Source organism: Brassica napus, chromosome C6, assembly GCF_020379485.1.
Source record: "Brassica napus cultivar Da-Ae chromosome C6, Da-Ae, whole genome shotgun sequence".
In the NCBI taxonomy this organism is placed as follows: Eukaryota; Viridiplantae; Streptophyta; class Magnoliopsida; order Brassicales; family Brassicaceae; genus Brassica; species Brassica napus.
The window spans coordinates 29188284-29260372 of record NC_063449.1 but is presented as its reverse complement, the minus strand read 5'-3'; the positions used below and the strand labels follow the sequence as shown (position 1 = coordinate 29260372).

The 72089-nt window shown below is 37.0% G+C and overlaps 3 protein-coding genes, 3 long non-coding RNA genes and 1 pseudogene across 7 annotated transcripts; 4 read left to right on the top strand and 3 right to left on the bottom strand.

Annotated features, from left to right (window-relative positions):
• Nucleotides 1-5879: 5879 nt before the first annotated feature.
• Nucleotides 5880-8322, bottom strand: LOC106432716. The gene is made up of 5 exons (XM_013873557.2): nucleotides 7846-8322; nucleotides 7142-7767; nucleotides 6770-7057; nucleotides 6589-6694; nucleotides 5880-6494 (listed from the first exon to the last, which is right to left on the bottom strand). The coding sequence occupies exons 1-5, from the start codon at nucleotides 8320-8322 to the stop codon at nucleotides 5880-5882; spliced, it is 2112 nt and encodes a 703-aa protein (XP_013729011.2).
• Nucleotides 8323-8354: 32 nt separating this feature from the next.
• LOC106432717 lies at nucleotides 8355-9585 on the bottom strand. Its single transcript, XM_013873558.2, has 2 exons — nucleotides 9557-9585; nucleotides 8355-9468 (listed from the first exon to the last, which is right to left on the bottom strand). Exons 1-2 carry the CDS (start codon nucleotides 9583-9585, stop codon nucleotides 8355-8357), a joined length of 1143 nt encoding a protein of 380 aa, XP_013729012.2.
• A 20337-nt stretch (nucleotides 9586-29922) lies between these two features.
• LOC106432719 (LIM domain-containing protein PLIM2c-like) lies at nucleotides 29923-31795 on the top strand. 2 transcript variants are annotated; one of them, XM_048760245.1, is made up of 3 exons: nucleotides 29923-30521; nucleotides 30611-30639; nucleotides 31412-31795. In XM_048760245.1, the coding sequence occupies exons 1-3, from the start codon at nucleotides 30341-30343 to the stop codon at nucleotides 31745-31747; spliced, it is 546 nt and encodes a 181-aa protein (XP_048616202.1). In that variant the 5' UTR covers nucleotides 29923-30340; the 3' UTR covers nucleotides 31748-31795. The 2 variants fall into 2 exon arrangements, with proteins under 2 accessions (XP_048616202.1, XP_048616203.1); XM_048760246.1 differs by having other exon boundaries at nucleotides 29929-30521; nucleotides 30614-30639.
• A 2554-nt stretch (nucleotides 31796-34349) lies between these two features.
• On the bottom strand, nucleotides 34350-41223 carry LOC106454232 (annotated as a pseudogene).
• A 7-nt stretch (nucleotides 41224-41230) lies between these two features.
• On the top strand, nucleotides 41231-46014 carry LOC125588653. The gene is made up of 3 exons (XR_007324790.1): nucleotides 41231-42989; nucleotides 43137-45662; nucleotides 45803-46014. It is a non-coding gene; the product is annotated as an uncharacterized LOC125588653 (long non-coding RNA).
• Nucleotides 46015-48699: 2685 nt separating this feature from the next.
• On the top strand, nucleotides 48700-54375 carry LOC106345553. Its single transcript, XR_001270336.3, has 2 exons — nucleotides 48700-54058; nucleotides 54131-54375. It is a non-coding gene; the product is annotated as an uncharacterized LOC106345553 (long non-coding RNA).
• Nucleotides 54376-61948: 7573 nt separating this feature from the next.
• Nucleotides 61949-65142, top strand: LOC111199483. The gene is made up of 3 exons (XR_007324789.1): nucleotides 61949-62107; nucleotides 62248-64774; nucleotides 64915-65142. It is a non-coding gene; the product is annotated as an uncharacterized LOC111199483 (long non-coding RNA).
• The last annotated feature ends 6947 nt before the right edge of the window (nucleotides 65143-72089 follow it).

Genomic DNA, 72089 nt, shown 5'->3' with positions numbered 1-72089 from the left:
CAATGGTAACTCCAATCAAGACGAAACAAGAGACGTTTCGATCGAGATTTGAAGGAGAACACAAAGATGGAGGTAAGGGCGAGTAGGAGCAAGCGAAGGAGTTTAGACGAGTCTTACTTGTTTTCGTCATAAAATCTCAACGGAAACTCCGATTGAGATGAAACAAAAAGCGTTTTTATGAGGATTCAAAAGAGAACCTAAAGGAGGACCTTTCTGAGGCCTGACAGGTCGCTATGTAGCGAGTGAAGGTCTGAAAGGTCGCTATGTAGCGAGTGGAAGCAAGCCAAGAAGAGTCCTACTGGTTTCCGTCGTAAAATCTCAATGGAAACTCCGATTAAGACGAAACGAAAAGCATTTCGATGAGGATTCAAAATAGAACCCAAAAGAGGACCTTTCTGAGGCCTGGAAGGTCGCTATGTAGCGAGTGAAGGTCTGACAGGTCGCTACGTAGCGAGTGGAAGCAAGCCAAGAAGAGTCCTACTTGTTTTCGTCGTAAAATCTCAATGGAAACTCCGATTGAGACGAAACGAAAAGCATTTCGATGAGGATTCAAAAGAGTACCCAAAGGAGGACCTTTCTGAGGCCTTACAGGTCGCTATGTAGCGAGTGAAGGTCTGACAGGTCGCTACATAGTGAGTGGAAGCAAGCCAAGAAGAGTCCTACTTGTTTTCGTCGTAAAATCTCAATGGAAACTCCGATTGAGACGAAACGAAAAGCGTTTCGATGAGGATTCAAACGAGAACGCAAAGGAGGACCTTTCTGAGGCCTGGCAGGTCTCTATGTAGCGAGTGAAGGTCTGACAGGTCGCTACGTAGCGAGTGGAAGCAAGCCAAGAAGAGTCCTACTTGTTTCCGTCGTAAAATCTCAATGGAAACTCCGATTGAGACGAAACGAAAAGCATTTCGATGAGGATTCAAAAGAGAACACAAAGGAGGACCTTTCTAAGGCCTTACAGGTCGCTATGTAGTGAGTGAAGGTCTGACAGGTCGCTACGTAGCGAGTGGAAGCAAGCCAAGAAGAGTCCTACTTGTTTCCGTCGTAAAATCTCAATGGAAACTCCGATTGAGACGAAACGAAAATCATTTCGATGAGGATTCAAAAGAGAACGCAAAGGATGACCTTTCTGAGGCCTTACAGGTCGCTATGTAGCGAGTGAAGGTCTGACAGGTCGCTACGTAGCGAGTGGAAGCAAGCTAAGAAGAGTCCTACTTGTTTTCGTCGTAAAATCTCAATGGAAACTCCGATTGAGACGAAACGAAAAGCGTTTCGATGAGGATTCAAACGAGAACACAAAGGAGCACCTTTCTGAGGCCTTACAGGTCGCTATGTAGCGAGTGGAGAGTTGGCTTGAGCTCGGTCGCTACGTAGCGACCGAGCCGTGTGTGTGCTCAGCGACCGAGCTGTGTGCTTGCTCGGTCGCTATGTAGCGACCGAGCTGTGTGCGTGCTCGGTCGCTACTTAGCGACCGAGCTGTGTGAGTGCTCGGTCGCTACGTAGCGACCGAAATGTGTGCGTTCTCGGTCGCTACGTAGCGACCGAGCTGTATGCGTGCTGGTCGCTACGTAGCGACCGAGCTGTGTGCGTGCTCGGTCGCTACGTAGCTACCGAGCCTTGAGCGTGCTCGGTCGCTACGTAGTGACCTAGCTTGGCTAGAGCCTGATCGCTACATAGCGACCGAGCTGTGTAATCAATTTGCAGCGCTTCCTTTTTCCGCGATTAACCTAGGGTTTTTCTGCGGTTTTTGGGAGAACAAGTTTTACCCTTCCGAAAAGTTTTCGGAAAACGTGTTTTGGTAAAACCCTTACGCATTGAAACTTCTTTAGCTCGAAAATGAGCCAAACTTACGAGCTTTGATAAAATTTATCATTTTCCTTTATGTTTAGACAGAGAAATCGCAAGATCGTTTCGTACCACTTCCTGTTGGCGAAAAGTCGCGGCTAGGTTTTTTCGATTTTTTTTTTTTAGGCACTATGGTATTTGCGTAAGCGTTGGCCATAGGCGCAGTGGCGGCTGGGGTTGTCTTACCAGCGTTGTTGCGAACTGCGATTTTGTCTTTCGTATTTCCAGACATTGTTCTGATCAAGCATTTTGTGGTTGAGAGTTAGGTTGATCCGTACCCCCCCCCTCCTTCTAGCGCCAAACTATGGGAACCGAAATTCGCACTGTCGATTTCCGTTTAAATTAGGAAAGTTGGAGAACCCTAGTTTCCCAGAGGTCCCAGATATCTACTAATACCACACGCTAAGCAATCAGAACACGAGATAACAACAATAAAGTATAAGAAATCGTAAAAAGGGAGCAAAGAAAAAGTCTTATTCCGAATTTGCGTATGAGGGTTTACAACAAGGTATAAGCCTGGGCTCGAGAGCTGTCGGCGAGATTCCTAGTTCTAACAACCGTAAGACGGCTAAACCTAACTGAATCGCAGCTCGAATAACAAAAACGGAAAGTTGCATAATTTCTCTAAATGCTAAGTTTCCTCTGAAAACTCTCCTGTCCATGCCTCTCGCCTAGGACTCCTTATATACTGGCTCCTAGGTCGGTTTACGCTTTTCCTCCTCTGCCCTTAAGCCGTAATAGCATAAAAATGGAGATATTCTATTTTTTCCGATCTTCGTAATTATCTTCAAAATTTCGTATTTATCCGAGGAAACTTGACATTTATCTTTCTTTGCGAACCAAGCGTAAACCGTCATGCGGCTTACGGGCTGTTGGTTAAGAAATCGTAAGTTGGGCCTCGAGTCATGTCTTAGGTCTTTTTGGGCCGTCTTTTGACTCGAAGCGTTTATTACGGCTTTTTTCGATAAAGAACGAACTTTCTGCGGTTTTTACCATAAAGTTTGATCGATGACTTAGAATGGCGGGAAATATGAAATGGGTTCGCTACGGTTTTTGGGAGATAGCATCGAAGGGTAGACGAGAATGCATGGACTAATGTCGTATCGATGTTTCGGAAGAGCTCGGTCGCTACGTAGCGACCGAGCGGAACGGACGCTCGGTCGCTAGGTAGCGACCGAGCTTGGCTCGAGCACGGTCATTACGTAGCGACCGAGCGGAACGGACGCTCGGTCGCTACGTAACAACTGGGCTTGGCTCGAGCTCGGTCGCTACGTAGCGACTGAGCGGAACGGACCCTCGGTCGCTACGTAGCGACCGAGCGGAACGGACGCTCGGTCGCTACGTAGCGACTGGGCTTGGCTCGAGCTCGGTCGCTATGTAGCGACCGAGCGGAACGGATGCTCGGTCGCTACGTAGCGGGCTTGGCTCGAGCTCGGTCGCTACGTAGTGACCGAGCGGAACGGACGCTCGGTCGCTACATAGCGACCGAGCTTGGCTCGAGCTCGGTCGCTATGTAGCGACCGAGCGGAACGGACTCTCGGTCGCTACGTAGCGAACGGGCTTGGCTTGAGCTCGGTCGCTACGTAGCGACCGAGCGGAACGGACGCTCGATCGCTACGTAGCGACCGAGCGGAACACGCGTTCGGTCATTGCGTAGCGACCTTTTTCGAGCTCTAGTCCGATGTCTCGTGAATGTGTTTTCTCCGCATGATTCTTCGTAAAAATAAATCTTTTTCGAAGATATATTTTTCGTAAAAACGTTCATGCCGATTTTTACGGACTTTCAGACATTGATTCCGTCGTGACCGATTTTGACCCCAACAATTTTTTAAATACACTGAATAAATGACTAGTAATCTTACCGAGGAACCATCAGTCTTGTTTGCAGTTGGAGAATCCATACTGTCGAGAATGAGGTTATCGAATGGCCATGCAATTTTGGTTCCCATAGCATCTCCAAGTAAGGTGATAGCTGTTGTAGGCGTCCATACATATGCTTTCTTATCAACTACTAAGTTAACAAGTACAGCTGCTTCATTAGGTCCAAGTGGAATACGACCAATATTGTAAGCCGGTTCAACAGAGCATAGATCTCCTTCACCGACAACAACATCGTCTTCGGAATACCAATCAAGTAGCTGACACCTAAGTGATCATTTACTTGTACCAGTGTTGCCGGATTGTGAACGATCATCCTGATCTTTCTGAGAACATAAAAAACAATTAATATTCGGCTGAGAGAGGATATTATAAGCACATTACCTTATTCACTTACACTTACACTTTTTCCTTTAGCTTAGTCATGAACCGAGTGTTTCAGATCTTCAACCTCAGTGACCAATGCTGCTTGCTTAGCTTCAAGCTTCTGCACATGTGCATCTCGAGCATGTATGAAAGCTAGCTTGGTAGCAGTAATCCCTCTTCCCATTCCTCTGACTCTTCCATACTTGTCTTTACCTAGAACCTGACTCACAGCATCTTCTTTAACACTAATAGTGGAGTTTGATCCCATCTCACTATCAATTTTTTTAATTTGTTCCTGATCGATATCAAATTTGAAGTGGTATCAATATAGATAATCAAGTATAACGGAAAAAAGGTTTGATAACTTCTTACAATTGTTTGTTCAAACTCTGGTCTCACGGCTCTTCCATCTGCATGTGTATGTCCAGCTATTCAGATCTTGCTTCTAGTAATCTTACTCGGGTCAGATGCCTTTTTTTTTGTCTACAAGTAGCAAAGAAAGTAAGGTATAAAGAGAACTTAACTCACCAATACACTAAATCACAGAAACATACCATTTCATCAGCAAGGCGACCCATTCCTTTCCGACTGGTGGTGTGTGGAATCTGACACATCCGCATATCTCTGAATTGGTCACTTCGTTCCTACAATCACATTCCAATTATAAATATAGCAAACCTTTAATTTAACGGAAAGATTTAAAATAAACCACCTTGAAAGAGTGTTCTGTCCTACTCTTCACCCACTTTATCCAAACAGCTTCATTGTGAATGTTGCTTGGTTTTACGGATCGTAGAGTTTCTGTATTCATTGAAGAACGCAGTTTCTTAACTAGCCTTGACTTAGAAGCTCTAAAAACGCAACCCATTTGCTGGAAGACAGACGTCTTTTGCCAATCTTCTGTCAAATTGAACCTCGCCTACAATAATTTCCTACGTTATCATATAAAATAAAGAAATATGAAGTTTTTACGAAGTAAAAATAAAGAAATTGTACCTGCACCTCCTCCCACATTGTATCTTTGGTCTGCTCATCGATGTGCCTCCAATCGTCCACAAGAACTGGTACATATTCTCTCACAAGAGGTCCAAAGAAAGAAGACAGTGTAACTGAGCCTCTCCCAACAGGTTCACCAAATCTGTTAAATTCAACTTCCACCTTCTCCTCATGCCTTTTAGCCACTTTATTCATCTTCGTTGGTCCTCTAGTTCTCCTCTTCTTGTTCTTCGACTGGTTTGTTAGACATTCTTCTTGTTCTTTTTTGACTTCTGGTTCTGGTTCTGATTCTGCTTCTTCCACTGTATTTTCTTTGTCTTTTTCTGATTCTGCTTCTTCAACTTCCTCATAATCGTTTTCTTCATCTTCTTTCTCAAGCTCATCCTCAGGGTCTTGAACATACCTCCAAGCATCAGGGTCTTCATCATGAAAATCCTCAGGCTCTTCATTACAAACATCCACATGCTATTCATCATGCACTTCCTCAGGTAGCCTTACTTCAGCAGGTGATGGATTCTTCCTTTTACGGCTGACTTTTTGATTAACCAGCTGACGCAAGCTTCCTTGAGTAACAGTATGTTTTTTCTGTCCTATGATAGAAGTTGTCCCCTCAATGGGAGTTGCGTCAAGGCCTTTTTGACGATTGCTGCATCTTGGAAAGATTTGGGTGCCTTTCTTAGTCATGACTCTGAAAATAAACAGAAGAGAGATTTATTATAATCTGATACTAATCCTAGCTCTAGTAATCCTAACACTACTAATCTGCTACTACTAATCTGCTACTACTAATCCTAACTCTACTAATCCATTATGTAGATTCCTTCGCAGTCATCCCTAACACAGAAACTCTCATCATCAGAAGATTGATTCTCCAAATCTTCACTGTGCTGAAGCGATGATACCGGTGCAACAAACTCTGCTTCTGTCTCCAACTCATGGTATCCCCTTGGTGGCGCTTTCATAACAACATACCAAGGTGATGATTCATCTTCTCTGGAATAGAACACTTGTTTTGCTTGAGACAGCATAATATAGGGATCTTGGCGAAATGCAGACTGATTTACATGTAGGTTCACAAGCGTAAAGCCCTCTTCTTCTGTCACACCATGCCCTTTGTTGGCCCACTTACACTTGAAGAGTGGAACCTGGAACATTTGATAATCCAGCAATATTATCTCTTGTATGACTCCGTAGTACGCAACAATGTCTGCCTTCTGATTAGTATCTCGAGCACTGGAACGACACATGGTGAAAGCTTCATAAGACACTCCACTGTTCTGAGTCTTTCTCTGTACATCATCAGTATGAAATCGATGCCCATTAACGATATATCCCTTGTACGTTTGTGCTTCAGCTCTTGGTCCAAAAGCTAACCACTTTAGCTTCTTCGAATGATCCTTTGAGTTACTTGGGATCTAGTGACAAAGAAAGAGAAAAAAAAGAACTAGCTTCAAATAAAGTATTAGGTAATATAAACCATAAGATATGTATCTGTAACTGATCATATACCTTCTCTTTAACCCACTGTGTAAACCTTTCCCCATGATTTTTCCACAAATAAGTTTTATTTCTTCTACACCGCACATGTTTATCTTGTAATTCCTCCAAGTGCATACTGTATTTAATGTCCAAACGTCAAACATGGATAAAACATATAGAAAATACAGGTTTCAAAGGTGGTGATACTTACTCAACATATGGAGTGAACATTTCTGTGTTCATCAGAACATATCGATGTGCTATCTCCCGCTCTTTCTCAGTTAGTGTAACTGCTTTAGCCTTGTGAAATGGACGACCTTCAAGGATGTCGTCACATGGTTCAAGATCTTCGTTACGGTTTGCATTTTCGCATGCTGCTACAGAGGTCTTAAGAAACTCCAAACAGAAGGCCATGCATTCTCCTGCCATGTATCCCTCAGCCATACAGACTTCTGGTCTAGCATAGTTTTTAACAAATGATTTGAGTGTCTTCATATACCTACATCTCAAACAGACACCATATTAGGCACAATAAGCTTGCATTTAACAAAAAAAAAAGAGTTAAATAAACAAAAATCAGTACCTCTCAAACGGATACATCCATCTAAAGTGGACCGGACCACCTAAACGTGCCTCCCTTGCAAGATGAAGAGGAAGGTGGAACATGATATCAAACAAGGCTGGAGGAAAGAACCTCTCCAATTGGCACAATGTCTCGACAACCTCATTCTCCAAAGATACAAGCTTCTCCGGGTCAATCACACACTGACATAATTGATTGAAGAAGTTGCATATTCTATTCACTACAATCCGAGGCCCAGTTGGCAGCATTCCTCTCAGAGCCACAGGTAACAGGTTTTGTAGCAACACATGGTGATCATGAGACTTTAAGCCACCAACGGTAGGAGGATCAACTGAAACACAGTTGGAGATATTCGCACAGTAGCCATCCGGTCCTCTGAACTCAGCCAATCTCTTGCAGAACTTCTTTTTCTCTGTCTTCGACAGCCAATAAGCAGCAGGTGGTAAGTAGTTTCTCTTCCCACGTACTTGCGTGTCTAAGTTTTTCTGAATCCCAATATCTTCCAAATCATGGTGTGCCTTCAAACCATCTTTTGATTTAGCACTTTGCATGAGGAGGGACAATATGGCATCAGACACGTTCTTCTCAACGTGCATTACATCGATGTTGTGACGTACATGCAGATCCTAAGACATGAAAACAATAAACTAAGTTAGACAATGAGTTAAAAAGTAAAAAATGTAAAGATCAGAGAGTATTCTAACCTTCCAGTAAGGTAGATCGAAGAAAATAGACCGCTTCTTCCACCTCCATCGATCACTTTCTTCATCACATTCCTCTTCTGAAAGCTCTTCACCATCGACCAAACCAGATCTCTTTCTTTTTCCTTTCTTATCTAAAGGTCGACCAAAATCATTTCTAAAGTCTTTCAGCTGCTCAAATATCTCAGCTCCTGATTGAATTCTCGGTACTGTTCCTTCTTCTAAGGTGTTATCAAACCAACTCTGTCTGCATCTGTAAGGATGGCCAGGTCTGAGTCTTCTTCTATTGCACATGTAGACATGTTTTCTACTAAACTTCAGCCACCTAAAAGGTGTATCCTTGCCACAAACATTACATGCTTGTTTACCTTTGACTTTACAGCCTGCCAACGTCCCCAAACCAGGATAATCACTGATAGTCCACATCAACATAGCTCTGAGATTAAAAGTTTCCTTGGAAAATGAGTCATAAACCTCCATACATTCACTCCATAAATCCTGTAGATCTTCTATCAACGGTTGAAGATAACGTCGATGTTGTTGCTCGGTGCTGTTGGTCCAGGGATCAACATAGTGAGCATAACATTCTCTGCCTTCATACACAATGTAGGTGTCATGTTGTAGTTAACTAGCAGGACTGGCCATGTACTGTACTTCGTGCTCTGGTTTGAAAATGGGTTCATCCCATCAGTAGACAGACCAAGTCGAAGATTTCTCGGGTCAGACGCAAACTCTGGCCATTTTGCATTAACCTGAGACCAAGTTATTGAGTCCACTGAGTGCCGCATCGTCCCATCTTCTGAAGCATTGCTGAAATGGCAACGCAGATCCTCGGCTATCCTTGTTGATCTATACATCCTTCTGAATCTGTCCTCTGTCGGGAAGTATCTAAGAACCTTAGCAGGAATCCATTTCTTTTCCTTTTTCGTGTGCTTGTCTACTTCCCATCTAGAAGCTTTACATCGAGGGCAGCTTGTCAAATCTTTATACTGCTTCCGGTATAAGATGCAATCATTCTTGCATGCATGAATTTTCTCATAGCCAAACCCGAATATCTTCAAGTAGTTCTTCATCGCCTCTGTTGATGTTGGAAGCACGTTATCTTCCGGTAGCATGTCGTGAACTATCTTCAGAAGCTGATCAAAATAGTTCTCTGACATTCCGCTCTTCACTTTTATTCTGTAAAGCCCCATGATAGCTGACACTTTGGTGTAGTTAGGACATGCGTTGTAGAGAGGAGTTTCAGCATCTTCCAACTTCTTCATAAACTCTTTGTCTGCTTCTTCTTCAATACCATCATTCTGATCTGGCGTGTCACTCCGGGGCTGTAAATTGTCATCACCATCGAAGAAAGTAGCTCTAAACAACTCATAAGCTTCACATTCAGAAGTCTGTTCATCACTTGTCTTCAATTCCCTTATCTCCCCGTGCTTACTCCAACATTTATTTTTCTTGTACTTCTGATCCATTCCTTTAATAACCAGATGATCCAAGACAGTGGCTACTAATTGGTGGCACAGATTTCGGCATTGGAGACAAGGACAAAACATCTTTGCGGGATTACCCAACCTCTTTGCTGACCCATAAACAAAATCCGTTGCTCCTTGCTTATACTCAAGGCTAGTCCTATAAAGCAGAAAACATTTGAAAATTCAATCATAATAAACTCAGTTGTAAGTAACAGAGTTAACGATAATTACATATAAAACCATACCTTGGAAGCCAAACCCAAGACTTATCCATGTCACAGCACCACCACAGCTCCAAGCTCAAAGGGTTTTGCAAACATGTGTGATAATGAACATAAGCCCAAATACACTAAGACTTTAGAGACACATACGGGAAAAGAGAAGGATTATCTGCAAAGTACCTTTACGTTGCAAATATCTTGTAAAAGATAATCTGCAAAAGAAAGCAAAATCGATTAAAGTTAGACAAAACTAAATCACTTAACACTACAATCTGTCAGTGAAATTACAAATACCTCAGCTTGAACCCACCACCAAAAGCTGTCTGTGAAACCTGTTTTAAAAGCCTTAATTAGTCAACAGAAACATTGAAACCCCTTTCTCAAATAAAAATCCTACAATTATACATACCTCAGCTTCCGAGATAGATCTTGAGCTTCCGATGATTCTCTGTAAAAATTCCCAAAATCGGTCAAAAATCCTAAATAATTAACATTTTGAAACCCTAGATCCATATAATTATCGATTACACCGAAAAATCAAACCTTCAATCGAATTCCGAAGACTCTAGAACCCCCACGGGTTTTGAATCCAGATCTGGTTCGCGGAGACACTTTATCGAAGAAGAAATCTACTAGCTTTTGAGATCGAGAGGAGATGAGAGAATTCAATTGAGTCAGCCGAGATTTTCCCGAAACAAAGAGATGTGAAAAAAGGAATGAGAGGGAAACTCGAGAGTGAGAGGGAAGAGACGAAAATGATGAAAACGATGAAAACGATGAAATTGTCTAAGTACTTTAACCGGGAGAATGAAATAATTTTCCGCCTAAACCATACATAGCGTTTGAAGATTACCAAAGCTATATAAAATAAAAAGCGTTACACAACTTAGACTCCGAAAAATATAACATAGCATGTGTAAAAAAAACGCTATCTTAAAAAAAGGGTTAGGTCAACGATAGCATTATAGGCTAAAACGCTATCTTATTATGCTATCTTTACCCCCTTCCCTTGTAGTGCAAATGGACGGTTGCAGTACCTCCAATTCGAAAGTTCAATGTTGGGGTCAAAAACAGTTACGACGGAGTTAACATTCAAAACATCTGAAGAAGAAAATGAGAACTTTCTTCGACGAATACTTTTTCGAAATAGATTCTTTCTTACGAAAAGCTTTGTGGAGGAAACACGAGACATCAGACAAGAGCTCGAAAAAGGTTGCTACGCAATGACCGAACGCGTATTCCGCTCGGTCGCTACGTAGCGACCAAGCGTCCGTTCCGCTCGGCCACTACGTAGCGATCGAGCTCGAGCCAAGCTCGGTCGCTACGTAGCGACCGAGCTCTTCTGAAACGTCGATACAACATTAGTCCATGCATTCTCGTCTACCCTTCGATGCTATCTCCCGAAGACCGTAGCGAACCCATTTCATGTTTCCCGCCATTCTAAGTCATCGATCAAACTTTACGGTAAAAACCGCAGAAAGTTCGTTCTTTGTCGAAAGAAGCCGTAATCAACGCTTCGAGTCAGAACACGGCCCAAAGGGACCTAAGACATGACTCGAGGCCCAACTTACGATTTCTTAACCAACAGCCCGTAAGCCGCATGACGGTTTACGCTTGGTTCGCAAAGGAAAGATAAATGTCAAGTTTCCGCGGATAAATACGAAATTTTGAAGATAATTACGAAGATCGGAAAAATGGAATATCTCCATTTTTACGCTATGACGGCTTAAGGGCAGAAGAGGAAAAGCACAAACCGACCTAGGAGCCAGTATATAAGGAGTCCTAGGCGAGAAGCATGAAGGAGGATTTTTCTCAGAGCAAACTTAGCACTTAGGGCAATTAGGCAACTTTCCGTTTTTGTTATTCGAGCTGCGACTCAATTAGGTTTAGCCATCTTAGGGTTGTTAGAAGTAGGAATCTTGCCGACAGCTCTCGAGCCCAGGCTTATACCTTGTTGTAAACGCTCATATGCAAATTCGGAATAAGAATTCTCTTTGCTCTCTTTTTACGATTTCATATAATTTATCGTTGTTATCTCGTGTTCTGATTGCTTAGCGTGTGGTGTTAGCAGATATCCGGGACCTCTGGGAAACTAGGGTTCTTCTACTTTCCTATTTTTAACGGAAATCGACAGTGCGAATTTCGGTTCCCACATTTTGGCGCTAGAAGGAGGGGGGGGGCTCTACGGATCAATCTAACCCTCAAAAGCCACTCAACGATCAGGAACGATATGCAAGACTCGATGTGCGCGAACGTCATCTCGTTCAAGGGGGAGCAACGGTCGATCGAGCCAAACCTCGAAACGATCTCGTTGTTATCGAGCTGACGATCCGAGATGTCGACGTCGCTAGGGTGCTAATCGACACCGGATGTTCGGCCGATATCATCTTCAAAGATACTCTCGAGAAAAAGGGGATCGATCAATCCGAAATCGTGAAATACCCTAGCCCACTAGTGGGACTTTCGGGAGAAACAACCATGGCATACGGGTCGATTAATCTTGCAGTCAAAGCCGGAACCGTGACAAGAGTCACAGAGTTTCCAGTCGTTGACCGCATCTTACAACGTTATCATGGGAACACCATGGTTGAACACCATGCGTGCCATCCCATCAACGTACCATCTTAGCCTTAAATTCCCAACCCCTAACGGAGTCGAGGTAATATGGGGAAACCCAAGAGTATCACAGGTGTGTTACACCGCATAACAAAAACGAAAAAGACCAGACCTCGAGACCACTCCTAGAAAAGCGGAGAAAAAGATCTCCAACAAGGATTCGTGAAGTCAAGATTCAGCGGAACTCTTCTGGCAGTCTCGTAACATCACGGCCCTAGAGGAAAAATGCGAACCAACTGGCGAACCTGTGGTCACAGTCTGTCTCGACGAAGCATTTCCGGAACGATGCGTCGAGATCGGAGCCAATCTCCGCGAGCCTTTGAGGACATAGCTCATAACCTGTCTAAAAAAGAACGTCAATACTTTCGCATGGGCCACGGAAGATATGCCAGGGATCGACATTAACATAACGGGTCACGAATTAAATATCGACCCGACCTTCAAACCCGTCAAACAAAAGAGGCGGAAGCTAGGACTCGAACAGGCTTCCGCGGTAAACGACGTGGTCGAAAAATTGCTTAAACGGAAGTGAGGTATCCAGACTGGCTCGCTAACTCTGTAGTAGTCAAAAAGTAAAACGGGAAATGGCGAGTTTGCATGGATTTTACCGACCTAAACAAGGCCTGTCCAAAAGATAGTTTCCCTCTGCCACACATCGATCGATTAGTAGAAGCAACGGCGGGTAACGAACTTCTGTCTTTCATGGACGCCTTCTCAGGTTACAACCAAATTACGATGAACCCTGACGATCGCGAGAAGACTGCGTTCATTACCGATCGCGGAACCTATTGCTACAGGGTAATGCACTTCGGCCTCAAAAACGCTGGCGCAACTTACCAACGACTCGTGAACCGTATGTTCTCCACACAACTCGGTAAAACGATGGAGGTTTATATCGACGACATGCTCGTCAAATCCCTCCAAGAAAAGGATCACGTATCACATCTCGAGGAATGTTTTGCGCAATTAAATTCCCATAACATGAAGCTCAACCCGACAAAATGCAGGTTTGCCGTGGCATCAGGGGAATTCCTCGGCTACCTAGTCACATTCCGCAGCATCGAAGCTAATCCAAAACAAATCAACACACTGATCGAGATGGCTTCACTGAAGAATAAGCGGAAAGTCCAAAGAATGACCGGTAGGGTCGCGGCACTTAACCGATTTATTTCACGATCAACGGACAAGTGCCTGCCTTTCTACGATGTCTTACGGGGAAATAAAAAATTCGAATGGTCGGAAGAATGCGAAAACGCTTTCCAACAGCTGAAGCGGTATTTAGCTTCCCCTCCAGTCCTCGCAAAACCCGTGGAGGGGGAACCTTTGTTCTTGTACATCGCTGTGTCGGCAATAGCTGTGAGCGGCGTCCTGATCAGGGAAGAACGCGGCGAACAGAAACATATTTTCTATATAAACAAAACCTTGCTGGATGCCGAATCTAGGTACCCGCTAATGGAAAAATTAGCATGCGCGGTCGTAACATCGGCCCGAAAACTAAGACCATATTTCCAATCCCACACGATCGTCATCCTCACGACTTTTCCCCTGCGAACGATTCTTCATAGGCCGAGTCTGTCGGGCCGATTGGCCAAATGGGCGGTCGAATTAAGCGAGTACGATATCGAGTACCGACCGAGAACAAGCGCAAAATCACAAGTGCTTGCAGACTTCTTGATCGAACTACCAACAGGGACCATAACCAACGAGGAACCAAATTCCACCTGGCTCCTCCACGCCGACGGATCCTCATCCAAGCAGGGATCAGGCATCGGAATTCGCCTCACATCTCCGACGAGCGAGATTTTAGAGCAATCATTCAGGCTGGAATTCCACGCCTCAAACAACGAGGCCGAATACGAAGCACTCATCGCAGGGCTGCGTTTGGCTCACGGTTTAAAGATACGAAACATCCACGCTTACTGAGACTCCCAGTTAGTGGCAAGTTAGTTCAGCGGAGAGTATGAAGCCAGGGACGAACGGATGGACGCGTACCTCAAACTGGTCCAAACTCTAGCTCAAGAGTTTGACTGTTTTGCCCTTACGCGAATTCCCCGTTTCAAAAACGTCCAGGCAGATGCTCTCGCAGCCTTAACATCAAGTTCTGACCCAAGACTTAAAAGAGTAATTCCGGTCGAGTTCATCGAACATCCGAGCATCGGACCACCAATCATCGTCAACCTCATAGAAGGTCAAGATGACGAGGAAGAAGAAGTTACGATACAACCATGGCTGCAGACAATTCGAGACTACATTATCAATGGACACCTGCCCACCGAGAAATGGGCAGCCCGCAAAGTCCGGACACAGGCCGCGCGCTACGTAACAGTGGACGACGAAATTTACAAATAGAGATTCTCCGGACCACTCATGACGTGCCTGGAAGGGGAAAAAGCAAGAAAAGTGATGGAGGAAGTACATTATGGGTCCTGCGGCAACCATTCCGGTGGAAGATCGCTGGCATTGAAAATCAAACGCCATGGATACTACTTGCCGACAATGATCGGAGATTGCGAGAAGTTCGAACGAAAATGCGAAAAATGCCAGAGGCATGCTCCAACCATCCGACAACCAGCCGAAGTTCTCTCCTCCATCACATCGCCCTATCCCTTTATGCGCTGGGCCATGGATATCGTCGGACCCCTTCAGAATTCAAAGAAAAAGCGTTTCCTTTTAGTCCTCACCGATTTCTTTTCAAAATGGGCAGAGGCAGATTCGTACGCGAGTATAAAAGATGTCCAAGTCGAAAGTTTCGTATGGAGAAACATCATCTGTAGGCATGGAGTTCCTTACGAGATCGTAACCGATAACGGATCTCAATTTATCTCCACCCGGTTCGAGGCGTTCTCCGAAAAATGGAAGATACGACTTAACAAGTCGACGCCCAAGTATCCGCAGTGAAACGGACAAGCCGAAACGATTAATAAAACCATTCTCGACGGGCTGAAAAAACGCTTAGAGGCCAAAAAGGCAGGTGGGCCGACGAACTCGAGGGAGTCCTCTGGTCCCACCGTACCACCCCAAGGCGAGCAACGGGAGAAACCCCTTTCTTTCTGGTGTACGGAACGGAATGCATGATTCCCGCAGAAGTAGAGTTCTCTGGTGTTCGAAGAAGATTACTTCCCGAACGAGAGGAGCTCAATAACGCCATGCTCCTGGATGATCTCGATCTCATTAACGAGCGCCGAGATCGAGCGCTCATCCGAATCCAAAATTACCAACACGCAGCCGCAAAGTACTATAATTCCAACGTACGGAATCGCAAATTTAATCAAGGAGATCTGGTCCTTCGCAAAGTCTTCCAAAACACCGCTGAACGAAACGCGGGAAAACTTGGAGCAAGCTGGGAAGGACCCTATAAAATCGAAAAAGTCGTCCGACTGGGCTCCTACGAAATAGCCAATATGCAAGACATAAAAATTCCAAGGACGTGGAACGCGATGCATCTCAAAAAATACTATCACTAAACAAACCAACTCGCAATGACCGAACTATGAGACGGCATGATCTCCATAAGGAGTACGTAGGCAATTTGTCGAAAGGCAAATTCAGCTGTCTCCCCTCATTAAAAAGGGGGGGGGAGTGGATACGTATACTCGTATACTCTCAAATTCGAAAACATCCGACCACGCCTTCGATGTTTCCGACATATCTTAACTAAGCAAATTATTCTTTATCCGCAAAACATTTTCTATATTCGGAAATAAATCAGCCGTTAGGGAGAAGCAGCCTTTGGCATCGCGAGACGTCGCAAGAGATTCCTCGAGAGTTACTTCTTCTGAACAACGAAAACGGACACTCCGTCAAAAAAAAATGATGAACATTTTAACACATATTTTGCGCAAAAACTCCAAACGACGGCATCTGCCGCCAAGTCCGGTGCTGATCACATGGAACTCTCGAACGTCCTAAACAGACATAGCCATCTCACGAAGATGACTCTCGTACATCCGACACAAGGATAATAGCGCTATATAAAAAAAAAAACCCCCGAAATTTTGGTCCAGCACTTCCGGTTGGCTTAAAAATTGTCTCCAGAGAGATGCTCGATTCATATCTAACAAGTCATGTAAGCCGAGAACCTATCGCGAACTTTAAATCGGTACGAATCAGATTAAATCGCAACAGATAAATCGATAGCCGGCTAGTCACCGCATAAAATCTTAAAACCGAAAGTAAACCTAGGTCTTACCCTAAACCCAGCGCACTGGTCTATAACATCTCAAGTCATGATATCCAAAAGATACGAGATCCCAAAACCATGCCTCTATGTTTATATTCGACTTCTTCAGATATCCTGCAAAGTCTATATCTCACGGAAAAACTCTCGAAACAGATCTCGAACAAAACATTTCACATCGAAGAAGGATATGAGACGAAAACTCATCACCCTCCTTCCACGCCATACGTAAACTTATCAAAAATGCAACTCGATCACCTTGTCATAAAAAGAAAGCCGCAGAGCGGCAGGGATTTAGAGCTACATATGGCCAGTCCCGAAATATGAAATAAGGCCATTTAAGGCCGAAATATCAAACATAAAAAAAATCTCTCGCAAGAGATCTAACCAAAGTCATCCTCAGAACTCACGATCCCTCTTCACCCGTTGCTTCGTCCAAGCCTGGAGCCGCGTCACCTCCGCTTTCTCCGAGCACCGGATCTTTCCCTTCTAAGCCTTCTGAACACGTCGGAAGAAAGCACGCGGATTTCAGGTCAGCTAGGATGAGATCGAAATCTCCATCCACGACTGCCAAATCTCCCTTGCAGCCGGACAGTCAGGCCTCTTCGGCCTCTAGGGTCGAAGGAGTCTCACTCTGGAACGACTGAACCACGGCCACCCCGCCCTCAATCGTCGCCAAGGCTAAATCCCTGTTCCGGATGCACTCGAGGGAGCCCAGAAAGGCAGAGATCTTCGCCAAGCGAGCCTGAAACTCAGAACGAAGAGCGTCCGTGGCCTCTCGGATCCCGCGGCTCGCTAATCCTGCATCGCCCTTGATCTGACGCTGAAGCCGACGCACCTCCGAAGATTTGGCCTTCTTGGCTTTCTTCTCCTTAAGCAGTGAACTCGCCATCTTCCCGAGGTCCCTCTCGAGCTCCCCTATCGCGACCTTGAGTTTCGACACTTTCACGGAGTGAGAATCCTTGACAGCCGTCAGCATGGCCTCGGTTTCAGACCACCTACCCTGCAGCTCCAACAACTCCCCGGTAAGACGACTGGTCTCAGAACCGCACTCGCTGATCATCCCATCGATCAAAGAAGAAAGTTAGGGATTTTTTGTCTTTTAGAAAAATATATAACGATCAAGATATTAAGTGAGTGACAAACCTTTCTGCGAAGCCCCGACCCTATACTCGAGCCTTCTTGCTGCGAAGATTCCCCGTCACCGCCCTTGGTAAACTTCCTCTTCCGGCCCTTAGGCTGAGCAACCGGAACAACACTAGGAGCGCGCAGCGCTAGAACGATCTCTTTGCTGGCCGGAGGAGGAGGCATAGAGTCAGCAGCCCTCTCCTTATCCTCGACGAGAATCGGAGTCGTGGACGATCCGGCAGGTAGAGCCGAAGCATCCGGAACGCCCGAGCCTGCGAGAGTTCCCGTGTCTCACGAAGTTACGACCTCTGTCCCGTGACCCGGAGCAATGGCCAGTGCAGAAGAGGATGGGAACTCGGCGCCAGCTCGAACCTGTTCCTTCTAAGCTTGGCGACGAACTAGTCTCTCTCGAAAGGAAAGATGGTCAGCAACGCAAGCCGGCGCTTCGACCGGAGAAGTCGGAATCGGAGCCGAAGAGGTGGCCTCGCCCATCTCAACATCGGAACTTCTCTTGTCGCCGTGGGAAGAAGACATGTTGAAGGCAAAAGATTTGGAGCTAGATAGGTTTTGGAGGTTTGAAGAAGGGAAGGTGTGAAGCAAATGAATGACAAGAGCTCACTACTTATAGAAGTATGGGCTCGGAATTTTATATTTTTAATATATACTTTCTCAAGAATTTTCTTCCGCGGAGTTTAAAGTAAACTTTGTCCAATACGCCTAACTTCGCCAAAATCGTCAAACCGCACGCTAGAGTCTCGACTCTAACGAGCTGGGGGGCTAACTGTTGGGGTCAAAAACGGTTACGACGGAGTTAACATTCAAAACGTCCGAAGAAGAAAATGAGAACTTTCTTCGATGAATACTTTTTTGAAATAGATTATTTCTTACGAAAAGCTTTGCGGAGAAAACACGAGACATCGGACAAGAGCTCGAAAAAGGTCGCTACGCAACGACCGAACGCGTATTCCGCTCGGTCGCTACGTAGCGACCGAGCTCTTCTGAAACGTCGATACGACATTAGTCCATGCATTCTCGTCTACACTTCGATGCTATCTCCCAAAGACCGTAGCGAACCCATTTCATGTTTCCCGCCATTCTAAGTCATCGATCAAACTTTACGGTAAAAACCGCGGAAAGTTCATTCTTTGTCGAAAGAAGCCGTAATAAACGCTTCGAGTCAGAAGATGACCCATAGGGACCTAAGATATGACTCGAGGCCCAACTTACGATTTCTTATCCAACAGCCCGTAAGCCGCATGACGGTTTACGCTTGGTTCGGAAAGGAAAGATAAATGTCAAGTTTCCGCGGATAAATACGAAATTTTGAAGATAATTACGAAGATCGGAAAAATGGAATATCTCCATTTTTACGCTATGACGGCTTAAGGGCAGAAGAGGAAAAGCGCAAACCGACCTAGGAGCCAATATATAAGGAGTCCTAGGCGAGAAGCATGAAGGAGGATTTTTCTCAGAGCAAACTTAGCACTTAGGGTAATTAGGCAACTTTCCGTTTTTGTTATTCGAGCTGCGACTCAATTAGGTTTAGCCATCTTAGGGTTGTTAGAACTAGGAATCTCGCCGACAGCTCTCGAGCCCAGGCTTATACCTTGTTGTAAACGCTCATACGCAAATTCGGAATAAGACTCCTCTTTGCTCTATTTTTACAATTTCATATAATTTATCGTTGTTATCTCGTATTCTGATTGCTTAGCGTGTGGTATTAGCAGATATCCGGGACCTCTGGGAAACTAGGGTTCTCCTACTTTCCTAATTTAAATGGAAATCGACAGTGCGAATTTTGGTTCCCACATTCAGACCACAGGCCTATCATCTCTACCTTTGATTCAAAACAAAAGAAACCTCAGCGCCTGTTTAGATATGATCGTCGCTTACGTGATAATGAAGAAGTTAAAGAGATCATTGATAAAGCGTGGAAGGAAAGCAATGTACCAGTTATGGAGCGAATCTCTCGGTGCAGACATGCTATTTCTAAATGGACTCGCTCCCACTACCAGAATAGTTAGAAGGAGATAATATCACTGAGAGAAAAGCTTGATCTGGCCATGACTAGTCTATGTGCGGATGAGATTCTTATCTCTTCACTAAATGTTAACCTGATCCGAGCATACAAAGCAGAAGAAGACTTCTGGAAACAAAGAAGCCGTCAGTTGTGGTTGGAGTTGGGAGATAGAAATACTGGCTACTTCCACGCCTCAACTAAAGCGAGGAGAGCACGTAATAGAATTACAACTATTGAGGATCATGAAGGCTTACCGGTTTATGAGGATGGGAAAATTGCTGAAGTAATTTCCAATTATTTCAGCAATATTTTCACTTCCTCCAACCCCCTTCTGCTAACGTTGTTGCTAAAGCGATGTCTCCTTGCATTTCCTCTGCTACCAATGAGAAACTAATCAAGCTACCATATCTCTTGGAGGTCAAGGAAGCTCTCTTCGCGATACATCCAGATAAAGCTCCTGGTCCTGACGGGTTCTCTGCTAGTTTCTTCCAGACCAACAGGGATGTCGTAGCCCCTGCCATCACCAAAGAGATACAAAACTTTTTCTTAAATGGAAGCATTCCTTTTGCTATTAATGAGACACATTTCAGGCTCATACCCAAAATCTCATGTCCTAAGAGTGTCTCTGATTACAGACCTATAGCACTATGCACTGTCTACTATAAAGTCATCTCGAAGTTGCTATCTATTCGTCTTAAACCGGTACTACAAGGCATTATATCTGAGAACCAATCTGCTTTCGTACCTGGTAGGGCAATTTCGGATAATGTATTGATCACTCATGAGGTGTTGCACTACCTCAAAGTCTCGGGGGCCACCAAACACTGCACAATGGCTGTTAAATCAGATATCAGTAAGGCTTATGATAGACTCGAGTGGTCATTTATTCGAGAAGTCTTGGAGAGAATGGGATTCCATCATACCTGGGTCAACTGGATGCTCCAATGCATCTCCACGGTCTCCTATTCTTTTTTGATCAACAATGAAGTTGCTGGAAACGTCCACCCACAGAGAGGTATCCGCCAGGGAGATCTATTGTCTCCTTACATCTTCATTCTCTATGGGGAAGTGCTCTCGGGACTCTGCAAAAAAGCACAGATATCAGGCACTTTACCAGGCGTGGGAGTGGCCAGAAACAGTCCCAAAGATAATCACCTGCTATTCGCAGATGACACTATGTTCTTCACCAAGTCAGACCCTCAGAGTTGTGCTGCCCTTATGGAGATTATGAGCGAATATGAAGAAGCTTCGAGGCAGAAGATTAATGCTCTTAAATCCTCCATCACGTTCTCTGCTAAGACACCACCCGAAGTGAGATCTCGAGTTAAACTACAATTGGGTATTGATAAAGAGGGTGGGGTTGGAAAATACCTAGGCCTTCCAGAACATTTTGGCAGAAGGAAGAAGGACTTGTTTGCTTATATTGTCGACCGTATGAGACAGAAAGCCATGAGCTGGAACACTAGGTTCCTCTCTACCGCAGGGAAAGCCACTATGCTGCAATCTGTCCTCTCTCCTATTCCTACGTTTGCAATGTCTTGCTTTGAACTCCCTATAGGCCTGTGCAATCAGATCCAGTCAGTTTTGACAAGATTCTGGTGGGATGCAAAAAAAGGAGAGAACAAAATTTGCTGGGTTTCTTGGGATAAACTCACCTTACCTAAACACCTCAGGGATTAGGGTTCCGTTACGTGAGATTATACAACCAGGCCTTGATAGCAAAAATAGCTTGGCGACTTATCACTAAACCAGCTTGTCTCCTCTCCCGCATCCTCCTAGGCAAATACTGCCATAAGACTTCTTTCTTGAAGGTAGCGTCGGCACCCTCCTCCTCCCATGGCTGGAAGGGAATCCTGTGGGGAAGAGACCTTCTCCTACAGCACCTAGGGAAGGTTATAGGCAATGGTGAGAACACAAGAGTCTGGGCTGATAATTGGATATGCACATCGACAGATTTAAGGCCACACGGACCAGTGTTACCTCAAGACCAAGACCTCTTTGTTGCTGATTTGATGTCCCGGGAAACAAAGGAGTGGAATCGAGCATTATTGGTGAAGATCCTCCCAGAGTTAACTGATCACATACTGATGCTACGCCCCAGTCTCACAAGCGCCCCTGATTCCACTGTCTGGACACAAACAAAAAATGGTATCTATTCAGCAAGGTCTGGCTATCATACTACACAAGTCTCTAGAATCCAATCGACAACTACACTCTTGGATAGAGAATCATGGAATTGGCAGAAGAATATTTGGTCTCCATCCCTGCTCCCAAAACTTAAACATTTTCTCTGGAAATGTGCAAGAGATTGCTTACCCACAGGCGATAACCTTCTTCGCAGGGGCATCAATAGAAACACCAACTACTCGCGTTGTGGGGACCAAGAAGCCCTCACCCACTTGCTCTTCCTCTGCCCTTTTGCTATCAACGTTTGGGAACTCATGCCTTGGACATCCACTTTCGATTCAACTCAGAGTGTCTCTTTCAGAGATGAACTCCAGACCTCCACTCGCCGAGTCACTCTACCACCAGTGGGTATCACTTCCAACATCTTTCCCTGGATTTGCTGGGGCCTCTGGTTGAGCAGAAACCAACTGATCTTCGAATCCAAAACCCTGACACAACAACAGATTGTCAATAGAGCTATAGTATCTTGCAAGGAATGGGAAAGCGTTCAATCGATCATACCTAAGCCAATCAGCACGAAAGCTACCCTTCGCATGCTCTCTGACCCGACAGCAGATACCATTATTTGCCATACAGACACAGCGTGGAACAAAGAACACAAAGTCGCTGGCCTCGCCTGGATCTGCTCCACCTCTGATTCAACCGAGGTATCTCGAGGCTCCTCCCTTCAAAGCGCGGTGGCTTCTCCTCTCATGGCGGAGGTGCTTGCGATAAGAGAAGCTCTCCGGCACACTTCGGCTCAATCCTACAAACGCATCTGGCTACGTTCAGACTCTCAAGGGCTTATCACAGCCATCAACTCGAATCTCTCATCGATAGAACTCCACGGTATTTTATCGGATGTCGATTCGATTGCCTCCTCTGATTTCGATTCTGTTTCTTTCTCTTTTGTTTCAAGAAACCAAAATGGGCCTGCAGACTCTTTGGCAAAGGTTTGTCTATGTATGAACCCCTATGGTTTGGGCCTCTAAAGCCCTCTCCATTTTTATTAAGTGAATCTATTTCTGTTGCTCAAAAAAAAAAACACAAAACGTTAGATAAAAACCTCACACTCTCAAGTGTTTGTTCTTACTCATTATCTCATATGCTGCATTGTTCATTTGCTTAGGAATTTTGCTATTCAAAGTCACCATCCTTCAAAACAAAGCTTCTGACTTCCTTGTTGAGTCATATGCTGCATGCCTTAACGTTCAAATGAGGATAAGAGGATAGAAGAATTTGATAGTGTATTTTCTCTCTGGAAGCTAATCCAACAAAAGTACAAAGAGAGATACATACAATTACTTTACTGGTACATAATATAGGACTTGATAGTTGCCTTTGTACAGTGGATGCTCCGGCATGTTTGATTACAAAAAGTATGAACCCTAAGAATTTTATTCAATCGATGTAGCGAGTGGCCTTCCCAAATGGCTCTCTTCTTATTGTGTTTAAGGAGTCTAACCTTTGCTCGTCTTCTTTTGTTGTGATATGCATTTGAGTTTGATTCTTTGCTTACCATTTGTAATGGCCGTAAGTTAATTTTTATAAATGAATGAATTTACAATTATGGAAAACAAGATCATTATGTTACAAAAAGAAAAAGAAAAACAAGATCATTCTTGAGAACAGTGACCATATTTAACTTACCTGCAAAATACACTTGGTGCTTTCCATTTTTATCAGCTAAAAATTGATATTAACATTCTGAGACTATGTTAAACATCTCATAACAATTATTTCTGAAAAAAATACCAGCTAATCCACCTGATTTTTAATCATATTCACCAAATCCGATCAATTTCTCTGGTATAATTTAGAAAAAAAGGATTCCCATTATTTGACATCTGCTCTGTTGAATCTTTACATTAAGAAGTCTAATCTTTACAATATCTACAGCATTGACCCCCTATTTGATTTTTCATATAATTGACCCGGTTCTTTTCCCATTTCATTTTTTCAATCTAGTTTTGATAACTGATGGTTAGGATTTAGGAATAAAATTGAACTACCTAGAATTAGATTATAGAACATAGATGATGAACTATATTTAATGGGTTCTCCTCATTCGAATCTCAACTATCAGAACCAAACTCTCAATCCAAGATTTTAAATAAAGGCAGAAAGATCATAAAAGAAATTTGATTCTTGTTGAGGGTTTGATGCGAACTGTGTACTGTGTTCACAGCAGCTGGAAACTCGCGACCACCTCTTTTTTTACTGCGTTTATCTTCGTCAGTATGGAGCAAGTTGATGAATCACATTATGGGGGTGGATTACTCAGGAACATGGAATGACGTTGTGCGCTTCATTTCGAAGCCAAACCTTACTCGAACTAGGAGCTTTCTTGATCGATACGCCTTCCAGGCAACAATCTACATGATTTGTGATTACGCGTTTAAGCACACACCAATTAACCTAATGTGCCAACAATACCACAATCGAATGGTATGTCATTGTAGCATTTTAGGATCGAATCCACAGAGAACTAGAGACTTATAACACCAAGAATACACAAACCTTCCTAATCTAAGCAAACAAGAAGATAGATGATTTGTAACAAACTAATATCCTAGAAATATAAACAAGTGAATCCATGGGCTAAGGGAATTGACTTCAAGTAACTAAAATCCAATCTAGGTGACAAGCTTTCAATCAAAGTAATCTCTTAAGTCTAAACACAATTTTAGACAGGTCCTATGTCTAGGTAAATGTCCATTTGCTTAGAAATCATTAAACATCAAATGTCTTTGGCTTAATTCAATCAAGCAATCTTTAAGTTCAAGTTTAATAACTATCTAGCAATTTTAACATCAAGTGTCCTTGGCTAATCTCACTAGAGCTTAGTTGAGTTGATTCAAACACTTCATCTAATCATGTCTGATGAGAAGTGTTTAGAAATCAGGTTTAGAGTGATCAAGACTAAACAAGCATTAAAAATACTCAACAAGCAAGTTCATACAAGGATCTAATACAATAACACCATAGATCTTCACTAAGTTACTCTAATCTCCCTAACCCATGAATTCTTAAGGAAACTACTCACTAATCTCCATGAAAACACTTAATCTCATAATAGATTGAAGCATATTCAAGTAGATACAACAGAGAATAAAGATAAACAAGGATTAAACAAGCAAAACGAAATTAAAACTCAAGAACAGATGATGAACAATTGAAGAACAGCTCAAGAACACTAAGAACAATGATATTTCAAAGAGAGAGAGTTTTGACAAGTTAAATTATTACAAAGTTGGATAATGATGTTTCTTGCCCACCCTTTTGATAATAAGAAAGCAAATATTATACAGAAAAGTAGGAAAAATCGTGCAAAGGAAAGGTGGGTGGAAGAAAGTGGGAAGTTGGTTAATCCCATCAACTTTCAAGTGGTCCCCGGCAAGGATTGATACACCTATAGTAAATCGATCATAACTTATCCAATACAGCTTCAAATGACTTGAAACCACTTCTATTGGAAAGCTAACTCAATTTCCAGTGTCTCCACAAATTTTGAGCTTCAGAAGAGATTTTTAAGGCCTTCATCCGTGTTCATCTTTCACGCTCTGGCTTCAGAGCGGGTACGCCACCTCGCTGCCAAACCCCGCTCCAAATGTTTTGCTTCGTTTCTTCATAACACGCGCGAGCTACAGACCCCGCTCCACCAGGTCGCTCTACATATGGAGCGGGTACGCTACCTCGCTGCGTGAGGTCGCTCTGATAGGGAGATCGCTCAATGATCACTTTTAACACTTCTTTTGGTCTCCAATTGCACTCAAAATCCCACCAATGGTCCTCTAACTCATCCATGGTGCTCTCCAACACCTGATATGTACAAATGCAATGATATGCAACCTAAATGTGCCTAAATGATGCTCTAAATGACCAAACCATGCAAGAATAAGAAGTTAAAAACATGTAAATTCACAAGATATCAACTCCCCCACACTAGTCCTTTACTTGTCCTCAAGTAAACTTTCAAGTCCTAAGAAGGAAGAAGTTTGAAAAAGGGAGCTCATAGCCAAAAGACACACATCCTAGCTCTTCTACAACATTCCAAATGATCATAGCAAACAATCATTGGTCATTCTTTTATCAGTCTAGCTTCTCAATGCCTATCAACCTCTTTTTATTTCTTTATACAAAGTGCAATGCTCATCAATCAACAAGTAACTTCAACCAATTCTCACATTCATTCACACACACACACAAGGTGGATTCTCACAAATGGGCACATGATCTCAATCACTTGGCTTGGTAGATTAATGGTCTTTTATGAATAAAAAGAAAGGTTCAAATACAATCTTTTTAATGGTGGCAATCACTCAAGAACAAGGAGCATGATCATTATGCAAAATTTATCTAAGACTAGGAGCAATTCATGCATACATAGCTCATTCTCATCATTCTACTCTTCTTCCTAAGTGATTACAAATTCTACCCATCTTTTATATTTCAAAACCCAAGTATATACACTTCACTCACATTTCTCACCAAGTGAACTCTTTTTTTTTTTTATTTACATGATCAACCAACTAAGAACTTGACACTCTTTTTATTTCCCCATTATGATCTTTCATTCATTTTTTTTTTTTACTTTGGGGAATTCTAATTGACACACTTAAGAGTTTTTCTTCTTTTATTTTCTTGGTTCCTATTGGTTTTCTTTTCTTATTGACACTCTTTGATCTTTTTCTCTTCTCTCAAACCCAAGATATAACAACTTAAAAACACACAAACTCACTCACCATCCTAGATGCTAGTTCAAATGAGGATCTTATGCTAGCAATAGATGAGAACAAACATATGTCGCTCCCAATACTCTCAAGATTTTGCACATGACAAGCTATCAATAAGAGACCTCACTCAACAAATCGATATTGGTTTCAAAGAATGGCAAGGGTTCAAGGGTAGGGAGTGCTATTTGGGTTAATCAAAGGATAAGACATGGAATAAGATAACCCAAATGTGTATGAAATCCATGATCAAGTATGCAAGTGCCCATATGCAAGAGAGATTAAATTCATTATGCTCAAGTTCAGTTTGTAATTGGTTTCAAGAACAATGTCAATATCATATGAGCAACATGTTTCAAAAAGAGTTTTCAAGGCTCAAGAGATGCTTGTAGATATGTTCTTTTCATGGCAATTTCAATCATGGCTCCCTATGCATAATTCAAAACTCACAACTCTTTTTAAATTTTTTTTTTTTTTTTTTTTTTTTTTTTTTTTTTTTTTTTTTTTTAGAAATCACAAGAAAATCCAAAATGCAAATCATTAAAATCCACACAGATGCAAAGTGCTAGATATGTCAAATGCAAATCATCCAAATAAAACCAAGCAAAATGATCAGTTTTTATAGTACCCCCACCACACTCGAATCACACAGTCTCTTGTGTGACTTTGAATTTGGAGTGGTTTACATGATAAGTAAAATAAAAATTACTAGAGATGTGGAGAGATTTTAAACCGGATTAGAGTACTTACCTTGTGACTGTAGCGACTTGAGCATGTCACTATGGATATGTCGCTATGAGCATGTCTCCACAGCACTTGTGTTTCTTTCCTAGCCTCTTTTGAATCCTTTCCTTTTCCTGAGCACCTTCCAAACTGAAATGACACACAATTCACACAAACAAACACACAAACAAGGATAGTTCACACAATTTATTAAAAACATTCACACATATATACAAAGGATACTCTTGAGATTTCCTCCCAAGTGAGCTTGTTTTAAGTCTCTAGCTTGACTTTGTGTGCTTGCTAATCATAAGTATCAAAAGGTTGAGCCAATGCACCTTTGGTCCCTCTCCTCCAAGAACAAGGAACCAAGTATGCAAAGGAGCACACTACTGTCCATAGAAAATAGACAGATTTTTCCTCAAAGAGCTTCACTAAAGATATGACATGAGTTATGAAATGCTCCTTGAGGTTCAGATGATCATGAGAATCAAAAGCATTAGGTGGAAACACAAAATCAACTACATGTTCAAATGAGGTTTTAACAAAGTAGTCAACTCTATCTCCATCAATCAAATAATACACAATGTTCACATTCTCATGATAGTTTTCAGCATGGGGGTTTTCTATCTCAAGCAAGAGCTTATCCACATCAAGTTCATCCCCTAAATCAGGAAGTTCAAGAAGAGGTCTAGGTTCATCAAGAATGAAAAACTCAGATTCAAGATCAAATGAAGCACATAGATAGCTCTTGTCAAAACAAACTTCAATATGATCTCTAACAAGCTTTTCTATTCTCAACTCATCTAGTTTCTTAGTTTCACATATCAGATCAAGACATTCATTCATGAGCACAAGAGAATTAAGACCAGAGATATTATTCTCACCACAAGGCAAGCATATTTCCTCGAGTTGAAGTTTTAAAGTGGAAATTTCTATACCTTCCAGTTGGAGTGGTGGAGCCCAATACATTACCTCATTAAGGGCACAAGCAGCATCTAACTCATACTGGGTAACCTCCCTTTCTTCAAACTCTGCTCGGTCCCTAATGAGGTGTATCCGGATAAGTTGTGCTAGGTTTCTCTTTGTCTTGTCCCGATTCTCTTTCATTCTCTGAAGCCGATGCAACTCATCCCTTTGGTCTGGTGTGAGTATGCGTATATCAAAGGGTGGTGGCTTCACATATGGCTGATCTTCAATGCGATCTTCAAATGTCTCTTCCTCTTCTTGTGGCTTCTCAGAGTAGCTTGAAGCCATCTCTACAAATAACAAAAGCTAGAAGAAGAGGTTAGTAGCTATACAAAAGCAAAACAAAGCATAAGAAAATAAAGCTTAATCTCAAGAAAGTTTGAAATCTTAATGACAAATCTACTTAGTTCCCCGGCAACGGCGCCAAATTGATTACGCGTTTAAGCACACACCAATTAACCTAATGTGCCAACAATACCACAATCGAATGGTATGTCATTGTAGCATTTTAGGATCGAATCCACAGAGAACTAGAGACTTATAACACCAAGAATACACAAACCTTCCTAATCTAAGCAAACAAGAAGATAGATGATTTGTAACAAACTAATATCCTAGAAATATAAACAAGTGAATCCATGGGCTAAGGGAATTGACTTCAAGTAACTAAGATCCAATCTAGGTGACAAGCTTTCAATCAAAGTAATCTCTTAAGTCTAAACACAATTTTAGACAAGTCCTATGTCTAGGTAAATGTCCATTTGCTTAGAAATCATTAAACATCAAATGTCTTTGGCTTAATTCAATCAAGCAATCTTTAAGTTCAAGTTTAATAACTATCTAGCAATTTTAACATCAAGTGTCCTTGGCTAATCTCACTAGAGCTTAGTTGAGTTGATTCAAACACTTCATCTAATCATGTCTAATGAGAAGTGTTTAGAAATCAGGTTTAGAGTGATCAAGACTAAACAAGCATTAAAAATATTCAACAAGCAAGTTCATACAAGGATCTAATACAATAACACCATAGATCTTCACTAAGTTACTCTAATCTCCCTAACCCATGAATTCCTAAGGAAACTACTCACTAATCTCCATGAAAACACTTAATCTCATAATAGATTGAAGCATATTCAAGTAGATACAACAGAGAATAAAGATAAACAAGGATTAAACAAGCCAAACGAAATTAAAACTCAAGAACAGATGATGAACAATTGAAGAACAGCTCAAGAACACTAAGAACAATTATATTTCAAAGAGAGAGAGTTTTGACAAGTTCAATTATTACAAAGTTGGATAATGATGTTTCTTGCCCACCCTTTTGATAATAAGAAAGCAAATATTATACAGAAAAGTAGGAAAAATCGTGCAAAGGAAAGGTGGGTGGAAGAAAGTGGGAAGTTGGTTAATCCCATCAACTTTCAAGTGGTCCCCGGCAAGGATTGATACACCTATAGTAAATCGATCATAACTTATCCAATACAGCTTAAAATGACTTGAAACCACTTCTATTGGAAAGCTAACTCAATTTCCAGTGTCTCCACAAATTTTGAGCTTCAGAAGAGATTTTTAAGGCCTTCATCCGTGTTCATCTTTCACGCTCTGGCTTCAGAGCGGGTACGCCACCTCGCTGCCAAACCCCGCTCCAAATGTTTTGCTTCGTTTCTTCATAACACGCGCGAGCTACAGACCCCGCTCCACCAGGTCGCTCTACATATGGAGCGGGTACGCTACCTCGCTGCGTGAGGTCGCTCTGATAGGGAGATCGCTCAATGATCACTTTTAACACTTCTTTTGGTCTCCAATTGCACTCAAAATCCCACCAATGGTCCTCTAACTCATCCATGGTGCTCTCCAACACCTGATATGTACAAATGCAATGATATGCAACCTAAATGTGCCTAAATGATGCTCTAAATGACCAAACCATGCAAGAATAAGAAGTTAAAAACATGTAAATTCACAAGATATCAATTTGGCGGGAACGAAACTCACGGAGACATGGACAGCACCCGCGACCCCCTGAGGTTCTTTTTCGGATAATTGATACTCATCAAGAACATAATCATGTCTCTCAGGCCTTTAGACAAGAGACTTGACAAGGTTTTCCAAAGCTGGATTGAAGCGGTCCAAATTAACTTAGCTATTTTCCCCTTTTTTAAACAAAGTTAGAAACAAAAGTAGCTTTTTGCTGTAACAAAGGACATTTTTCTTTTGAATCTAATTTAACATTTTATTCAAAAAAAAAAAAAGGAGAGAGAGAGAGAGAGACAATGTCGTTTACAGGGACACTAGACAAATGCAAAGCGTGTGACAAGACTGTATATGTTATGGATTTGATGACACTGGAAGGAATGCCTTACCACAAGTCATGCTTCAGGTGCAGCCATTGCAAAGCTCATTTTGAACAACTCTTCAAAGAATCTGGAAACTTCAGCAAGAATTTTCAGACAGGTTAAAAAAGATATATTCTGTTTTTATCTTCTTGCTCTGTTTTTAAAACCTCTAACGATCTTGGCTGTTTACTCTTAATTATTTTGTAGCAGGAAAGACTGAGAAATCGAATGAGATGGTATGCACATAAACTCTCAAATCTTCCTATGTTTTTGTTGTTCATCAACTTTTTTAAAATGTGTTCTTTTTGAATCTAGACCTACGTTGCACGGAAGCTTCATCGGACGTCCGCTTCCCGCTTCGGAACCGGAATCGGAATCGGAACCTTGTGGAAGCTTGCGGAATCTCGCTTCCAAAACGTTTCTAAAATATTCTCTTTAAAAACTTGTTGGAAGCTTACGATTCCGTTTTGGAATCACGCTTCCGTTTTTTAAAAAATGCAATGTATATCAATAAAATATAAAACCATAGTTTTAATCTATATAAAATAAAAAAATCAATAGTAATGAATATTGAGTTATAAATATACAAATATTAAAAATAATACTATAAATTATGTTTATGCATTGAAATTTTTTATTAAAGATATAGCACAAGTTGAAATATATTGTGTCAATTATTTATGAAGTATTAAAAATAATTAATATAACATTTTTTGTAAACTTCATTTATGTGTATTTTTACAGTTTTAATATAAAATAATTTCAAAATTATTATAAATGAATAAATGTATTATTTCAAATTTAAATCATAAATTTTTAGTCCTAATTTTTTTTTAAATTAATATATATATATATATATATATATATATATATATATATTTATTTATATATGGATATACGCTTCCAACACGTACCCGCTTCCTAATATTTTAAAAAATCTCGCTTCTGCGCTTCTTTACGCTTCCGCTTCCACGTACCCGCTTCCGTTTCCATGTAACGTAGATCTAGACGAGGCCTCCAAGCAAGTTATCTTCATTCTTTAGCGGAACACAAGACAAATGTGCAGCTTGTAAGAAAACCGTTTATCCTCTAGAGAAAATGACTATGGAAGGAGAATCTTACCACAAGGCTTGCTTTAGATGCGCACACAGTGGTTGCCCATTAACACACTCTTCATATGCTGCTCTCAATGGCATCCTTTATTGTAAGGTCCATTTCAGTCAGCTTTTTCTCGAGAAAGGTAACTACAATCATGTCCTCCAAGCCGCTGCTAACCACCGACGTACACCTGAGGAAGACAAAACCCAACCAAACGAAAATAAAAAAAAACCCTACAGAAGATGAAACTTCTGATGCAGGTCCTGAAGCAGATGAAGAACATGAGTCATAAGATAATTAATCCAGGTCCTTTCTTTGTGAAATGAAAGAACAAAATAAACCCATAAAAAAACATTTTTTTTTTAGTAATCCCTTGTATATTGAAAGAGAAACATTACAACATTCGGGGTAGTCACGTGTCATTACCACAATGATTCTTAGAATCTATAAAGAAAAAAGTTGCTTCATCTACATATATAATAAGTTTTTTATTAAAGTAACCATAAATTAATTAATGTTCTTCATTTTTTCCATAAATAAAAATTACGGAATTTCCTAATGTGGCAAAAATATATATGACAATTAATGATTTTGAATAATAAAGATTTGATAAAAATTAACGTATCCTCTATCATATTTTTTTCAATTTTAACTTACTAAAATAAATTAAACAACCACATTAACCATATAATAAAAATTTAGATTTTTCTGTATATATTATATTTTATTTTTTTGAAAATGACTATAAATTACTAAAACTGTTAAAAGTTTCACTTAAAATTTCAGTGAACCATGGTTTAAATTTTTTATTACAAGATACAAATAATTACAAAATCATATAAGTATGAAATCTCATTCAATAAATATTAAGATTATATATATATATATATATTAATATAGTTTAAATTAAAAAATATACCATATAAAATATAAAAATATTTTAATTTTGAAATTTTGCTTTCAAATGTTTTTTGATAAAATTTTTGAACAAATATTGACAACTTAATATTTAAATTTTAAATTTTGCATTGATTTTTTTTAATTATAAATTATTAAACAAATGATTGAAAACAATATAAGTAGACAAAACTATTTATTAAATATCAATATTAAAAATATATTATATATATGTTAATCTCCTTTAAATATAATTATAGACCATATAAAATAAAAAAGTGCTTGTTCAGATTAATAAAATTTATTTATGTGTTCGCATCAATTTAATAATATACGCACTAGGTATTGAATTTTTTAATATTTTATATATATATATATTTATTATTTTATAATATGTAAAAAAAATAATACATAAAATTGTGTAAAAAAATATAAAACATAAAAACAATTTATATATAATATTTATCTCGCACAAGGTGTAGATCTTAACCTAGATCAAACAACCTCGTTCTTGAACCATCCTAGTTAAATCAACAATCTTTTCTTTTTTTTGCTAATTTGTTTTTCAACTTTTATGTTATATCTGTAAAATTTAGGAATTTTAATTTAAAATCAACGGTTAAATGAAACTAATATCAACAGAGTTTGGTATAATCCATGTTCTAAAACGCGTTCTCCGCGGCCGCGTACTCGCCGGAAAACCGTGACTCGGCTGGTCACCGCCACGGTTTGATACTATTTTCTCAGTTAATCGCCAAAAATTATAAGTTCATTGCTTTATAGATTTTAAACTTGATATCACATTCTAAGTTATAGATTTGTATTATTTAGACCAAAACTTACAAAATTAATATGAAAAAGACTGAAATCGCAAAAAATATAAAAATAATAGAAAACAGCTGCAGGTTTCGCAGGAAGAAGGTGGAAGACGATGGCAATTTTGTCAATTACCATTTTATTTAACCTTATTCTAAAAATATTGTCCAAAATGTTCAATGTGACAGTCAAACCCGTGTTGGGCAGGCTAATTAAGCTCAATAAAGAACACTATACCATGCTTCCAGGACGTGATACTTAAACTTATTTAATATATAATCATATACTTATTTAGAAACCCTAAAATAACTCTCCGATTAATCTCCGTATAATCTCCGATTAATTGATTACGCGCTAGGCCCTACCCGGCCCCACGCATAACGTCTAGCGTAGTTTCGATTTGAGGGTATAATATATGTTATTGGGTTGTAGAATATAATATTCTTAATGGCAGTAATTAAAATGACTCTCACATAATAGATAGAAAGTTTTGATTCAAATTCTAACTTGGTTGTTGAATAAATTAGTTTTCAAATTAGATGCTTTTCATTTTAAATGGAGAATGGCTAACATTATCACAGTAACTGACATAAAAATATGTGTATAGAAGGCAAAAACATAACAATAAAGACATTCTTTTTAGTCAAACTTCTATTAATTTCTATAGTTTAACAAATTGGTTATTTCTATCTAGAGCATCCTATTTAAAACAACAATCTAATCTTTTATACCACTTCTATTAAACTTGGAAATTAGAATTTATAATGAATACATATTGACTTACCTTACTATAAAATCTATCAGTTTTAATTAATTTCAAGATATTTTTCCTATTTTTTTCATGATTTGTTTGTATGAGTCATCTTGTTTATTATATGTTTACTCTCGATTTCTTTCTATGTTTTTCAATTTATGGTACTTTTGAAAAATATCTACAAATCTAATTTGTTATATATAAGATATTCATGGATGCAATACAACCTCATCACTCTTTATTTTAAAGTTTTCGCTTTTTGTTGCATCATCAAAAATGGCTAAAACCACAATTCTTGCTATTTTCATGGTTGTTCTTGTTTTAGGTTTGTTTTACACTTAACTATAGTAAAGATTATTTCTACGTTTTATCTTTGATTTGATAATGTTTAATTTCTTCATGACCTTTTTAACATATAACAAAATAAAGATGATGGTAATACATGTTTTCATCATTTATTTTTAGGGACGGTGATGGAGTCACAAGGACAAGAAATGTGTACTGATTAGGATCAGTAGATTGCCAAGCTAAACCATGTAATGATCAGTGTGTAGCCAAGTATAATGGAAATGGCAGGTGCTTACACACAATGTGCGTCTGCACTTATATTTGTAAAACTTAATTTTTATTTGTTACTAATAAACTATCATCAAATATATTTAAATAAAAATGTGTGAAAAAGAATATCGCAATTTTCTTAGAACGTGAATTCTTATTTCAGCTATTGGACATCATAACAAAACATGAATTATAAACAACTAGTAAGTATTGGTATGTTAAGTGGCAATGTCATATTTGAAGCACAACATGACGTAAATTATTTTTTTTTGCTGTTTAACCAGTTTGGATCTAAGTCCCGACAGTTAGCACGTTAGTCCGGTAACCTACGTGTAGCTACCCAAAATATTAGTCAAAAAATATTTCAAACCCAAATCTATTAATGTGATAATCAAATATAGCATTAAGTGCATTCTTTCTGGAATCGTCAGAATCAACCGCTAGATGCATCAAAAAAGACATGAATTATAAACCGCAAATTTCAGCATATATGCCATATAGTCAGATATATCGATCATAATTAAAAAAAATAACTTTTTCAACATTATAGATGATGAAAATGTAAAAGTATAGTACAAAATTCATAAAAATGTCTAATAACAATTAATTTGTGTAAAATATCTAATATCAATTAAAAATATCTTATGCGTTATTAAGTTATTGGCTCAATAGAGAGTGATGCAGATGTTGAATTCGAGAAACTTACGTATGGCTTCATAATTAAGAGTGGTTTTAAGACAAATATATTTGTTCAAAGTGCAGTGATTGCTATGTATGCTAAATGCGTAGACTTTAAAACTGCAAGTACTATGTTACAAGATCTGGAAGTTTTTTTTTTTGGTAGGATGCAAGGGACAAAAGCCCCCTACTTTTTATTAAGCAAAAAACTTCAAAGACAACTACATGCAACATTTCCGAGTTCTAGCTATCTCATGGAAATCCTCCGATAGCATAGAAGTAACATGCTCCGGAACCAACTCAAAGAAATGTAAACCATAAGGTAGAGAAAACGCATAGTTTGCCAATCCATCGGCTAGACGATTAGCCTCCCTATACACATGAGATATTTTGACTATCCAGTCTCTTGATATGAAGCCATAGCACAAGCGTACTAGGAACGACAAGGGATGAGTATCATGTATCCCTGTCTTTAGAAAACCCACCACACTCTCCGAATCCACCTCCACTTCGAGCCGTCGAATACCATTGTCCCATGCTATGCACAGTCCATAATAAACACCCCACAACTCTGCTAAAGGGGCGGAACAAATGCCAATGTTAATAGCAAAGCCCCCTTTCCACCTTCCATTTTCATCTCTTATCACCCCACCTGCTGCCGCCAGCCCCGGGTTCCCTTTAGAAGCTTCGTCCGTGTTCAGTTTGCACCATCCCGACATTGGTCGTGTCCATGTGATTTGTCTCTCCATTCGCGCCCCAATCACCTGTTTGTGCCTCTGATTGTTATTCGCTTTTATCACCTCCTGAGTCTTATCCTTAACAAACTGCACTCTGTCTCTACACTTCCCTGTTTCACCGAACACATACCCACATCTCCACTTCCAGCACCACCACACAGTAAGGGCGAAAAGCGTTGGCCATTTATCTCCACCAGCCGTTGAGTCTTGCGCTAAATTTTCATATAACCATTCTAGAAGTGGCTGGTTACAGAACCTTTGATATCTGCTTGGTGCCATAAGTCTCCTCCATATTCCAGCAGCTGCCTGACAGTCTCGAAGGGCATGAAGAATAGTCTCATTACCGTTCCGACATAGCGTACACATGCCATTATCACTCATATGCCTTCGTTTCCGCTCCATATTAGTCATGATCACTTGGTGTGAGACCAACCATAGGAAGACCCTTACTCGTTCTGGTGTCATAACACGCCACACTCGAGCAAATAAAGCTTCCATGTTCGGTCTTGGTAAGTCATCTCTTGTAAGAAAGGCATACGCTGATTTCACAGAGAAGATTCCATCTTTACTTTCTCCCCAAGACATTCTGTCTCTAGCTCCAGTAACCTCATCAATGACGACCGTGGCGAGCCTAAGTCGATTTTGATGCGATATATACGGTTCAATTTGTTGTACTAACCAACCCACTCCCTGTTGCCATAAATCACGGGCTGTTGCCTCCAATATGGCCTCCGGAATCGCGACGTTGCTTAAACCCTGTAAGGGTTCATTCAATAGCCAATTATCCTTCCAGAACCGGACATGATGCCCATCCCCTAGTATCCAGGAGACGCTTGGAACCACGATCTGTCTGATTCCCAAAATCAAACTTCTCCATGTAGGCGACCAATTTCCTTGAGCAACCAACCACGATGTTTCATATATCTCGCCCACCCGAAACTTTTTTCGCAGGATTTGAACCCATAAACCATCATGTGTGTTAAGCAATCGCCATCCAAGTTTAGCTAGTAGAGCTATATTCATTCCTTTAGCTGACCTTAAACCAAGCCCACCTTCTCTTTTTGGTTTGCATATTCTCTCCCAAGCCACCATGTGTTGTTTTCTGTTCCCTTCTCCACTCCCCCAGATGAAGGACCTAGCAATTCTATCCAGCTGTTCCAAAATCGACACAGGGAGAGCTATAGAACTCATTATATGGACCGGAATTGATGCGAGGACAGACTTAGTGAGAGTTATCCTACCCGCCATACTCAGAAACCTCCTCTTCCACCCAGCCAATTTAGATGCAACCTTCTGAATCACTTCTCCAAACGTCTCTTTGTTGATTCGCTTCTGTAAAACAGGCATTCCTAGATACTTTCCTAACTCCTTTGTACCTTTAATGCCACTCTCATTACTTATCGAGTTAGCTAGATCTCGATGAACATTCTCGGAGAAGAATATTAGAGATTTCGCCAAACTAACCTTCTGGCCAGAAGCTTCACAGAATCTCTCCAAAACCTTACGTACCACTCGAATCTGTGATAGTGATGCTTCAGCAAACAATATCAGATCATCCGCGAAGCAGACATGTGATAAGGATGGTCCGCCCCTGGATAATGTGATTGGTTTCCATTCCTTATTGGCCACAGAAAATTCGATCTGGTGACACAATCTCTCCATGCATAGCACAAACAAGTACGGAGACAACGGGTCCCCCTGTCTCAGTCCCCGTTGGGGCGTAAACGCTTCTGTTCTCTCTCCATTCCATAGTAGACTCATACCAGGATTCGTAACACATTCCATAATCCATTTAATCCATATATGTGGTAGTTTCGCAGCATAGAGAGTATCTTCTAGAAAATCCCACCTGATGCGATCATATGCTTTTTCAAGATCCAACTTAAGCAACATCCAGCCTTTCCGTCCTTTCTTCCTCCTCATGGAATGGACCGCTTCCTGAACCACAATTATATTGTCAGTACTTAGCCTCCCTGGAATAAAGCTCGCTTGTGCTGGGCCTATTAGCTTTGGCATTAGCTTCTTTAATCTCAACACCATCGCTTTTGTTATTGTCTTGAACAAAACATTGCATAAGCTAATGGGACGAAACTGCATAATCTTTTCCGGTTTTATAACTTTTGGTATGAGAACTACCATTGCATCATTCATGCCCTCCGTTAGGACTCCGGATTCAAAGAAACTCAGTCCACATCGAGTGACTGATTCGCCCACAACCTCCCACGAGTCTTGATAAAAGACCGGCTGAAAACCATCTGGCCCCGGAGCCTTATATTTTCCCATCGATCGAACCGCAGATTCCATGTCTACTCCCGAGAAAGGTTTATTCAAACTCACCAGCTCATCCCATGTAGGCGCAGTGAAACCTTGCTGAGGTAACTTTTGTGTATCTAGGGATATATCCTCCGTCGAGTAAAGTCTCTTATAGTAGTTGATTGCTAGTCTCTGTAACTCTTCCGACTGCTCAATCCAACGCCCATCATCATCTTTTAGCATCTCAATTTTATTTCTCTTCCTCCTCACTATAGTACTCGTATGGTAGTAATTTGTGTTCCTATCTCCAAGTACTATCCATTTTTCTCGTGATTTCTGATACCAGAGCACCTCCTCCTGCTCGAGGACAACATCAAACTCCTTTTGTAATGTGGCTTCCCTTATCAGAAGATCATCATTCAGATTCCTTTCCAACTCCTCTTGGATTTCCTTAATTTCCCCCAGTAGTTTTTCCTTTCTTTTTCGCACATCCCCAAAGATTTCTTTATTCCATTTCTGAAGCTTTGTTTTGAGAACTACCAGTGCCTCAGGAGTACTCAGTTCCCTATTCCAAGACGTTGAGAGTAACTCCTTGAACCCGTCATGTTTTAGCCATGCAGCTTCAAACCTGAATGGTCTTCTTCTTGTGTTTCCTCTCTGTTCTGGCTCCAATTGAACATAGACCGGTGCATGATCCGATGCTAGGAAGGGGAGATGTGAGACCACCGCCTCCTGCCATCTCACTCGCGTCTGTGCACTACACAAAACTCTATCAAGACGCTTGGCCACAAAATTGCGTGTTTCTTTACCTCTTCTCCAAGTAAACTGATTCCCTTTGAAACCCATATCCACCAATGCTAGTTCATTGATCCAGTCCCCGAACGCCAGTGAATCTGGTGAAAGTCTACCGTTCCCTCCAGTTCGCTCATCCAACCTCACAATAGTATTGAAATCGCCACCCAACATAACCGGTTCATCTATATTTTCCAGTACTCGTTTTAACTGCCCCCAAAGACCACTCCTGCGGCTAGCCGTAGGGGCCGCATAGACAGCGACGAGATGTATGATGTCCATACCAACCACCACCTTCACGTGAACAAACTGATCAGAAGATTCCACAACCGTGATAACCCCGACCTGATCCCTCCATAAAACCCAAATACCTCCTCTCTGACCAATGGCATCCACTCGAAAAGAGTTCTCAAATCCCAAACTCTGACATATTTTCATTGCTTTATCCCCGCCCGCATGAGTCTCAAATAAAGCAAGAAAATCAGTTTTAAACTTCTTCAAAATATACCGAATAGACCGTCTGAAATTGGGTTTATTTGCCCCCCGGCAATTCCAGAATAAGCAATTCATCATCATAAATATAATAGTATCTGATTGAATTCCCGGGGCACCCTGTTATGCGAGAGATAACACTCTCCCATCTTCCTGTAGGTTCGTCTGTGTACCAGCTGTTCGCTGCTCTGCTTCGCTGATACTACCATCCATTGGATTTTCCAATTCCTCATCACACAGCTGAGGGGTCTTAGGCACAGCCTTAGCTTTCTCCATGTTATCTCTGAATGCTCCACCTTGTCTCCCTACATTGTTGTTTTCTACTCTCAGTCTTTTCCCAGACTCTGATAGGTTTATTTCCCCCTTCGTTGGCCCAAAGATCAAACCTCTTACCGGTCTGTTGTTAATCTTCTTCAACTTGCCTCTTGCTCCCTCCATCGTTTTTTTATTGCCCATCCATCTCTCCTTAGTCTCCCACTTCGAAACAGATGGTACACTTGTAGTCCCGCCAAAAACAATGCTTTCCTTCTCTTGCAAGACTCCCTTACCCTTATTATCCTTGATATTCATCTTCTGACTCTCCCTATCCTCCTCACCCGGGCTAACATCATCTCCTACTTCCCCCGTTTTTCTGTCTATATCAAGGCTTCCATACTTGTTCGATAACACAATCTTCTTAGTTTCTTTCATCTCACTATTGGATCTGTCAGTCTCTCCTTTCGAACTTTTTCCTGTCATGCCAGTAGACGACCGAGGCAACGCTTGTGCTCCTCTTCTCGATCCTCGTGCTTGAATAAAGCCATCTTCCTGCGGTTGTGGGACTTGGGCGGTCGTTTGTTTAACTTGTGCTGACACCTCCGTTAAAGTCATTGAAATGGCCATTCGTTCCGCAATCGTTCTTGGACATCCATGCACTAAATGCCCGTATACCCCACATTTGGAGCAAATCTCAGTTAGTCCCTCATAAGAAACGAAGTACCTGTCTCCATTTATTAGGACGGTCCCCTTCAAAGGTTTTGCTAGATTAACCTCAACGCAAATTCTCGCGAACCGCGCTCTTTCAAAGTTCAACGTAGTTGGATCCACACGAATTGGCTTACCTAGACCCTTAGCAATTCCCATAAGAATCGATCGATGGTAAAAATTTACCGGGATATTCGTTAATCTGATCCAAACCGGTGTTGTAGCAATGTTATCTTTTAATGGATCAAACTCTGGTGACCACGCTCGCACCATGAGGTAACTACCAAAGGCCCTCCATGGTCCTCCTGTCAATGCTGCCAGATACTCCTCTTCCCTTTCAAAGCGAACCATGAAGAACTGCCTCGGTAGATCCATCACATACATTCTCCCCTTCGGATTCCATAGTTCCCGTAACTTCCTATTCACTGCAGAGATCGCAACGTTTCTCCCCAAGACCCTAACAATCATACACTTCTTCCACAACCCATTCATCGCTTCGAGGACCTCGTTTTCAATCGTAATTGATGGTTCTCCATCCTCCCCATTCGGGAACTCCACGTGGAGTCTATTAGACACAAACGAGTCCTCGATCAAAACCTCTGGAACCGGCATACCCCCTCCTACCGTACTTGCTGCCTTCGAAGCCCATGAGATTCCCTTATCAAGCGGTTCTCCTGGTCTGTTGGTTCTCTCACCCACGTCCGTCATGCTCGCGTCGTGATCCTCCGAATTCGGAACCATAGAAACACCGTTCGCCTCCATGCCCTCCACTCCTTCCGTACTTGCCGCCTTCGAAGTCCCGGAGATCCACTTATCAGGCGGCTCTCCTGGTGGGTTAGATTTCTCCCCCACCTCCGTCATGTTCTCGTCCTGATCCTCCGTAGTCGAGACTCTAGAATCGCCGTTCGCCATCATCAGATCTGAAATCGCACCTCTCTTCTTTTCTTACAAGATCTGGAAGTTGATGATGTGGTTTCTTGGAATTCGATGGTTGTTGAGTGTGCTAGAGATGTAAAGCAGAGTAGATCAAACAACCTCGTTCTTGAACCATCGTAGTTAAATCAACAATCTTTTTTTTTTTTTGTCAAATTTTTTTTTCCAACTTTTATGTTATATATGTAAAATTTAGGAATTTTAATTTAAAATCAGCGGTCAAATGATACTAACATCATCACAGTTTGGTATAATCCATGTTCTAAAACGCGTTCTCCGCGGCCGTGTACTCGCCGGAAAACCGTGAGTCTGCTGGTCACCGCCGCGATTTGATACTATTTGCTCAGTTAATCGCCAAAACTTATAAGTTCATTGCTTTATAGATTTTAAACTTGACATCACATTCTAAGTTATAGATTTGTATTATTTAGACCAAAACTTACAAAATTAATATGAAAAAGACTGAAATCGCAAAAAAATAAATAATTAGAAAACAACTGCAGATTTTGCAGGAAGAAGGTGGAAGACGAGGGCAATTTTGTCAATTACCATTTCATTTAACCAAATTCTAAAAATATTGTCCAAAATGTTCAATGTGACAGTCAAACCCGTGTTGGGTAGGCTAACTAAGCTCAACAAAGACCACTACACCATGCTTCCAAGACGTGATACTTAAACTTATTTAATATATGATCATATACTTATTTAGAAACCCTAAAATAACTCTCCGACTAATCTTCATATAATCTCCGATTAATTGATTACGCGCTAACGTCTGCCGTAGTTTCGAACTGAGAGTATAATATATGTTTATTGGGTTGTAGAATATAATATTTTTAATGGCAATATTTGGAATTTCTCTAAAAAATATATTATATTTTGAAAATCGTGTGCTAGTGCCACGTCAGTCAGTAAGGGTAAGTTTTAGTATTGTGATGACACCTTAGCTTGGTAATATGCTAGTAAGGTTGTGTATTTAAAATGACTCTCACATAATAGATAGAAAGTTTTGATTCAAATTCTAACTTGGTTGTTGAATAAATTAGTTTTCAAATTAGATGCTTTTCATTTTAAATGGAGAATGGCTAACATTATCACAGTAACTGACATAAAAATATGTGTATAGAAGGCAAAAACATAACAATAAAGACATTCTTTTTAGTCAAACTTCTATTAATTTCTATAGTTTAACAAATTGGTTATTTCTATCTAGAGCATCCTATTTAAACCAACAAATCTAATCTTTTATAACACTTCTATTAAACTTGGAAATTAGAATTTAAATTCAACTGATAATGAATACATATTGACTTACCTTACTATAAAATCTATCAGTTTTAATTAATTTCAAGATATTTTTCCTATTTGTTTTTCATGATTTGTTTGTATGAGTCATCTTGTTTATTATATGTTTACTCTCGATTTCTTTCTATGTTTTTCAATTTGTGGTACTTTTGAAAAATATCTACAAATCTAATTTGTTATATATAAGATATTCATGGATGCAATACAACCTCATCACTGTTCTTTATTTTAAAGTTTTCACTTTTTGTTGCATCATCAAAAATGGCTAAATCCACAATTCTTGCTATTTTCATGGTTGTTCTTGTTTTAGGTTTGTTTTACACTTAACTATAGTAAAGATTTTTTCTACGTTTTACCTTTGATTTGACAATGTTTAATTTCTTCATGACTTTTTTAACATATAACAAGTTTATTTTTAACATATAACATATAACATGTTTTCAATATTTATTTTTAGGGACGGTGATGGAGTCACAAGGACAAGAAATGTGTACTGATTATTATAAAGGATCAGTAGATTGCCAAGCTAAACCATGTAATGATCAGTGTGTAGCCAAGTATAATGGACATGGCAGGTGCTTAAACACAATGTGCGTGTGCACTTATATTTGTAAAACTTAATTTTTATTTGTTACTAGTAAACTATCATCAAATACATTTAAATAAGAATGTGTGAAAAAGAATATCGCAATTTTCTTAGAACGTGAATTCTGATTTCAGCTATTGGACATCATAACAAAACATGAATTATAAAAAACTAGTAAGTAATGGTATGTTAGTGGCAATGTCATATTTGAAGCACAACATGACGTAAATTCGTTTTTCAGACTCTTTAAATTATTTTTTTTTGCTTTTTAACCAGTTTGGATCTAAGTCCCGACATTTAGCACGTTAGTCCGGTAACCGACGTGTAGCTACCCAAACTATTAGTCAAAAAATATTTCAAACCCGAATCTATTAATGTGATAATCAAATATAGCATTAAGTGCATTCTTTCTGGAATCGTCAGAATCAACCGCTAGATGCATCAAAAAAAACATGAATTATAAACCGCAAATTTCAGCATATATGCCATATAGTCAGATATATCGATCATAATTAAAAAAAAATAACTTTTTCAACATTATAGATGATGAAAATGTAAAAGTATAGTACAAAATTCATAAAAATGTCTAATAACAATTAATTTGTGTAAAATATCTAATATCAATTAAAAATATCTTATGCGTTATTAAGTTATTGGCTCAATAGAGAGTGATGCAGATGTTGAATTCGAGAAACTTACGTATGGCTTCATAATTAAGAGTGGTTTTAAGACAAATATATTTGTTCAAAGTGCAGTGATTGCTATGTATGCTAAATGCATAGACTTTAAAACTGCAAGTACTATGTTACAAGATCTGGAAGTTGATGATGTGGTTTCTTGGAATTCGATGGTTGTTGAGTGTGCTAGAGATGTAAAGCAGAGTAGATCAAACAACCTCGTTCTTGAACCATCGTAGTTAAATCAACAATCTTTTTTTTTTTGTCAATTTTTTTTTCCAACTTTTATGTTATATATGTAAAATTTAGGAATTTTAATTTAAAATCAGCGGTCAAATGATACTAATATCATCACAGTTTGGTATAATCCATGTTCTAAAACGCGTTCTCCGCGGCCGTGTACTCGCCGGAAAACCGTGAGTCTGTTGGTCACCGCCGCGATTTGATACTATTTGCTCAGTTAATCGCCAAAACTTATAAGTTCATTGCTTTATAGATTTTAAACTTGACATCACATTCTAAGTTATAGATTTGTATTATTTTGACCAAAACTTACAAAATTAATATGAAAAAGACTGAAATCGAAAAAAAATAAATAATTAGAAAACAGCTGCATATTTTGCAGGAAGAAGGTGGAAGACGAGGGCAATTTTGTCAATTACCATTTCATTTAACCAAATTCTAAAAATATTGTCCAAAATGTTCAATGTGACAGTCGAACCCGTGTTGGGTAGGCTAACTAAGCTCAACAAAGACCACTACACCATTCTTCCAAGACGTGATACTTAAACTTATTTAATATATGATCATATACTTATTTAGAAACCCTAAAATAACTCTCCGACTAATCTCCATATAATCTCCGATTAATTGATTACGCGCTAACGTCTGCCGTAGTTTCGAACTGAGAGTATAATATATGTTTATTTGGTTGTAGAATATAATATTTTTAATGGCAATACTTGGAATTTCTCTAAAAAATATATTATATTTTGAAAATCGTGTGCTAGTGCCACGTTAGTCAGTAAGGGTAAGTTTTATTATTATGACACCTTAGCTTGGTAATATGCTAGTAAGGTTGTGTATTTAAAATGACTCTCACATAATAGAAAGAAAGTTTTGATTCAAATTCTAATTTGGTTGTTGAATAAATTAGTTTTCAAATTAGATGCTTTTCATTTTAAATGGAGAATGGCTAACATTATCACAGACATAAAAATATGTGTATAGAAGGCAAAAAAAATAACAATAAAGACATTCTTTTTAGTCAAACTTCTATTAATTTCTATAGTTTAACAAATTGGTTATTTCTAACTAGAGCATCCTATTTAAACCAACAAATCTAATCTTTTATACCACTTCTATTAAACTTGGAAATTAGAATTTAAATTCAACTGATAATGAATACATATTGACTTACCTTACTATAAAATCTATCAGTTTTAATTAATTTCAAGATATTTTTCCTATTTGTTTTTCATGATTTGTTTGTATGAGTCATCTTGTTTATTATATGTTTACTCTCGATTTCTTTCTATGTTTTTCAATTTGTGGTACTTTTGAAAAATATCTACAAATCTAATTTGTTATATATAAGATATTCATGGATGCAATACAACCTCATCACTGTTCTTTATTTTAAAGTTTTCGCTTTGTGTTGCATCATAAAAAATGGCTAAATCCACAATTCTTGCTATTTTCATGGTTGTTCTTGTTTTAGGTTTGTTTTACACTTAACTATAGTAAATATTATTTCTACGTTTTATCTTTGATTTGACAATGTTTAATTTCTTCATGACCTTTTTAACATATAACAAAATAAATATGATGGTAATACATGTTTTCAATATTTATATTTAGGGACGGTGATGGAGTCACAAGGACAAGAAATGTGTACTGATTATTCTAAAGGATCAGTAGATTGCCAAGCTAAACCATGTAATGATCAGTGTGTAGCCAAGTATAATGGACATAGCAGGTGCTTACACACAATGTGCGTCTGCACTTATATTTGTAAAACTTAATTTTTATTTGTTACTTATAAACTATCATCAAATATATTTAAATATAAACGTGTGAAAAAGAATATCGCAATTTTCTTAGAACGTGAATTCTGATTTCAGCTATTTGGACATCATAACAAAACATGAATTATAAACAACTAGTAAGTAATGGTATGTTAGTGGCAATGTCATATTTGAAACACAACATGACGTAAATTCGTTTTTCAGACTCTTTAAATTAATTTTTTTGCTGTTTACCCAGTTTGGATCTAAGTCCCGATAATTAGCACGTTAGTCCGGTAATCGACGTCTAGCTACCCTAAATATTAGTCAAAAAATATTTCAAACCCGAATCTATTAATGTGATAATCTAATATAGCATTAAGTGCATTCATTCTGGAATCGTCAGAATCAACCGCTAAATGCATCAAAAAAGACATGAATTATAAACTGCAAATTTCAGCATATATGCCATATAAGTCAGATATGTCGATCATAATTAAAAAAATAACTTTTTCAATATTATAGATGATGAAAATGTAAAAGTATAGTACAAAATTCATAAAAATGTCTAATAACAATTAATTTGTGTAAAATATCTAATATCAATTAAAAATATCTTATGCGTTATTAAGTTATTGGCTCAATAGAGAGTGATGCAGATGTTGAATTCGAGAAACTTACGTATGGCTTCATAATTAAGAGTGTTTTTAAGACAAATATATTTGTTCAAAGTGCAGTGATTGCTATGTATGCTAAATGCATAGACTTTAAAACTGCAAGTACTATGTTACAAGATCTGGAAGTTGATGATGTGGTTTCTTGGAATTCGATGGTTGTTGAGTGTGCTAGAGATGTAAAGCAGAGTAGATCAAACAACCTCGTTCTTGAACCATCCTAGTTAAATCAACAATCTTTTTTTTTTTGTCAAATTTTTTTTTCCAACTTTTATGTTATATATGTAAAATTTAGGAATTTTAATTTAAAATCAGCGGTCAAATGATACTAATATCATCACAGTTTGGTATAATCCATGTTCTAAAAAGCGTTCTCTGAGGCCGTGTACTCGCCAGAAAACCGTGAGTCTGCTGGTCACCGCCGCGATTTGATACTATTAGCTCAGTTAATCGCCAAAACTTATAAGTTCATTGCTTTATAGATTTTAAACTTGACATCACATTCTAAGTTATAGATTTGTATTATTTAGACCAAAACTTACAAAATTAATATGAAAAAGACTGAAATCGCAAAAAAAAAATAATAATTAGAAAACAGCTGCAGATTTTGCAGGAAGAAGGTGGAAGACGAGGGCAATTTTGTCAATTACCATTTCATTTAACCAAATTCTAAAAATATTGTCCAAAATGTTCAATGTGACAGTCGAACCCGTGTTGGGTAGGCTAACTAAGCTCAACAAAGACCACTACACCATGCTTCCAAGACATGATACTTAAACTTATTTAATATATGATCATATACTTATTTAGAAACCCTAAAATAACTCTCCGACTAATCTTCATATAATCTCCGATTAATTGATTACGCGCTAACGTCTGCCGTAGTTTCGAACTGAGAGTATAATATATGTTTATTGGGTTGTAGAATATAATATTTTTAATGGCAATATTTGGAATTTCTCTAAAAAATATATTATATTTTGAAAATCGTGTGCTAGTGCCACGTCAGTCAGTAAGGGTAAGTTTTAGTATTGTGATGACACCTTAGCTTGGTAATATGCTAGTAAGGCTGTGTATTTAAAATGACTCTCACATAATAGATAGAAAGTTTTGATTCAAATTCTAACTTGGTTGTTGAATAAATTAGTTTTCAAATTAGATGGTTTTCATTTTAAATGGAGAATGGCTAACATTATCACAGTAACTGACATAAAAATATGTGTATAGAAGGCAAAACCATAACAATAAAGACATTCTTTTTAGTCAAACTTCTATTAATTTCTATAGTTTAACAAATTGGTTATTTCTATCTAGAGCATCCTATTTAAACCAACAAATCTAATCTTTTATAACACTTCTATTAAACTTGGAAATTAGAATTTAAATTCAACTGATAATGAATACATATTGACTTACCTTACTATAAAATCTATCAGTTTTAATTAATTTCAAGATATTTTTCCTATTTGTTTTTCATGATTTGTTTGTATGAGTCATCTTGTTTATTATATGTTTAGTCTCGATTTCTTTCTATGTTTTTCAATTTGTGGTACTTTTGAAAAATATCTTCAAATCTAATTTGTTATATATAAGATATTCATGGATGCAATACAACCTCATCACTGTTCTTTATTTTAAAGTTTTCGCTTTGTGTTGCATCATCAAAAATGGCTAAATCCACAATTCTTGCTATTTTCATGGTTGTTCTTGTTTTAGGTTTGTTTTACACTTAACTATAGTAAAGATTATTTCTACGTTTTATCTTTGATTTGACAACGTTTAATTTCTTCATGACCTTTTTAACATATAACAAAATAAATATGATGGTAATACATGTTTTCAATATTTATTTTTAGGGACGGTGATGGAGTCACAAGGACAAGAAATGTGTACTGATTATTCTAAAGGATCAGTAGATTGCCAAGCTAAACCATGTAATGATCAGTGTGTAGCCAAGTATAATGGACATGGCAGGTGCTTACACACAATGTGCGTCTGCACTTATATTTGTAAAACTTAATTTTTATTTGTTACTAATAAACTATCATCAAATATATTTAAATATAAATGTGTGAAAAAGAATATCGCAATTTTCTTAGAACGTGAATTCTGATTTCAGCTATTTGGACATCATAACAAAACATGAATTATAAACAACTAGTAAGTAATGGTATGTTAGTGGCAATGTCATATTTGAAACACAACATGACGTAAATTCGTTTTTCAGACTCTTTAAATTAAATTTTTTGCTGTTTAACCAGTTTGGATCTAAGTCCCGATAATTAGCACTTTAGTACGGTAACCGACGTCTAGCTACCCTAAATATTAGTCAAACCCGAATCTATTAATGTGATAATCTAATATAGCATTAAGTGCATTCATTCTGGAATCGTCAGAATCAACCGCTAGATGCATCAAAAAAGACATGAATTATAAACCGCAAATTTCATCATATATGCCATATAAGTCAGATATGTCGATCATAATGAAAAAACTAACTTTTTCAATATTATAGATGATGAAAATGTAAAAGTATAGTACAAAATTCATAAAAATGTCTAATAACAATTAATTTGTGTAAAATATCTAATATCAATTAAAAATATCTTATGCGTTATTAAGTTATTGGCTCAATAGAAAGTGATGCAGATGTTGAATTCGAGAAACTTACGTATGGCTTCATAATTAAGAGTGTTTTTAAGACCAATATATTTGTTCAAAGTGCAGTGATTGCTATGTATGCTAAACGCAGAGACTTTAAAACTGCAAGTACTATGTTACAAGATATGGAAGTTGATGATGTGGTTTCTTGGAATTCGATGGTTGTTGAGTGTGCTAGAGAAGGGTTTAATACCAAAATCCTCTTTTGACGATAACTGAAATTGACCAGCATATCACAAAACATAACATGGCATATTTATTCAATTATTAAAAATATACAAACTCCTACGATGAAATAATATTTTCTAAGAATATGAATCATTTTGGAATTCCTGAAAAAAATATTTACCACCACTAAGTTATAATCCTTAATGCATTCCAAAATAGAATTTTTTCTCAGCTGGTATATTTTCATATAAAGAACTTTTTGCATTGTTTTTTTTCATTCTATTGTTCAACTTAAGTCATTTATAAACACTACAAGAAAACACAATTTTAACGACGAAAAATAAGGAGAAAAAAGTCCTCGTAAAATTACGTCGTCTTTACGAGGAAAAAAACAAATCAACATAATTTTGTCGTAAAATAATGACAATAAAGTTTCGTCGTAAAAACGACGCAATTTAACTTGTATTTTACGAGGAAACAATGTTTCGTCGTAAAGTAGACGTAAAATGAGGAATTTACGACAAAATATTTTACGTCTATTTAGCGTCGATATCTCGAGTGCACCAACTTTTTAGTTTAAAACACATTTTTTTGTTTCGGCTAGCTAACTATATTTCCTCTTAAATTCCTAGTAAAATTTCACCTACCAGTGTGGAATTCTCAGGGTTATTGAAGCTGAAATGAGTCATCTTCAAATGTGACTGGTTCGACCCCGTCGTCAACAGAGGTGTTCGGTTTACCAAATCCGGTGTAGTTGATGTCAGTGGTGGACGAAGGTACAACAAATTTGAGCGTTTCATATTAGCTTCGCAAGCAGACCAAGTTGGCTTCCTTCCATATCCTCAGATGAGAGAATCGAGAATAAATTGGTTAGCCGTTATCAAAGTTACGCCTCGTGGACAAATAATCGGTGGCGAAGAACAGCCTTTGCAAGAAGAACACATCAATGAAGTCCAGGAACCTGAACAACAAACTGATGACATCCTTCTCATTGATCCGCATAATCGTGAGTACGAAGATCATCCCGACGATACCACAGACGAAGCTGTTGAAGACGAGTTTAATGAAAATTATGAAGTTTCTAGTGATGACGAGAATGTCAATGATGTATCCGAATGATGATGTATTTTTTTAATATGATTTAATTTCAGACTTAATGCATGTGTTTAGTTTGTTTAATCATGAAAATTAAATTATATAATTTGATTTTGTGTAAGGCAATTGGGGGGTTTGGGGTTTGGAAAGAAAAGATTGAGATTATAAGTTAAGGAACTTGGGGTTTGGGGTTTCGGGTTATAGGGATTTACATATCTTCCTCGTAAAGTCCTCGTAAAAGAAAACACGGACCTTGCTACTTCCTCGTAAAAAAAAACAAGGGCCTTGTTATTTCATCATAAATTAACGAGGTCTTTACGATGAAATTTAAAAACACTACATCGTAAACTACTCGTAATAAGAAAATGCGGGCCTTGTTATTTCCTCGTAAATTTACGTGGACTTGACGACGAAAATTAAAAATGCATGTGTTTAGTTTGTTTAATCATGAAAATTAAATCATATAATTTGATTTTGTGTAAGGCAATTGGGGGTTTGGGGTTTCGGGTTTTAGGGATTTACATATATTCCTCGTAAAAGAAAACACGGGCCTTGCTACTTCCTCGTAAAAAAAAAACATGGACCTTGTTATTTCCTCATAAATTAAAGAGGTCTTCACGACAAAATTTAAAAACACTTCGTCGTAAACTACTGGTAATAAAAAAATGTGGGTCTTGTTATTGCCTCATAAATTTACGTGGACTTTACGACGAAAATTAAAAATGCATGTGTTTAGTTTGTTTAATCATGAAAATTAAATAATATAATTTGATTTTGTGTAAGGCAATTGGGGGTTTCGGGTTTCGGGAATTAGGGATTTACATATATTCCTCGTAAAAGAAAATACGGGCCTTGCTACTTCCTCGTAAAAAAACACCGGTCTTGTTATTTCCTCGTAAACTTACGAGGATTTTACGACGAAAATTAAAAATGAAAAGGCGGGCCTTGTTACTTCCTCGTAATTTTACGAGGATTTTACGACGAAATATAATTCCCTATATATACCCGAACCATCTCACTTCTCATTTCGTAGTCACTTTCTCTCCTCCTCCTATAGGTACCCCTCTCTAGGTTAGCTTAGGTGGTTAGTTTAGGGTAATTAGTGTTGATTAGGTGGTTAGTGTAGGGAATTTGTAGATAGGTTTATGGAATTTGTTGATAATATAGGATGATGATTTTTAAATGTTAATTAATAATCTATGTGTTTTCTTTTCAGATGGTTAATTAATAATTTGTAGATAGGTTTATGGGCTGATGAAGTCACTCAGCTGTGTTCTGAGTTGAACTCAACGTGGTCTGCGTTCACAGCTCGTATGGGTTCAGTCGAGGCTTTCTGGACGTTCTAGCGGCTGGAAATCCTCAATTGAAGACCATGTTGACGGAGATGCGGAGACAAATCCCATTCCAGAGCCACCCCGTACACAGAAGGATGAGGAAGAAGTAGAGAAGAAGAGTCGAGACTTCTTCCAGGAGATGCAAAACAACAACCTTTAATTTTTTTTTCTTCTTTTTATTGTATTACAAATTTGAAACTTAAATATTTATAAAATATTTTTGAATTGATTTATTTTTTTGTAATAAATTTTAAAATATATTTGATTATATTTTTTTTGTAAAAAATAAAAAATCGAAACAAATTTGTAGCTAAATTACGTCTAATTAACGAGAAAATTGAAAAATTGTTAGCGAGGAATTTACTACGAAATACACGCAGATTCGTCGTAAATATTACGTGTAAAGAACGATGAAATCAAGCGTCTACTTTACGAGGAAAAGCTTTATGTGTACTTCACGAGGAAACAGTTTACGTGTACTTTACGAGGAAAATGTTTACGTAGCTTTTACGAGGAAACAGTTTACGTGGCTTTTACGACGAAATTATTGACACTACTTTACAATGAAACCTTTCCTCGTAACTTTACGATGAACGTTTAACGAGGAAATGGCCTTCGTAGTTATTTCGTCGTAAACTCTCTTTTACGACGAAATAACCACGAAAACCGTCTTTCTTATATATGTGTTTTCTCGTAGTGAAATAAGTTAAAATGATTTAGTGATTTTTCACATAGTCAATTAAGATCAGCAATAGTTTTCTTCTGTTGAACAGTAACTATCACCGTGTTTTTATACACATAATCATGTAACTATTTTGATTTGCTTTACATGTATAATTAATTAACGAAGCATTCATAATAATTATATAAACATAATATATGATATGTGTACATGAGAGAATATAGATTATGAAAATGTAACCATAGATTTACGAACTATATTAATGAATGTGCCCCTCGTTCTTAAACCATCCTAGTTAAATCAACAATCATTTATTTTTTTTGCTAAAAAAACTATCTATAATTTTATATAATATCTGCTAAATTTAGAAATTTTAATTTAAAATCAATTGTGAATGACTATATTAACTTGCATATTTTCACATTTATTAAATAAGATTCTAAAAATATCAGTTATCGTTTTAAGTTTTCACTATTAAAGCTTCCAATATCATTCATGTTTTAAACTTCAAAGATTTTTCAAAATATATTTAATACTTGTTGATAATAGACTACTCCATTTGTTTCATATAAGTGTCGTCTAAATTGTTTGCATACGAGCTAAAAATTAATACAAATTTTACCCCATTTAATATATATATTTGATTTTTTAATTAGATTAAAAATAAAGGTAAAGCTGGAATTTATATTTTATGTATACATTGAATATGTAAAACAACAAGTATAATGAAATAAATTTTTTTAAGTAAAACAACATTTAATATGAAACGGAAAGAGTATGTTTTATTAATTTCTTATTTTTTTTCTTTTTAGTTAATTCAAGATATTTCTCTTGTTTAGGTTATGACTTTTTGTTTCATGTATCTAATTAATTACAAGTTGACTCTAATTAATTAGTGATTTTTTCACATTGTCAATTAAGATTAGCAATAGTTATCTTCCGTTGAACATTAACTATGACCGTGTTTTTAATACATATAATCATGTATAAAATAATTATATAAATATACATATAACTAGTTTGATTTGCTTTACATGTATAATTAATTAACGAAGCATTAATAATAGTTATATAAAATAATATGTGTACATGAGATAATATCTATATATATAAAGTATTGTTTGTTTCTCTCCTATGATTCAGCCACATCATTAAGTCGTGCAAGGAGAAATCAACACGTTCCCCTCTTTCTAAAACGTCGCGTTTCATTTAATCTTGCGCTAACATTTGTGGGCTTCGTACCTGGGCTTTATGATTACACCGCGTTCGAGCCCAAAAGTGACCTAACGCTTATCGTCTTCCACGGTCACAACGAGTCTAGGGTTCATACTCCTCTTCCATCGCCGACATCAACAATGGAGTCTCGAGAAATTGTGCCAGGAATGTAAACGCTGTGGGGAGCTTGCGGGTTTATACGAAGTGGCGTATGCTGTAAGGATTGATTCAGTAGGCGGCGTTGCTATACAATACATGTCTCCAGAAATGAGTTATTTAAGGTAGTGTAAGTGGGTGATCACATCTTGAAAATAGTCTTTTGTTTTTTTATTCTAACTTTGAAACTTTTGTAGATACATATAGGATGAGATTGATATAAAGCTAAACTTGATCCCTCCATATCAAATAAATTTCATGTCTAGGCAGCTCTGCGGCAACGGTCTCGACTTTCCAAGCAGGTTGTTCTCTGTTTGTTTAGCTACAAAAAAATTCTTATTCTCACTTGCTAAATAAATGAAGTTCTTTTGTGATGTTGTGGTTTCACTTGAACGTGTAGAGACTATTGGTTTGGTGAGTAAATCTGATGATTTCAAATGAATCTTAGATTATCTATTGTATTCGACTGATAAAAATTCAGAACAGAAAACAATAAAATGGCAAAGTTTGTATTCAATATCCTAAAATTTGAGCTTCTGATGAAACGTTCCTCACACATTCTTCATGAAGCGTCCCTCACACATTATTATCACAAAACAATGCAAAACAGTGATATCACAATTATTGGGTCATTTCCTACCAATAAAAACGATGATATCCACCCACACTCCGGTAGTAGTTGTTCTCAGCGAAAATGCTAAAAAATGAACCAGAGAAAATGCTAAAATAACAGTGATATCACAATTATTGGGTCATTTCCTACCAATAAAAACGATGATATCCACTCACTGCTTTCCCGTTTTTAATTCCATTTTATAGTTAAACTTAATCATTTATTTTAACTCAGATTTTTTAAATTTCTTTTAAGTTTAAACATAAACATGCCAAGATGATTGTTTTTCAAGTCAATTACACAACAAGATAATTTCTTTCAAGTCGACGACACCTCATTATTGCCGCTTGCAAATTTTAGTTTAATCCAATAAAGATCTCAATAAATAGTTTCAGGCAATGGATTAGATGGCTTAGGCCTTTCTCCGGTTATTTACAAGCGAAGTGGATTCTTGCAAGATAAGGCAAAAAAATAGCTCATGTCTCAGCTGAGATCATCAATCCTATGACAGAGGTTACTAAAATAACAGTCTCACATGCTAACAGTCTCGCAAGAAACTGGTGGCGACAAACCAGGCGGATTATGATAGTCTATTCTGCAGAGAAAACGTAAATTGTTCTGTTTCGGGATCAAGTCATGGAAGCAAGGCCTTGAAATAAGGACCGTTTAAGCCAAAAGTTGTCTTTCATGTTGCAAATAGTTTATAGAAATTTCTAAATATGCATTTAATAAGTTGGCCAATATTGACCTCCACAAATCATCTTATCAAAGACTATATATCTTACAGAGTACGTCACATTAACTCCAATTGTTAAATTTTTTAAAAAATCTCAAATAACAATGAAATTATGTTCTATGCCACTAAATATTTTTAAACATGTATAAGAAATTTAAAATATTTTTTATTTTTTTTCTTTTCATTTTAATAAAAGTTTTAATAAAATGTGTGTATAGTAAAATAATCAATTTTAGATTGTTATGTTATTTAACTAACTTTAGAAAACAAATTGTAAATTGATTCATTTTTCCCATTATCTAAAACAATAGGTTTTAAAATGTATAAAAAGTACCAACACATTCAAAACAAATATATAAGAATGAAAAATAATTCATAATTTATGTATTGAATTTCAACTGTAGTGACAAATATTTTTACTTTACTTACTTTTATAATAAAAATATAAAAAACACTAAAAATGTAAAATAATTATATTAATGAAAAAATAAAATTTTTTTATTAAATTATCAAACGTTTGATTTTTAATAAGAACAACAGAAACAATAGTAAAAATTAAAATTGTTTAAAATTTAGAGCACACTGCATATTTTTACACGTATATGAAAAAACAATATATCTTTTAATTGATCTTTACTTGCTTAACAAAGATTAATATATCATTTGTTTTTTGATACTATTTATGTGATATAATATGATTTTTTGTAGTGTATTATACATATATCTTACAAATGCAAATCTAAAACACAAATTATAAAATCATACAAAAAATAATAAATTAGATCACAAGTAAAGTATATCCCGCCCGTAGGGCGGGCCGACCCTAGTAAATTATAAAAATGTAACCATAAATTTAAGAACTATATTAATGCCCTCAAGTAGGGGTGGGCACTTTACCCGATATCCGAAGCCGCACCCGAATCCGATCCGAAAAACTCGAACCTAAATCCGAACCGAAGTAGCAAAATATCCGAACGGATATTGAACTAGGAGAGATTAGATATCCGAACTCGAACGGGTAATATCCGAACCCGAATAGATATCCGAAGATAACCGAACATATGTATAATTAACCTTATATTTCTAGTTTACATCTCTTATTTTATATAAAATATTTATATTGATACTACACATACTTTAAGTTCATATGATATACATACAATTACACAAAAAATGAGTTGCTACTCACTTAAAATGCATGTCAAACTTTTTATTTCAAAATTAACAAAAAGATACATTCAAAATTTAAAAACAATAACCAAATTAATGTCTTTTTAGTTTCAAAATGTTATCTATTAACCATTCAATCTATTAAAAATAAAAAATAGTTAAGTGAACGTTATTTTTTTAAATACAAGAAATTTGAGAAATGAAAATTTTAATATATTTTTTTCAAAATCTAAATATCCGAACCCGATCCGAAATAACCGAATCCGAACTAAAAATACCTGAACCCGACCCGAAGTTCAGAATACCCGAACGGGTTCTACACCTCTATACCGAAATATCCGAAAATCCAAAATACCCGATCCGAACCCAAACGGGTACCCGAACGCCCACCTCTACCCTCAAGTACGGACTGTGCACCTTATTCTTAAACCATCCTAGTCAAATCAACAATCTTTTCTATTTTTTTTTTGGTTAAAAACACTATCAATACTTTGATATTATATGTTTTTAATTTTGAAATTCTATTTTAATTTAAAATCAATTGTGAATGACTATATTAACATGCATATTTTCACATTTAATAAATAAGATTCTAACAATATCAGTTATCGTTTAAAGTTTTGCATTATTAAAACTTTAATATCTTTCCTGTTTTATACTTCAAAGATTTTTCAAAATCTGTTTAATGCATGTTAATAATAAAATGCTATTAATTACTTCATCTTTTTAATATAAGTGTCGTCTAAATTGTTTTCATACGAATTTAAAAAAAAAATTACCCCATTTAATATATATCTATATATATTTGATTTTTTTAATTAATAGATTAAAATAAAGATAAAGCTGGAATTTTTATTTAATATATATTGAAAATGTAGAACAACACGTATAATGAAATAAATTTTCAAAATTAAAACAACACTTAATATGAAACAACTATTCTTGAGACCGATAAGTTTATGTAATGTTGGTTACAAGATCATATCGAAAGTTTTGTGTCAACGGCTGAAAATTTGTCTCCCACGGCTAATATCGGAAACTCAATCGGCTTTTGTGGTAGGAAGATTCGGATAATATTCTTATCGCCCAGGAAATGTTTCATGGACTAAGGACAAATAAATCTTGTCAGAACAAGTTTATGGCGATAAAAACGGAGATGAGCAAGGCTTATGATCGGATAGAATGAGATTTTATTGAGGCTCTTCTTTACAAAATGGGTTTTGATCCGCATTGGATTAAATTAATGAGAGAATGTATATCTTCGGTTCAATACAGGGTTCTTATTAATGGACAGCCACGAGGACTGATAATTCCCTAGCGGGGATTACGTCAAGGGGATCCTTTATCTCCTTACCTTTTTATTATGTGCACGGAGGCACTAATTGCAAACATAAAAAAGGCGGAACGTCTGAAACAGTTAACGGGACTAAAGGTAGCGAGAGCTTGCCTAGCAGTTTCTCATTTATTGTTTGCAGATGATAGTCTTTTCTTTTGTAAGGCAAAAAAGGAAGAGTGCCAGACTATTCTTAGGATTCTTAAGGAATATGAGACGGTCTCAGGGCAACAAATCCATTTCCAGAAATCTTCAATTCAATTCGGACATAAGATTGAAGAATCTTGTCGACAAGAATTGAGAGATATCTTGGGGATTCAGAAGATAGGTGGAATGGGATCTTATTTAGGGTTACCGGAGAGTCTTGGAGGATCTAAGGTACAAGTGTTTGGGTTTGTACAAGAGAGATTGAACAATAGAGTGAATGGATGGACTTTTCGTTTTTTCACGAAAGGAGGAAAAGAGGTGATTATAAAATCAGTGGTTACGGCTCTACCAAATCATGTGATGTCTGTATTTAGATTACCAAAGGCCACTGTGAAGAAGCTCACAAGTGCCGTAGCTCAGTTCTGGTGGAGCCCAGGTGGAGGCACGAAAGGTATGCATTGGAAATCATGGGATAAATTATGTGTCCATAAAGATAATGGTGGCCTTGGTTTTAAGGATCTCACTGATTTTAATACGGCGATGCTTGGTAAGCAATTGTGGCGTTTGATCGAGAAACCGAATACTCTATTTTCTCGAGTTTTTAAAGGTCGGTACTATAGGAATGCTTCACCCCTGGAACCGATCCGCTTGTACTCCCCGTCATATGGCTGGAGGAGTATTACTTCTGCTAGATCTCTGGTTTGTAAAGGATTAATTAAACGGGTGGGGACAGGGTCATCTATATCTGTATGGAATCTGGCTCCCATTCACTCGCCCGAGACAAGCAAATAAAAACCCTAATCACTGTTACCCGGATCTCACCGTGGATTCCTTAATACATTCGGCATCTCGTACATGGAATTTACAGGCTATAAGCACTTTGGTTTCCCCGGAGGATATTAAGATCAATACAAGTATACCCTTGAGTACAAATCAGATGGATGATAGGCTTGGATGGCATTTTACTAACAATGGAAAATATACGGTCCAATCTGGGTATCAAGTGGAAAGAGTCTATCCAGATAAGGAAAAACCACCAGATTTTTATGGACCCACAGTTGATGTTCTTAAAGCCTATTGCTGGAAATTGAAGTGTCCTCCGAAGATAAGGCATTTCTCATGGCAACTACTTTCAGGATGTATAGCGGTTATGAAGAACCTAAATGCAAGAGGAATACATGGAGATATATTTTGCTCACGTTGTGGTGATCAGGAGGAATCGATAAATCATGTGTTTTTTGATTGTCCTCCAGCACGACAGGTGTGGGCCTTATCTAAGATACCCTCGAATCCGAATAATTTCCCTCTAGACTCTTTCTTTGCGAATATGGATCATCTTTTCTGGAGAGTTAATCCAAAGATGGATGACCATCAGTTTGCATGGATCTTATGGTATATTTGGAAAAGTCGGAATAAGAAGGTGTTTAGTAATATTGATGTTGATACGAGAGATACACTTAATCTGGCTGTACTGGAATCAAAACTTTGGGCTGAGGCTCAGGTTTTAAGGAATCAGAGAGTGGCACCAGTTACACAGAATAGTTCCATCCAAACGAATACAGGACGATGGTGTTTTATAGATGGTTCTTGGAAAGATAAGGATGTGTTCTCAGGGCAAGGATGGTTTAGTACTTTACCAGGCTTTGATGGTTTGTTAGGGGCACGAAATGTTTGTGCATGTCTATCACCTCTTCACTCGGAGGTGGAGGCATTGATTTGGGCAATGGAATGCATGAGAAATTTAAGACAATTTCAGGTTACGTTTGCAACAGATTGTTCTCAGTTGGTGAAGATGGTTTCGGAACCTGAGGAATGACCTGCATTTGGAGCCTATTTAGAAGACATCAAGCTTTTGAGAAGAAGCTTCCATAACTCAGACATCGTTCATGTACCAAGGACGGCGAACCAAAAGGCGGACAGCTTAGCACGTAGTGCCCGGCATCAACCGTCTTTCGTCGTACACATGGATGCAGAGTTTCCAAGTTGGTTCACAGAGTCAATATGAGTCTGTGCATTGTTTGCTGTCAAAAAAAAAAAATGAAACGGAAAGAATATTTTTTATTAAGTTCTTATTTATTTATTTTATTTTTAGTTAATTCAAGATATTTTTCCTTACTAGGTTATGACTTTTTTTTTGTTTCATGTATCTAATTAATTACAAGTTGACTCTAATTAATTAAAACCAAAAACGTTGATTCTCCTTTTTCTACTTGTAATATTTGCGGTACTTTGTATATATATTTATACATCTTATTTGTTATGTCTAAGATATTTACGAATACAAAGCAACTACATCAGTTCTTTATTTTTTTCATTCTTGTTGTATCATTTGAAATGGCTAAACCAACTATTCTTGCTATTTTCATGATTGTTCTTGTTTTAGGTTTGTTCTACACTTCAGTATTTTTATATTTTTCTCCTTTGCTTCGTAATGTTTATTTGTTTATAACCTTTCTGATTTATAACAAAATAATGGAGATGATACTAATATATATATATATATATATTACACCAAAAAAAATGATACTAATATATATATTTAAATACTTATTTAGGAACGGTGACGATGGAGTCACAAGGACAAGAATTGTGTCATGAATATTTTGTTGAATCAGGAATTTGTGATCCCAAACATTGTGCTGATCGGTGTACTGACAAGTGGAAAGGATCTGGCAAGTGTTTTAATGGAACCAAAATCTGTGGCTGCACTTTCAAATGTAAAACTTAGTTTTTATTTGTTATTTATGTTATCATAAAATATACTACTCTTTTAATAAAATGGACTGAAAAATTATAATCCAAATTTAATGCAAATGTGAATTCTAATTTCAGTTATTTAACATCATAATATGAACTATAGACTGCAAATTTTAGCATATGTGCCATATTCAGATGTGTTCATCATAATCAATACAAGCAATAAAATTGCAATGTCACTATGAATATAGAGATTCAATGCTATACAAGTTTGGATGATCCAATAGCCCTGTCCTTGGGAAAATTATTTTGCCGCAGACTGTATGCATGGCACTAATAAAAATCTAAATTACAATGATTTTTATTACTATGGAAGTTTCGGATCTTAGATCCATAATTTCTCATAAGTCCGAAGTGAGCTTACTAAATTTTTTGTTGGTTAAAAAAAGTGAGCTTTCTTATTTAAAAAATAATCTTGCTATTAGTTTAGATTATCAAAAAACAACTCTTTACACAACCATTAGACTACCATTAGCGGTATCATCTTTTGAACAAGCCCTGAAGGGTTCATCGAACCTCATCTGCCTCTCCCCTACTGGTGTCTCTGTGAATCATTTTGCTTGGGTATGCTGGTGCGTTTGGACAGCAAGAAACTCGTTGGTTTTTGAGAACCGGGATCTCTCCCCATCAGACATAATCGTTAAAGCCATCGGCCTAGCTCGAGAATGGCAGGACGCACAACCACAGAAAACTCAACTGCTAGGACTTGAATGATGCAGTTACTTTGTTTACAGATGCGGCTTGGCGATTTGGGGATATATAAAATTCGCACTGTCGATTTCCGTTTAAATTAGGAAACTAGGAAAACCCTAATTTCCAAGAGGTCCCGGAGATCTGTTAATACCACGCACTAAGCAATCAGAACACGAGATATCAACGACAAAATACAAAAATCGTAAAAAGAGAGCAAAATAGATCTTATTCTGAATCCGTGTTTGAACGTTACAACAAGGTATAAGCCTGGGCGCGAGAGCTGTCAGCGAGATTCCTAGTTCTAGCAACCCTAAGACGGCTAAACCTAATTGGGTCGCAGCTCAAAATAACAAAAACGGAAATATGCCTAAATCGCTCTAAGTGCTAAGTTTTCTCCGAAAAAATACTCCCCCATGCCTCTCGCCTAGGACTCCTTATATACTGGCTCCTAAGTCGGTTTACGCTTTTCCTCTTCTGCCCTTAAGCCGTCATAGCATAAAAATTGAAATATTCCATTTTTTCCGATCTTCATAATTATCTTCAACATTTCGTATTTATCCGCGGAAACTTGACATTTATCTTTCCTTGCGAACCAAGCGTAAACCGTCATGCGGTTATTTTAAACTCATCACTGTTCTTTATTTTAAACTTTTCGCTTTTTGTTGCATCATCAAAAATGGCTAAAACCACAATTCTTGCTATTTTCATGGTTGTTCTTGTTTTAGGTTTTTTTTACACTTAATTATAGTAAAGATTATTTCTACGTTTTATCTTTGATTTGACAATGTTTAATTTCTTCATGACCTTTTTAACATATAACAAAATAAAGATGATGGTAATACATGTTTTCAATATTTATTTTTAGGGACGGTGATGGAGTCACAAGGACAAGAAATGTGTACTGATTATTCTAAAGGATCAGTAGATTGCCAAGCTAAACCATGTAATGATCAGTGTGTAGCCAAGTATAATGGACATGGCAGGTGCTTACACACAATGTGCGTCTGCACTTATATTTGTAAAACTTAATTTTTATTTGTTACTAATAAACTATCATCAAATATATTTAAATAAAAATGTGTGAAAAAGAATATCGCAATTTTCTTAGAACGTGAATTCTGATTTCAGCTATTTGGACATCATAACAAAACATGAATCATAAACAACTAGTAAGTAATGGTATGTTAGTGGCAATGTCATATTTGAAACACAACATGACGTAAATTCGTTTTTCAGACTCTTTAAATTAAATTTTTTGCTGTTTAACCAGTTTGGATCTAAGTCCCGATAGTTAGCACGTTAGTCCGGTAACCGACGTCTAGCTACCTTAAATATTAGTCAAAAAATATTTCAAACCCGAATCTATTAATGTGATAATCTAATATAGCCTTAAGTGCATTCATTCTGGAATCGTCAGAATCAACCGATAGATGCATCAAAAAAGACATGAATTATAAACCGCAAATTTCAGCATATATGCCATATAAGTCAGATATGTCGATCATAATTAAAAAAAATAACTTTTTCAATATTATAGATGATGAAAATGTAAAAGTATAGTACAAAATTCATAAAAATGTCTAATACCAATTAATTTGTATAAAATATCTAATATCAATTAAAAATATCTTATGCGTTATTAAGTTATTGGCTCAATAGAGAGTGATGCAGATGTTGCTTCAAGAAACTTACGTATGGCTTCATAATTAAGAGTGGTTTTAAGACAAATATATTTGTTCAAAGTGCTGTGATTGCTATGTATGCTAAATGCATAGACTTTAAAACTGCAAGTACTATTTTACAAGATATGGAAGTTGATGATGTGGTTTCTTGGAATTCGATGGTTGTTGAGTTTGCTAGAGATGTAAAGCAGTGTAGATCAAACAACCTCGTTCTTGAACCATCCTAGTTAAATCAACAATCTTTTTTTTTTTGTTAAATTTTTTTTCCAACTTTTATGTTATATCTGTGAAATTTAGGAATTTTAATTTAAAATCAGCTGTCAAATGAAACTAATATCATAACTGTTTGGTATAATCCATGTTCTAAAACGCGTTCTCCGCGGCCGCGTACTCACCGGAAAATCGTGAGTCGGCTGGTCACCGCCGCGATTTGATATTATTTGCTCAGTTAATCGCCAAAACTTATAAGTTCATTGCTTTATAGATTTTAAACTTGACATCACATTCTAAGTCATTGATTTGTATTATTTAGACCAAAACTTACAAAATTAATATGAAAAAGACTGAAATCGCAAAAAAAAAAAATAATTAGAAAACAGCTGCAGATTTCGCAGGAAGAAGGTGGAAGACGAGGGCAATTTTGTCAATTACCATTTCATTTAATCTAATTATAAAAATATTGTCCAAAATGTTCAATGTTACAGTCGAACCCGTGTTGGGTAGGGTAATTAAGCTCAACAAAGACCACTACACCATGCTTCCATGACGTGATACTTAAATTTATTTAATATATGATCATATACTTATTTAGAAACCCTAAAATAACTCTCCGACTAATCTTCGTATAATCTCCGATTTATTGATTACGCGCTAACGTCTGGCGTAGTTTCGAACTGAGGGTATAATATATGTTATTGGGTTGTAGAATATAATATTCTTAATGGCAATACTTGGAATTTCTCTAGAAAATATATTATATTTTGAAAAATCGTGTGTTAGTGCCACGTCAGTAAGGGTAAGTTTTATTATTATGACACCTTATCTTGGTAATATGCTAGTAAGGTTGTGTAATTAAAATGACCCTCACATAATAGATAGAAAGTTTTGATTCAAATTCTAACTTGGTTGTTGAATAAATTAGTTTTCAAATTAGATGCTTTTCATTTTAAATGGTGAATGGCTAATATTATCACAGTAACTGACATAAGAATATGTGTATAGAAGGCAAAAAAAATAACAATAAAGACATTCTTTTTAGTCAAACTTCTATTAATTTCTATAGTTTAACAAATTGGTTATTTCTATCTAGAGCATCCTATTTAAACCGACAATCTAATCTTTTATACCACTTCTATTAAACTTGGAAATTAGAATTTAAATTCAACTGATAATGAATACATATTGACTTACCTTACTATAAAATCTATCAGTTTTAATTAATTTCAAGATATTTTTCCTATTTGTTTTTCATGATTTGTTTGTATGAGTCATCTTGTTTATTATATGTTTACTCTCGATTTCTTTCTATGTTTTTCAATTTGTGGTACTTTTGAAAAATATCTACAAATCTAATTTGTTATATATAAGATATTCATGGATGCAATACAACCTCATCACTGTTCTTTATTTTAAAGTTTTCGCTTTTTGTTGCATCATCAAAAATGGCTAAAACCACAATTCTTGCTATTTTCATGGTTGTTCTTGTTTTAGGTTTGTTTTACACTTAACTATAGTAAAGATTATTTCTACGTTTTATCTTTGATTTGACAATGTTTAATATCTTCATGACCTTTTTAACATATAACAAAATAAAGATGATGGTAATACATGTTTTCAATATTTATTTTTAGGGACGGTGATGGAGTCACAAGGACAAGAAATGTGTACTGATTATTCTAAAGGATCAGTAGATTGCCAAGCTAAACCATGTAATGATCAGTGTGTAGCCAAGTATAATGGACATGGCAGGTGCTTACACACAATGTGCGTCTGCACTTATATTTGTAAAACTTAATTTTTATTTGTTACTAATAAACTATCATCAAATACGTTTAAATAAGAATGTGTGAAAAAGAATATCGCAATTTTCTTAGAACGTGAATTCTGATTTTCAGCTATTGGACATCATAACAAAACATGAATTATAAACAACTAGTAAGTAATGGTATGTTAGTGGCAATGTCATATTTGAAGCACAACATGACGTAAATTCGTTTTTCAGACTCTTTAAATTATTATTTTTGCTCTTTAACTTGTTTGGATCTAAGTCCCGACAGTTAGCACGTTAGTCCGGTAACCGACGTCTACCTACCCAAAATATTAGTCAAAAAATATTTCAAACCCGAATCTATTAGTGTGATAATCTAATATAGCATTAAATGCATTCTTTATGGAATCGTCAGAATCAACCGCTAGATGCATCAAAAAAGACATGAATTATAAACCGTAAATTTCAGCATATATGCCATATAAGTTAGATATGTCGATCATAATAAAAAAATAACTTTTTCAATATTATAGATGATGAAAATGTAAAAGTATAGTACAAAATTCATAAAAATGTCTAATACCAATTAATTTGTATAAAATATCTAATATCAATTAAAAATATATTATGCGTTATTAAGTTATTGGCTCAATAGAGAGTGATGCGCATGTTGAATTCCAGAAACTTACGTATGGCTTCATAATTAAGAGTGTTTTTAAGACCAATATATTTGTTCAAAGTGCAGTGATTGCTATGTATGCTAAACGCAGAGACTTTAAAACTGCAAGTACTATGTTACAAGATATGGAAGTTGATGATGTGGTTTCTTGGAATTCGATGGTTTTTGAGTGTGCTAGAAGGGTTTAATACCAAAATCATCTTTTGACGATAACTGAAATTGACCAGCATATCACAAAACATGACATGGCATATTTATTCAATTATTAAAAATATACAAACTCCTACGAAGAAATAATATTTTCTAAAAATATGAATCATTTTGGAATTTCTGAAAAAAATATTTACCACCACTAAGTTATAATCCTTAATGCATTCCAAAATAGAATTTTTTTCTCAGCTGGTATATTTTCATATAAAGAAATTTTTGCATTGTTTTTTTTAATTCTATTGTTCAACTTAAGTCATTTATAACCACTACAAGAAAACACAATTTTAACGACGAAAAATAAGGATAAAAAAGTCCTCGTAAAATTACGTCGACTTTACGAGGAAAAAACAAATCAACGTAATTTTGTCGTAAAATAATGACAATAAAGTTTCGTCGTAAAAACGACGCAATTTAACTTGTATTTTACGAGGAAACAATGTTTCGTCGTAAAGTAGACGTAAATATAATGAGAACTTTACGACGAAATATTTTACGTCTATTTAGCGTCGATATCTCGAGTGCACCAACTTTTTAGTTGTAAACACGTTTTTTTTGTTTCGGCTAGCTAACTATATTTCCTCTTAAATTCCTAGTAAAATTTCACCTACCAGTGTGGAATTCCCAGGGTTACTGAAGCTGGAATGCGTCATCTTCAAATGTGACTGGTTCGACCCCGTCGTCAACAGAGGTGTTCGGTTTAACAAATCTGGTGTAGTTGATGTCAGTGGTGGACGAAGGTACAACAAATTTGAGCGTTTCATATTAGCTTCTCAAGCAAGCCAAGTTGGCTTCCTTCCATATCCTCAGATGAGAGAATCGAGAATAAATTGGTTAGCCGTTATCAAAGTTACGCCTCGTGGACAAATAATCGGTGGCGAAGAACAGCCTTTGCAAGAAGAACACATCAATGAAGTCCAGGAACCTGAACAACAAACTGATGACATCCTTCTCATTGATCCGCATAATCGTGAGTACGAAGATCATCCCGACGATACCACAGACGAAGCTGTTGAAGACGAGTTTAATGAAAATGATGAAGTTTCTAGTGATGACGAGAATGTCAATGATGTATCCAAATGATGATGTATTTTTTTAATATGATTTAATTTCAGACTTAGTGCATGTGTTTAGTTTGTTTAATCATGAAAATTAAATTATATAATTTGATTTTGTGTAAGGCAATTGGGGGGTTTGGGGTTTGGAAAGAAAAGATTGAGATTATAAGTTAAGGAACTTGGGGTTTAGGGTTTCGGGTTATAGGGATTTACATATCTTCCTCGTAAAGTCCTCGTAAAATAAAACACGGACCTTGCTACTTCCTCGTAAAAAAAACAAGGGCCTTGTTATTTCATCATAAATTAACGAGGTCTTTACGATGAAATTTAAAAACACTACATCGTAAACTACTCGTAATAAGAAAATGCGGGCCTTGTTATTTCTTCGTAAATTTACGTGGACTTGACGACGAAAATTAAAAATGCATGTGTTTAGTTTGTTTAATCATGAAAATTAAATCATATAATTTGATTTTGTGTAAGGCAATTGGGGGTTTGGGGTTTCGGGTTTTAGGGATTTACATATATTCCTCGTAAAGTCCTCGTAAAAGAAAACACGGGCCTTGCTACTTCCTCGTAAAAAAAAACATGGACCTTGTTATTTCCTCGTAAATTAAAGAGGTCTTCACGACAAAATTTAAAAACACTTCGTCGTAAACTACTGGTAATAAGAAAATGCGGGTCTTGTTATTGCCTCATAAATTTACGTGGACTTTACGACGAAAATTAAAAATACATGTGTTTAGTTTGTTTAATCATGAAAATTAAATTATATAATTTGATTTTGTGTAAGGCAATTGGGGGTTTCGGGTTTCGGGTTTTTGGAATTAGGGATTTACATATATTCCTCGTAAAAGAAAACACGGGCCTTGCTACTTCTTCGTAAAAAAACACCGGCCTTGTTATGTCCTCGTAAACTTACGAGGATTTTACGATGAAAATTAAAAATGAAAAGGCGGGCCTTGTTACTTCCTCGTAATTTCACGAGGATTTTAGGACGAAATATAATTCCCTATATATACCGAACCATCTCACTTCTCATTTCGTAGTCACTTTCTCTCCTCCTCCTATAGGTACTCCTCTTTAGTTTAGCTTAGGTGGTTAGTTTAGGGTAATTAGTGTTGATTAGGTGGTTAGTGTAGAGAATTTGTTGATAATATAGGATGATGATTTTTAAATGTTAATTAATAATCTATGTGTTTTCTTTTCAGATGGTTAATTAATAATTTGTAGATAGGTTTATGGGCTGATGAAGTCACTCAGCTGTGTTCTGAGTTGAACTCGACGTGGTCTGCGTTCACAGCTCGTATGGGTTCAGTCGAGGCTTTCTGGACGTTCTAGCGGCTGGAAATCCTCAATTGAAGACCATGTTGACGGAGATGCGGAGACAAATCCCATTCCAGAGCCACCCCGTACACAGAAGGATGAGGAAGAAGTAGAGAAGAAGAGTCAAGACTTCTTCCAGGAGATGCAAAACAACAACCCTTAATTTTTTTTTCTTCTTTTTATTGTATTACAAATTTGAAACTTAAATATTTATAAAATATTTTCGAATTGATTTATTTTTTTGTAATAAATTTTAAAATATATTTGATTATATTTTTTTTGTAAATAATAAAAAATCGAAACAAATTTGTAGCTAAATTACGTCTAATTAACGAAAAAATTGAAAAATTGTTAGCGAGGAATTTACTACGAAATACACGCAGATTCGTCGTAAATATTACGTGTAAAGAACGGCGAAATTAAGCGTCTACTTTACGAGGAAAAGCTTTACGTGTAATTTACGAGGAAACAGTTTACGTGTACTTTACGAAGAAAATGTTTACGTAGTTTTTACGAGGAAACAGTTTACGTGGCTTTTACGACGAAATTATGGACACTACTTTACAAAGAAACCTTTCCTCGTAACTTTACGATGAACGTTTAACGAGGAAATGGCCTTCGTAGTTATTTCGTCGTAAACTCTCTTTTACGACGAAATAACCACGAAAACCGTCTTCGTTATACATGTGTTTTCTCGTAGTGAAATAAGTTAAAATGATTTAGTGATTTTTCACATAGTCAATTAAGATCAGCAATAGTTTTCTTCATTTGAACGGTAACTATGACCGTGTTTTTATACACATAATCATGTAACTATTTTGATTTGCTTTACATGTATAATTAAGTAACGAAGCATTCATAATAATTATATAAACATAATATATGATATGTGTACATGAGAGAATATAGATTATGAAAATGTAACCATAGATTTAAGAATATTAATGACTGTGCCCCTCGTTCTTAAACCATCCTAGTTAAATCAACAATCGTTTAATTTTTTTTGCTAAAAAAACTATCTATAATTTTATATAGTATCTGCTAAATTTAGAAATTTTAATTTAAAATCAATTGTGAATGACTTTATTAATTTGCATATTTTCACATTTATTAAATAAGATTCTAAAAATATCAGTTATCGTTTTAAGTTTTCACTATTAAAGCTTCCAATATCATTCATGTTTTAAACTTCAAAGATTTTTCAAAATCTATTTAATACTTGTTGATAATAGACTACTCCATTTGTTTCATATAAGTGTCGTCTAAATTGTTTGCATACGAGCTAAAAATTAATACAAATTTTACCCCATTTAATATATATATTTGATTTTTTAATTAGATTAAAAATAAAGGTAAAGCTGGAATTTATATTTTATGTATACATTGAATATGTAAAACAACAAGTATAATGAAATAATTTTTTTAAAGTAAAACAACATTTAATATGAAACGGAAAGAGTATGTTTTATTAATTTCTTATTTGTTTTCTTTTTAGTTAATTCAAGATATTTCTCGTGTTTAGGTTATGACTTTTTGTTTCATGTATCTAATTAATTACAAGTTGACTCTAATTAATTAGTGATTTTTTCACATTACCAAATAAGATTAGCAATAGTTATCTTCCGTTGAACATTAACTATGACCGTGTTTTTAATACATATAATCATGTATAAAATAATTATATAAATATACATATAACTAGTTTGATTTGCTTTACATGTATAATTAATTAAAGAAGCATTACTAATAGTTATATAAAATGATATGTGTACATGAGATAATATAAATTATAAAAATGTAACCATAAATTTAAGAACTATATTAATGCCCTCAAGTAGGGGTGGGCACTTTTTTACCCGATATCCGATATCCGAAACCGCACCCGAACCCGATCCGAAAAACTCGAACCGAAATCCGAACCGAAGTAGCAAAATATCCGAATGGATATTGAATTAGGAGAGATTGGATATCCGAACCTGAACGGGTAATATCCGAACCCGAATGGATATCCGAAGATAACCGAACATATGTATAATTAACCTTATATTTCTAGTTTACATCTCTTATTTTATATAAAATATTTATATTGATACTACACATACTTTAAGTTCATATGATATACATACAATTACCCAAAAAATGAGTTGCTACTCACTTAAAATGCATGTCAAAAATTTTTATTTCAAAATTAACAAAGAGATACATTCAAAATTTAAAAACAATAACCAAATTAATGTCTTTTTAGTTTCAAAATGTTATGTCCAAATCTATAAACCATTCAATCTATTAAAAATAAAAAATAGTTAAGTGAACGTTATTTTTTTAAATACAAGAAATTTGATAAATGAAAATTTTAATTTTTTTTTTCAAAATCTAAATATCTGAACCCGATCCGAAATAACCGAATCCGAACTAAAAATACCCGAACCCGACCCGAAGTTCAGAATACCCGAACGGGTTCTACACCTCTATACCGAAATACCCGAAAATCTGAAATAGCCGACCCGAACCCGAACGGGTACCCGAACGCCCACCTCTACCCTCAAGTACGGACTGTGCACCTTATTCTTAAACCATCCTAGTCAAATCAACAATCTTTTCTAATTTTTTTTGGTTAAAAACACTATCAATACTTTGATATTATATTTTTTTAATTTAGAAATTCTATTTTAATTTAAAATCAATTGTGAATGACTATATTAACATGCATATTTTCACATTTAATAAATAAGATTCTAACAATATCAGTTATCGTTTAAAGTTTTGCATTATTAAAACTTTAATATCTTTCCTGTTTTATACTTCAAAGATTTTTCAAAATCTGTTTAATGCATGTTAATAATAAAATGCTATTAATTACTCCCACTACAAGAAAACATAATCTTAACGAGGGCGGTTTTCCTCGTTATTTCGTCGTAAAAGAGGCTTTACGACGAATTAGCGAGGAAACGCGTTTGCTCGTTACACGTCCGTCGTAACACATATTTCCTCGCTAATTCGTCGTAACTTAGCGAGGAATATATTTTGTCGTAAAGACGAAGTAGAACGATTCGTCGTAAAGACGTCGCTACAATTCCTCGTAAGGACGTCGCTACAATTCCTCGTAAATAACTCGAAAACAGTTCCTCGTAATCTACACGTAAATACCTTGAAAGATTTTCCTCGCAAAATACACGTAACAACCACGAAATGATTTCCTCGTAAAATGGTCGTAAACATTTCCTCGTTATTTCCTCGTAAATACTTCCTCGTAAAATACTCGTAAACTGTTTCTCGTCATTTCCTCGTAAGATTTCCACGTAAAGAGGTCGTACATTAGCTACGAATTTACTTCGTTTTTATTATTTTACAGAATTTTAAAATATAATAAAAAAATAATTAAAATTATTTAATTTAATAATAAATTAAAATTCAAAATAAAAATAAATTCATATGAAAATATTTTATAAATAAATAAGTTTTGAATTTATATAATACAACAACAAAAAAAAACTAAGGGTCGTTCATCGCCCGGTAGAATTCATCACTCCTCCTCGTAACATCCGCCTCGTTATGTACGTCGCCGGATGACTCGCCATGAATGGGATGTTGTTGTCGCATGTTCCTCAACATGGACTCTCATTCCGGATTTGTGGCCGCAATAACGTCTAAGAAGCCCTCGACTCCACCCATACGAGATTTTGTCGCGGTCAACTCGTTACGCAGCTGAGCGGACTCTCTACGCAGCTCCGTGACTTCATCATCCCGTCGCTGACCATAAGACGATGT

Excerpts from the sequence above, each read along its gene's own strand:
- LOC106432716 (XM_013873557.2), bottom strand. The coding sequence starts at position 8,322 with ATGGAGGTTTATGACTCATTTTCCAAGGAAACTTTTAATCTCAGAGCT. Across the intron at positions 7,058-7,141 it reads TGGATGTATCCGTTTGAGAG|GTATATGAAGACACTCAAAT; the intron begins GTACTGATTTTT and ends TTTGAGATGTAG. Across the intron at positions 6,695-6,769 it reads ATGTTCACTCCATATGTTGA|TATGCACTTGGAGGAATTAC; the intron begins GTAAGTATCACC and ends CATTAAATACAG.
- LOC106432719 (XM_048760245.1), top strand. The coding sequence starts at position 30,341 with ATGTCGTTTACAGGGACACTAGACAAATGCAAAGCGTGTGACAAGACT. Across the intron at positions 30,522-30,610 it reads CAGCAAGAATTTTCAGACAG|CAGGAAAGACTGAGAAATCG; the intron begins GTTAAAAAAGAT and ends ATTATTTTGTAG. Across the intron at positions 30,640-31,411 it reads CTGAGAAATCGAATGAGATG|ACGAGGCCTCCAAGCAAGTT; the intron begins GTATGCACATAA and ends ACGTAGATCTAG.
- LOC106432717 (XM_013873558.2), bottom strand. The coding sequence starts at position 9,585 with ATGGATAAGTCTTGGGTTTGGCTTCCAAG. Across the intron at positions 9,469-9,556 it reads TCTTGGGTTTGGCTTCCAAG|GACTAGCCTTGAGTATAAGC; the intron begins GTATGGTTTTAT and ends TCTGCTTTATAG.